Source organism: Manacus candei, unplaced genomic scaffold, assembly GCF_025592945.1.
Source record: "Manacus candei isolate 608988 ecotype Guabito, Panama unplaced genomic scaffold, ASM2559294v1 h1tg000081l, whole genome shotgun sequence".
Lineage (NCBI taxonomy): Eukaryota > Metazoa > Chordata > Aves > Passeriformes > Pipridae > Manacus > Manacus candei.
This window is the reverse complement of record NW_026138129.1, coordinates 911,657-983,745: the sequence shown is the minus strand read 5'-3', so window position 1 is coordinate 983,745 and position 72,089 is coordinate 911,657. Positions and strand designations below refer to the sequence as shown.

Below are 72,089 nucleotides of genomic sequence, written 5' to 3'. Positions count from 1 at the left end.
AGGTAGCTGCTGCTTATAGCAAAGAGGTAACAAGGATTTGGATAGAGTTGGTTCTTCAGACTGACACAACCAAAGGAAGGATGTGCATGCAACTGATGGCCTTCTCTCTGGCTGAATTATCTCCTATGAGTTAATCCTGAGACTTCTTGACAATGTCATCATTTTCACTGTTTCTCAGACAAGAAAGAAAAAGGTGATAAACAGCATAAAACTGTTTCAAGTATAGAAGATCATGTCATACTAGCAGACCAATCTAGCTTTTCCTTTCTCCAAAAGTGCTCTGGAAGACATACAGCAGCCTTTAATTCTACCACTTTTACATCTGCATTTTCAAGCATTTGTATTCTAATGGTTCTTTAGCTTGCTTTTTTTTTTCTCACCCTGGTTAAACTCATGATATTGCTGGATATATATTTAATTGACCCTTCAGGGCATTAAACTGTCTAAACATTTAGGAAAAGCAGCCAAGTCTGACATTGTGTCATAAAATAAAGGAGCTTGCCAGACCCTGGACATAGAAGCCTTGTGCATGAGAGCTTGACCAAAGGACAAGCAGAAATCTGATAGCTGAAGAAATACCCTGTAGTTAACGGGCATGTAAACCAAGGAACCACTGTGAGATTAAGTATCAGGTACTATTACACTCTGGTGTGCTAGGACATCTTTTTGACTCAAAGACCTATTTATACTAGAGCCCTTTACCAAGCCTGAGCTGAGTGTATAAATGCAGACCCTCTCTATGCATAAGGAGGCCTTTATTTTCTAGTAGTGAAACAGAGGTTCAGCTGTGACCCTTGCTAGTCCTGGCTCCCACCTCTTCCCAGGACTCTCATCAAGCAACTACGTGACTGTTTGAAGTTTGGCAGACCAGCAACAAGGGGAAGTTGTATTTGGTTCCACTGAGTCTTAATGAGACCTTTATTATAGCTTGTCACTGCCTCTACTGATGCTGGAGCTCAGGGAGTTTAAACAGATCAAGACGCACTTTAAACTCCTACCCCAAGGCAAATTGGCCACTTTGTCTGATCACAGCCTCGGTGCTGATATAAAGGTCCATCTGTGAGATTGCACAGACAGCTCTAGTAAAAGCCCCACTGACCTCAATATATGCTAAAAATGTTATGTACTTAGTACCAGTCAATAGCTTCTCAGCTGCTAGAGTCTTCTTAGGGCTGTGTATTTGTGTGTGTTTTTATCACCATAAGGGCAATATGTATTCTTTGAAACAGCTAAGTAGCTTTTAGCAAGATATTGGAAAGGTGAGGTGGTAATAATAGTTGCAGAGTGGCAATTTGTTAGTCAAAGTACTATTGGAAGGATCTTGGCATTTTATACCATACAACTGCTGTGTTTGGAATAGGAGGGCTTAGAAACCTTAAGGTGCTATGTGTGCAGTAAAGCTGTACAAATAAGTGATTTGCAGTTTACTGTCTGTGCTAAAAAAAAAAATCCCAAAAAAAGAAAACAAATAATTTAAATTGACTTGGCTTTAAAAAAAATTGAAAGCAAACAAATATTTTTGTATAGTTTTCAAGACTGTTTTTATCTTTATCAAGCAAGAAAGCATTTTAGATGCATTTTGTAACTGGTTTAAAATAAAAAGCAAAATAATGGTTTGAAAAGTCAGTTCACAATTATAGGAGCTAAGACTATTGGGCATTTGTAGTTGTGTAACAATAAATGCAATAGCATGTATTTGTATATCACTTCTCATCTGCCAGTGGATGAATCAGTATTTACTAGAATCTTGTTTAACAACATTAAAAAATGTTTTGATCATGGTTCATTGCTTTGGGAGAAATGCTTTTTGGTTTCCATTTTAAATTCTTTTTCACTCAGATGTGTTTAAAAGTCCTTAGTACGCTGAGGTTGCATGTTTTCACAGAGCTAGGTACATCACTTGCTTTTGTATACTCCACCAACTTCCATATTCTATAGCTTGCGGTGCTTAACTAAGGTTTTAAGTCACATATTCAAAACATAGCATCTAGGAGCCCCTATATTTTGAATCAAATGAAGTCTCCAAGGCATTCAGAAGCCTTGATTTTTCCCCAACACATCTGATTATAGAAGGAAAAATAAAATTGTAAAATACTCTTTGCACATCAAAAACCGAAATAATGGAATAAAACCTCAGATCACATGAAATACAAAATAACCCCATTCATGGAAGCACTGTGAGTTAGTAAGATAGTAGGGAATAGCTCTGATACATATCTATTGTGTATTTTAATATCTTTTCTTGATTCTTCGATTGTGCTTTTGACAATAATTTCACACATTTGTAAAACACTGAGCTTTAGCCGTAAGCATATAATTTAGGGCTATAACATCTTGTCATTCCCACCAGCATTACTGTAAGTGACACATACTTCTGCTGTTTCAGAGCCTAAACATCTTGTATCACTTGCCTTCCTGGAAAGACTTTGCTGTGAGGACAATTAAATACCAGCTGAAGCTTGTGCATTGCAGGCACACCACACATTTTAACTTTCTGTAGCTGTTGGCATTTAGCTACCCCTCAGAGTAAAATGCGTGCACCAATGTATATAAAAACAAAGGGGCAGCTGCATTCTGTTCTTAGACTGAGGTCTGAGTTTTAAAAACTGCTGTAGCATTTTAACATTGTAAATGAAAGCAAATCACAGTCCAAGCTGCTGCTTCTTGTGGTCCAATATCCAGCTTGTTGCTGCAGCTTTTTTTTTCATGAGAGGGCTCCCATTACAGTAGGACATCTGTCCAGCTAGAGAGCCTGGTGCCCTTAACAGCTTGAAATGTTTTGGGGTTTGGACCTTTACAGATGGGGTAGATTAAAACTGGATTGTGGATCAAAAACAGTTGCTGTGTTGTCCTGTGATCTCAGTGACCCTTGGCTGGGATCTTACATCCTCAGGAAGGGGCACCACTATCGCTGTCATTAGGTGGAATCATATATTTTGTTAGTTCCAAGAAGCCTGATTTCAAATGCTAAACAGCACATTAAAAAGTGAGTAAATCGATATAAAATATTCACACCTTATTTTTATTTTGAAATAAACTATTTCTTCCATTTGTCTGTGGTCTAAGCAGCGTTATGTATCTGTACACAAGGTATAACAGTACAGCAGATGTTGTCATCAGGAAGCAATTTCCCCTCTAGCTATGAGGGCAAGATCCCTCACCCCTCCTGGGGTGATGAGCAGCCAGTGAAGGAGAGTGAATTTTTCTTTCTTTACCAAACAGGCCTAATGAATACTGTACATTTATAAAATTGTAATATAAAAATATAGTTAAAAAATATAAAAATTATATATATATATATATCAGCTAGAATTTCAGCTGCATTGCTTAGTGGGCACTGTTATGAGGGATAGGTCTTCAAAGGTGTAAAAGTGTTGGAAGATGTGGGATTTGTATGAGCTTGTAAGTAGATTTGGTTCTTCACTTTCATTGCCTGCTTTAGGAGATTTTGAAAGTCTTGATGGGCACCTCTTGCAGCTCCCAGTCAGCTAAATAACTTTGAAAACCTTCTCCCTGATGACTGGAAGAGGCCGAGAGTGCATGGAAGACTAGCAGTGAATTGTAGCCTTCACCTTTTTCTCCAATAGGGTGGCCAGCAAAATGGGGTGAGCAGACTGCTGTCAAGAGAGGAACAGGTTTTTGTGCACTCTCCCCACCATGCAGGCTGAGCACTAACTAATCTTGTATCAGCCCCTTTGTGAGGCAAATCTGACACGAGAAATCAGAACTGATGAGAATACCAGCTTGTTAGTTTTACCCTGAAAGCCTGCTGCTAAGGGATTGATGTTCTGTCCTGTCCCATGGGGTGCTGCTCTCCTGCTTGGCAGTGTGTTTGCAGTTTTTCCTGGGGAACAGCTGGCTTTTCAGCATGAATGAGAACAACAGAATTAGGCCTTAGATTTTTCCTCGATCCTATTTCAAGCTAAACTAAGAACCCTCTTCCTAATGAGGGTGGTAAGGACTTCAGAGTTCAGCCTATAATTAGGTCTGCTGTAGATCAGAGGGTGTCAGAGCAGATGGTTTTGTTCCCCCACAGTGGCTGGTAGAAAAAGATGGTCCACGTTGTTGCACTTATGCAATATGGGGGAAACTGCTTTGCTAGGGCTGTCTCAAGAAAACATGGCAAACGCCCCAACTTATTTCCCTCCATATTTGCATGATTTTCCTGGTAATGTCTGCTTTTTTATTCCAAGTATAGGGGTGTTCCACTGAGTTGCAGACAGTGAATTGAAAGTCTCTTAGGTGATTACAAACTTGGAGGAGTTAGGCTGGGTAATGGGGACAGGGAAAAGACATTTGCTTTTCAGTGAGGAGTGGTGTCATGGCTCATCCTGATGGTGCCTGGGTCCTCTGATGCAGTGGGACTTGCTGCAGCTGCTATGAGGGAGCATCTCTTCTCAAGGTATGTGCTGCTATCAAAATATAACACCTATTTCCTGCTCTGGGGCACATGGGGTTATCATCTGCACTGGCACACAGGTGCTGCAGTGGGGCAGGCACTGATGCTGCTCTGCAAAGCATAGGAGAGCTACCCTGCAGGAAGGCAACAAGAGGGGAAGAGACTAACTCAGGGTCTTGCACTCAGAGCTGACACAACAGATATGGATTTCCCCATGAAAAGGTATCAAGATCTCTGCAGCTTGGGGATAGTATTAGGATACTTTCTCACTCAGCTTGCCAGTCACAGCTGGTAACTGAGGATGGCAACACATGAGAGTGACAGGTCCATTTCCCACTTGCAGTATAGCTCCTGGCAAGGGAATCTCTGAAGTCCTGGCTGAAACAGGATTTTGTTAAACAATCAGAAAGTCTGTGAGTTTATGGGTATTTTCAACAGTAACTAATGTGCACATAGGTGGCTCAGGTGAATTTGATGCCCCAGCTAAAAATCTGATTGAAGGCTGAAATAGCCATTAAGTTATTCTTTTATTTCTGTTCATGATGAGACAACAAATAGATCTGGAGTTCTTCCAGTCTATTTCTGATTCATAATTATTCATTGGATTTCTTCAAGTAATTGACTTTGCAAATTTTTGCATGTTCACAATAACACAGTTGCATATCACAATTCATGCTGTGATAGTTAATAGATATAAAGCTCTGATCCTACTAAGTATGAAATCCTGGCATTAGTAAAACCAAACAGGAGTTTTAACACTAAATTGAGACTAGGATTGAATCCTGATGCAGTCCTATCAAAGATTTCTTTACACTTTCTTATTCATAGCAGAGATGAAGTTTAAATACATATGTTGGCTGCGTAACACTTGCAGCCAGATCAGTTTGAAAGAGAAGTCAAACATCTGCGCCACATCAGTTGATTAGTGAATTCTAAGAACTCACACATGAATCGGCAAATTAGAAGATAAGGCCTCATTTCCTGCTAACAGGTAATTGCTGGCATTTTCCCTGAACTGCATGTTGCTGACAAGGTTTGGCAGATGTGAATTGTTTTGTTTTTCATGAATATTTTTCAATGACTGATTGACAGCTGACAAGTGCTTTTTCTTTAGACAATAATAAACCAATTTCCCCCATCACTGTGTATATGAAAGGATTGCTCTGCTCGTTTCCAAATGTGACATGGGTTTATATGGTTGTATGAGAAGCTCACAGTCACACTCATGAGACTATACAGGGCTGGGGCACTGTACCCAGCATCCCAGGACTTGGGGCTGCCAGAAGCTACAGCAGGAGGAACAGCCAACAAGGAAAATGCAGGTAGCTGTTGGCAATTTTCCTATTTACACAGGCCAGGACTGATGTTATTGGGCTTCGCACCAGGAGATGGCAGGGTCGTGCTGTCCATGCAGCCTTTACCCAGCACTAGTTACCGATCCCATGCCTTTCTAGTACGGGATTTTAGAGCTCTCCCATGAGCTACTTTATTTTGTTTAAAAAAATATCAAGCCTGTGACCCACATTCATGGAATATATACTGTCTGTGGCCAGCAGTATAATTAAAGTCTTGAGACTGACCTGAGTTAAATGCACTACATTCAGACAACCGCAAGCTTTGTGAGACTGCAGACGAAGGACAGAAATTTCAATTCAGGCTATTTCTCCAGACACTTCTGTTTCACTAGCTGTTCTTCAGACACCTAGAAAACTGTGCAATAAGTAATGCCAACCCAACTTTTATCCTGACCTTTTATGCTGCCTCCTCCCTTCCTGTCAGTTCTCTTTTATTAAGTGAATTTGATTTTGGTGTTGGGTTTTTTTCTTCCTCTTTGTTTCCTTTTTTCTTTTTTTTTCTGTTATGGTCATCTTCAGCACAGTTTCTGTTTTTCAAGCTCTGAAAGCTAGAGGAATGATTGTTTCATGCATAGTGTATGGGGGTAATCCTTAACTTGTTCTACTCACTAAGCTCATCTTCTCATTCAGCAGTCACAAAATCTTACAGAAAGAAAATATTGCTATCTGTTGCCATTAAGGGAAGAGCTTATTTTGGCTTCGGGTAAAAGACAAAACAAGGTAATTTTCACTGATCTCTCGGTTAATATAATAGCTTTCCACTGCTAAATTTTATAGCCACAGACTAAGTGTGAATTTTGTGGTAGGGAATATTTGGACTTGTTTTGTGTAGTGGCTGAGGTCATGCCAGCTGCCTGGAAAGCTGTATTTTTGCTATGTATGTTATCTGTTATGTATACATAAGAGGCTTGCAATAAAATTGGAATTGTGTTTTGCTGTTCATTAATCATAGTAATAGCAATGGCAGCGATTAATTGATCAGACAGGAAGCATGTGCTTGATCCATGACATTCACTGGAAACGTGGTGTGACTTTTTAATCAATGGCAACTTGTTGCTTTAAGCCTGGGAGACCACAGTCTCTGCCACCTCTGTGGACAGTGCCCAGGACAGCACAAATACCTGCAGACCCCATCCATCTTTCAGTGCTAACTCATTTCTGACTGCCTTCAGCTGTGTCCGTGGGGTATTTCAGCATAAGAAAACTCCAGTTCACCAGCTAACCCATCTCACCACCAGCCCTCATGGCCTGGTGACATAGGTGCTCTTGTTGGCTGCCTGCACTGTTTCAGGCAGCCCATGGGGAAAGGTCAGTGTCATCTATGCTGTCCCAAAATATGCCTGGGCATTGCTTGGAGAGAGCCAAACCCACACCAGAAACTAGGCTGACTCTGTCACGTTATAGAGGGCCACGGCCAGCACATGAAGCCATGCTTGGGGAGTGCTGTGCACTGCTGGTGGGGAAGTGTGATGTGCCTGTGGCTGATGGCCTGGCAGGACATGCAAAAGTTTGCAGGATCTGCTGGGTGACTAGTTGAGGAGTGTAGGAGATTTGGCTAGAGGCCAAATTGCTGCTGCATGCAGGAGAGCCAGCAAGGCTTGTGCCAGACATGACCCCTTGCTACACCCACATGTAGGCAGGGCAGCTGGCTCACCACCCAGTGACCAATGCCCAGCCTGCCCCTGAGGAGTGATCAGCCTCCCGTGTTCAAGTCCCTCCAGTTTATATATTGGGCATGACATTCTGTGGCAAGGAACATCCTTTTGGTCAATTTGGATCAGCTGTCCTGGCTCTGCTCCCTCCTGGTTTTTTGTATACCTGCTCTTTGGCAGAGCATGGGAAACTGAAAAGTTCTTGACTTGGGGTAAGCACTACTGAGCAACAACTAACACATCAGGGTGTTATCAACATTATTCTCATACTGAATCCAGAACAAAGCACTCTACCAGCTACTGGGAAGAAAATTACTCTTTCACAGCTGAAACCAGGACCCAGGGCAGGCTTTCTCACCTCTCCCTCCTCCATGGTGCCAAAGGGCTTTAATGGTGATGGCTGTCTCATAGTTTGGCTGTGCGGACAACATAACACTGTCAGGACAGGAACAACAAGTAGACAGTGTTAAGTCTCTCTTTGTCAAGCACTCTGAGTTATTACAGTACATGCTCTGACTCTGGCATGGGTCATCAGGCACAAGTAGGACTTTAGTCCTGGGCAGCATGCATGATTTACAGCTGTCACCTTTATATTATCCTCCTGCCTGAGCCTCAGCACCCCATGCTGTTCCATGCTGTATTATGGTAGCATTGGTTGTGGCAAATGAAACACAGAGCACAGCTGAACTGCTCTGCAGTATGACAGACATCAGGGAAAGAGATCTGTGTCAATGCTGAAAGCAAGTGGGTTTCCTAGTTTAAAGGTTGTTCTGAAACAACCTGACCAGACAGGTTTAGCCTGGTACCACTAGAAGCATCACTCAAGGGAGGCAATTCACAGCATTGGGGAAAAAAAATACATTTAAGCAAATTTTCCCTTCTCAAAGATTCTCATTGAAAGCTGCCATGTAAAATAGTGCTTTGGTACCATAAGACTCAGACAAACCAGCCACAGTTATGACCATCTTGCTTCCAAGTTACTGTCTGAGACATTTTGAAATCCCTCTAATTCACTGCTATTTGTACCCTTCAGGAAGAGGATGAGGTTGGTGTCCATTGCACGAGTTATTTGTCCTGACACAAAAAAAAGGGGACCGTATTCCACACCAGGCCTGGAAATCAGTTCATTAACATTATCTCTGACTTTTTTCTCACCTGCCATTTCTTTTGTTCTGGTGTAGATTCCTTTTTCTCAGCTTGTTCCTGTGTAATTCAGAGGACTAGCTGGTGTCTGCACTTCTGAAAAGGGCCTTGCAGTGTCCTCCAGTAATTGCCTTGCACGCCCTTGCATACAGCTGGGGGAAGGTGTTGCTCCAGTCATTGGTAAGACACATTTGTGCTCCAGTCATTGGTATGACACATTTGTGTTTTTTACAAACTCAGGAGAAGTTTCAGACAGCCTGCAGAGGCATCCCACTTTTATTTGGTTGCCTGATCATTTTATAAATGCTTTCAGCCAAATGATAAGTAGGAGGAAGTCTTTGCATGTGACAGTTTGAATAGGCAAAGACAGCTAAACAGGGGACTGCACTCTTGGTCCACCGTGTGCGTTTAGCAGCCACCACTCCTGCAGCCGAGGTATGTTCACAGTAGGTGGTTTATCAGTGCAGGCTCACCTGGCAATGGCCTGGGTCAGGCACACTAAATGGCACTGTGTGGGAAGGAGTGTTACAGAATTACCCTGTAGACTTGCTTAAGCATCATAAAGTTATTTTTTCAAGCAACTTCCCAAGTCTTTTTAGTTTGTTTTCTCTTAAAACCTTATAGTTTCTTTTTTTTCCTGAGATTTTAAAGACTGGGTCTTCACTGTCCCATATATCTGTATGAAACCTGGAGTGACTGTTCTAGAGAAAATACCACATATCCTGGCTATGCTTTCTATGTAGAATATATATATATATGGATCAGAAAGGCTAGGTCAGTTTGGGGACTGGTAGTGCCAGGTATCATGAGCACTACAGAGCATCCCTGTGGTATGGGACTAGCAGTGGTGGATCAGCTAGTGGCATCAGGAAGAAAAGCACCCAGTTGTAGCCCTATAAGGTCGTGTTCAAGTGCTTCCTAAATATTGTAGGATTTTAAAGGTCATTTATTACTGGACAAAATCTGAGCAAAGGATTTTTGGAGGAATTTCAGGTGAGGACTGTCCCTTTGCCCCTCTTGAAACTCTTGGACACCAAAATACTTTAAAAAGTCAGACCTAGTTCCCTTTCAAAGCAGAAGGCTTATGCCAAGCCCTTTTCCTTTGAATTTCTGGTGACTAACCTAAGAAACCCCTAGCACAGCAACTACTGTGAGTTGAATTAGGTGCCTGAAGTATCCATGAGCCTAAATCCAAAACTTGCCACTTGGTTTCCTTTGTGCATTGCACCCTAAGTGCTACCCCCAGCAATTGCCTGGCTATCTCCAGAGCTGCTGCCAGGGGGTGCTTGTTCAAAGCCTACTCCCTTGTTCCTTGGGCCCCAGGTTCAGGAGAGACCTGGGGAGGAAAAAAGTGTGTTCAACAAACAATTTCAGTGCTGTCATGTTCAAGTTTTGCTTTCCTTTTGAAATCCAACCAGGATGTTTGAAGTCCCCCGTGTGCAGAGATGATGCCCTGGCCTTGCCAGGGGCTTGATGGGTGATTGCACCAGAGTTGAAGACCCCAGGGATCTCAGGGAGCAGGGACACCACATGACAGCAGGCCACATGTGAGCCTGGTATGGGGCATACCCATGGGGGGCTGAGACAGTGTGCCCCAGTGGGGTTCTGCTGATGTGGGACTGTCTACATGAAACTTTTCCACTTCAGTGTCTTTGCTGACATCCTGGTAAAGCAAGAAGAGATCATTTTGGACTACACCTGTAAGGCAGGTCCAGGAAGCTGCTGAAATTCTTCTGGCTGCATAAGGGAACTTTAGTGCTAATTTGGCAACATTCCATTTCTAGAGGCTCTTCTCTCATAAACACCTGTCCTTCATGTCCTCCTTGGCTAATTTCCTTTGTTCCCCACTGCAACCAAGGTGTCATTTACTTTTAAAGTATTAGGAGCTGCCACTTCCAAGCAATATCTGGAAGAAATTACTTCAGCAGCAAAAGATCGTCAAACAGAGTTGCTGGAAACATTACCTCAGAGCAACCTCAGAAACAACTTGACATGGCAGAGGTGCCCACAGTGCAGCCTGAAGGTGGAATATACTCTGTAATGTCCTGGTGCATGGGCCAGGGCTACCTTCCTACTGTCTGGAGTCAGGGTAGGGTTAGGTGCCAGGTTCCTAAATTTTTTTTTCACTTTGAAATCCTCTTTTTCACCAGATAACCATCACTTCAAAAACAGATCTTTACATTTCCTGAAATGGGACCACAGCTTGGCCCATTTGCTTGACCACTTTCCTTGGACCACTATATGTATTCAATTTTGGAAACTGCTGTTCATGACAGTATTTGAATGTGTGGGGTGAGATTTATCAAACCACCTTCAGGACACAGGGACACAGAGATTGTGCCTCAGTTACCAGTTTTCTCATGAAGCACATGCTGAAGTCTCATCCTATCTGCATGATGACAGCAGAGAAATTATCGGTATGGCTAATCTCTGCCAGCTTCAAAAGGAGGTACTGAGTCTACTTCTACCCTGGATGTTAAGCCATTGATTACAAAATGAAGCATCAAGAAGAAGTCAATAGATGTGAAGGACCAAGGGTACTGAGAAGACTTTCTTGACAGAGAGTACAAGATAGTTACTATTCCTAGAAGAACAGATGGAGACACCAGAAAAAGACAGAGGAACAGAAAGGAGAAACAAAGTTAGCCTGTGAAAGGTTATGTCAAGTCCCACACAAGAAGAGAAAACACATGCTTTAGTGCTGTCTTGGATGGGGCCCAAAATGTCAAACAAACATGCAACTAACATAGAATAGTCAAGTTCTGTTCTGCTTTAATTTTGGTATATCATGTTTAAATTAGTGTGCTAGCTCACGTCAAGTACATGCTTTTAATTAAATTTTGAAATGACATTTTCCTTTCTGAGAAAGATTTTAAAAATGGATTGGTTATACTTCAACTTTGTTGACAAAGATGGTTTCAGTTAATGAAAGATGAAACTGGATGCATTAAGAATTAAAGGAATATAAACCATATGCTGTTATGTTTGATGCACTCAAAATGGTTCTTCTTTCTACTCAGTTCCCTGGGGCTGTTTTCAGACTGGTGGTAATATGTGTATTTCATTTTGTGCTTTAGCACTAGATAACCAAAATAGGTACAAGTTGGAAGAATTGAATGTTCTTGGTCCACTTGGAAGTGTCTTTCTGCTAAAAAATTGAGAGGACTAAGTCTGAATGTCTCATTCTTCACAAGTCAAATCCTAAAACTAGAATAGTTTATTTTCGAGGTTGAAACTTGCTCTGTCTTGCTGGTTTTCTGTATTTTCTCTGAAATTTATGGAATGGATCAAGCCCAGAGTGCATTCTTTTTGAATGAAGAACATCTTGTACTTTACACTGAAGACTTTGGTATTCTTTTCATGGAAGGCTGCAAACCACTCTTTGGAAGGAGAGTTTGTATTGTTTTCAACAGTTGCCTATTAACAAGAAGTTGAAGACATTCAACAAACTGCATGAACATGTCTCTTATAACCAATTTTAATACTTTCATTTTAGGATATTTCATTTTAAAAACAAATGTTGGCCTTGGCTTCAAGAACCACCAGTCCTTGAAAGCTAAATTATTATCTGCAGGGAGTACATATGGTTACAATAAAAAGAAACATGCACAAAGTTTATTGTAAGGAAAAGCATACCACTCAGTCTGATGTTATTCTTATCCTGGTTTTATGAGATTTTGGACAAGTGATGGGTAGTTGTGAATATGTTTATGAATCCTAATTCTATTTTGTTAGAAAAAGCTCCTTTGTTCTGTTTGTATTCAAAACGCATTATGTGTCCTCCAATTCTGGAAAGGCTTTGAGCAATTGCACCAGCAAGATTGCTGTCTTCTGTTTAATACATTCTTGATTGACTGCTAAAATCAACACTGTAGTTCTTGTAAACCTTGCAATAGGTACAATCCTGGTTTTGTTTGAGATAGTGGGAGTATTTTAATCAACTTCAATGAGAATTTTTATGTATGTTAATAAAACAGATGAATTCCCTTTGTCACAGATAACGAGCGTGCCCACTTCCTCCCAGTGAAGTACCTTATTTAGCATCTCAGCATCCAGGTTGTCCTGGTGAGGTCTGCAGGTTCAGTCTTGCATGTCTCTAAAGAATGGTGGGACATCAAATAGGGAAATGAAAAGCCTCACCCCTATGAGAAAGCATACCTATATGAAAAGTTGATAAAGTCTGTTGCCCAGAACTGAAATGGTGAAAGCGGTTTACCTACAGTTGTACCACTGCTTTTGGATGAATCCCTTCTGTTTTGTCAAACACTGCTTGGGAAACAAGAAAGTTTGCATAGTTCCGGGCAGTCACAAATGCCCTTGCTTATCCAGATCTGCCCTACCTTCCTTTTCTACCACGTCTGATGCATTGGCAGAACCCCACTGGGGCACACTGTCTCAGCCCCCCGTGGGTATGCCCCATACCAGGCTCACCTGTGGCCTGCTGTCATGTGGTGTCCCTGCTCCCTGAGATCCCTGGGGTCTTCAACTCTGATGAATCACCCGTCAAGCCCCTGGCAAGGCCAGGGTGTTGATAGGGACATCTTGAGACTTGGGTATTCTGAAATTAACTTTGAAATTAACTTTGAAATCCCTGCTGTTGTGTTTGTCTACTAGCCTTTTGCTGCTGTTGTATTTGATGATCTTTGTGATTTTTGTTGTTGTGTTATACTTTTCACTCTTCTGATTTGTAGATCACTGGTTGTATCTGCAGCAGGGCCATCACGTGGACATGAGTACTGGTTTCTGATGACTCTCCCAAGTAACAGCAAGCTCCTTTAGGGAGGTGTCTGTGTTTATTTCAGTGGGAAACTGGGGCACAAGGAATACTGGAGAAGACCTCTTGTAGGTTAGTCTTTTGTCTGCACTTTAAAGTGAGGTATATAATGACTTCTCATTGCTCTTTGTTGAAGATTTGATCTCCCTTCTCTGAGTCAGTGTAAACGCTATCTTAGCTGGGTAGTTTTTGGCTTCTCTGCTAGACTTTCAAATATATTCCTTAGCACTGCAGTTTAGTGTTGTCAGCTCAGGTTTCAGGCTCTTGACCTTACTCGGGATTCCTTTGTGATTCAGGGTGTTATACCTGCTTATATCATCATCTCATCAATGTCTTTAATCTTCTGAAATGAATTCAATATGAAAGTACACTGTACAGGTGGAGACTGCCTTTTGTATTCCTTAAGAAGCAAAACAAAAGCCCAGTAACATCAAATAAGTGGAGCTTGTGCTGTTCATCCTGTGGTGTCCACACATCTACTTTCTAAGCCTCTGTGAAATTTTACAAAAAGGATAGAACACTTTTCTTCCATGCTTCCCTGCTTTCTCACTTTCTCTCTCTCTGTAGGCAATGACATATATCTAAGGAACATTTCCCTAGAGCTTGTTGTGTATACAAAGCACAGTCTTCATAGAAGTGAGCTGAGAACTGAGCCTGAGTCTTAAGTTTTCACAGAAAATCTTTTTGTCCACTATAAAATCTATTTTGCTCTATCACTGACATGATGGCAACAGCTGAACAAGGTGTTTACACCTGCCCACATCCATGTGTATATATATATATGTATATATATATGTGTGTGTGTACATCATATATGTTTACATCTGTGTATGGTATATCTGTACAACTCAAAGACATTTATCTTCCAGAGCTCACAGTAAACTCAGCAGATGTTGCTTTTAGAGAGAAATGAACCTTTTCATTTTTCCTTCGCAAAGGTGTTTTCTTATAAGCCACAGCCATGAAGAACAGACAAATGCATTAAACATTATCCACTGTTTTAAAATAAACTATCATTACTGAGAGCACTGCTCTGTTACACTTATGAACTCCAAATATCTACGTATGAAAAGATATTTTCAGGGTGGTTAACCTATCTGAGTAAAATCAGAAGGAAGAAAATAGTCATAAGAAAGTGCTTTTGTTCAGCTGAGTAATTGAGTCAGATGAAAAATGTGTGATGGTGATGTTCCCAGATTCCAAAATGCATAGTATAACAGGCATCTCTACAACTGCCAGCAACTTATAGATTGGTTAGTGCTTGAGTTTTGGCTCATTTTCTTGTTTTGAATATAGAACAGCAACTAGGAAAAAAAGGGAGAATTTTGTCATTTTATAAGCTTCCAAACAGTATTTGACCAAGACCATTTCAGCCTGAGCTTCACTTTCCCTAATGCTTCTTAGCCTCTCTACCTCTTCCTTGAGCTCTGCCACCAGGCACAGCAAATCATTCACCTGCTCGCATTGTACACAGACACCACTCACGCTGTTGTCTGGTACTAAAGCCAGGCTCAAACACTCTGCACAACCAGAGACCTGAACAGTTGTGTCTGTCTTGGTATCCTTCTTGGGGGGTTCTGTCTGTATGAACACACCCCTTGTGATAATAGGATATTCAGGTGATATTCACCTGTATTCTGTCATCCAGACTAATTATCATCATAACTTCTGTTAAAGGAGGAGGTTATATATTGCTTTATAATTTCTAGCAGAAAATTCTAATAATGTTCCAATGATGTCATATTTTGGAAGAGTTAAAGAAAACATGCTTACATGAGGAAAGCAGAAAAACAGTCATTCTGTGTTTTTCCAGATCTAAGGAATTTTTATTTGAGGTACTTTACTGAAGGTGAGATTCTATTCTGCTTGATTTTCCCGTATAGACTTAGCCAGAAAGAGAGTTTAGCCTTTAACTTGATACCATTTGAAAAGCCAGAATCTATAGTTACAGGTACATTTTGGGGCCTCCTGCCCTCTTTACAAGGAGCTCCCATCTATGATGTCTTTCATGGCCCCTGCCATACCAGTGTTTGGGGAGTTGCTATGATGCTTGAGGTGATTAACAATACAGTCCAGTCCTCCCATCACAGCTGTGGCACCACTGTTATTCTACCACCCCCAGATCCTTAATAATGCCCTGGGCAAGTGGAGCAAGTTGTAGTATTAGATGAAGCTCAAAATATGACAAGGTGGAGAATTTCTTTAAAATTCTTCTCAAGTCCAATGCCTTCTAATTCTCTTAAGCTTTGATAAGAAAAACCCAGTGCTCTCCAAATCATTCCCTCATCCATTCCCTTCCCTCTGCCCCAGCTAAAAACATAGCTAATGATTTGAAATGTATGAATATGTATGTGTAAAGCTGAACTTGGAATTATAAACATTTAGATATTGACCATTTAACTATGCCACCTTTTCTTGCTGGTGTCCTTTGAGGTTCTTTGAAATTCAAAGGAACTGACAAATGTGGGGATTGCAGGTTCATTTCAGGAAAAACTGTCTCTGACATATGTGTGTTTGTACGCTTCTGTATTTTAACACAGTGTAGGAAGATGAAAGCAAGGGTAGCAGCAGATAAAGCATCTTTTCTTCTTCAACTGTAGACTGTAGTTTCATAGCAGTTATTTCTAACTATTGTAGAAACTCCATGATGGCGTGTTAGAAATCTCACAGAGAAACAGACTGCTCACATAACAAACAAAAAATATTGGATGCTGAGGCAGGGGAGTCTACCAGCATACCTGGTGATGCCCTCGCTCTCCAGTGGAGAGCTGGGGTCTTACAAAGTCAGCATCTGTATCTCTAGACAGCAGCATTTTTACTTTTAGCAAATCTCTTAATCAATTAGCAATTACCAAGTGGTTGCATGTTGCGGTGGTGTGAACCTGTTCAGTGTTTCTTCCCAGAATCACTCATGAGCACAGCTAGGAGAGACAGGGGCCCTTGGGGGTAGAAGACCTCCAAGCAGCAGTCCTTAACTACCAAAATATATGAAAGGTAGCATCCTTCTCGTACGTAGCTGGGAAGAACAGTTGACACATAAGCAAGGAAGAACACATGAACCTGGGATGCTGAGAAGTGAGAAAGGAGCAGAGAAGCAACCTCCTTGTATAGGATGAGATAGATTGATGAGATAAAAATACTGAAAGTATTGTTGGGTTATTATTTTTGTTATCTCCAGGGGCAGATCATCAGGGTTAGAAGATAAATACTCAGTGAGCATCTGAGATATCTAGGCACTGGTCCTCCTGAATTTTATAGTTCTTAAGAATTATAACCTTTTGGCCCAATCAGAGAAAAATTCAAATAATGAATCTCTGTAGAAAAGCACTAGGAGAGAAAAGTCATATTACAGACCTTGAGTTGCATGATCCAAAGCAGCACATTCTCAGTGTCCTTACTCAAGGGACTAGTTAAAAAAATCTGTGTATTTTCAGCAAATAATGCTACTCAACAACATTTTTAAAATGAAAATCCTTTTCTGAAAACAAATTCATGTGTAAAAGGAAGCAAATTAAGTCTTGGAGAGAGTCATCCCTGAGGTTGATTAGTAAATACAACCACAAAGAAACTTTTATCCTCTTCTTCCAAGCCAAAAAGATTTTTACCATTTATTTTAATGGCAGAGACTTCAGCCTACAAAGATCTTCTATATGAAAATAGTGATTTTTCTTTTCTTTACTCTAAATTCAATTTATACCTAGACCTACATCTGACCTAACTTGCTTATGTACAGAAGCCCATACCTCTTTCCTTGCTGCAGACCTCTTTCTTTCTTTGCAGACCTCTTTCTTGCTATGCTTCCCCACCTCATAAGAAATATAGAAGGTTTGGGATTTCTGTTATTTGTTGTTTTAGATGTGATAAGTAATCCTTAAAAGATGCTTTTACATGACTTGACTGTGTTAAAATCTAACAACATGCCATAAGCATTAAAATCAAACTTTTGGACAAACAGCATAATTATCCTCAATACAGACCTTGAATTAGCTACAAAGCCAGCTTCTTGCTATCCACATTCACAGGATTATCTCTTCACTTCCCTGCAAAAATTTCATCAAATAGGCAGCATTTGCGATGTGCTGGTGAGGTCATGACTGCTGGGATAGTCTAGAGAGACATTAAGTGCATGGTTCCCTGCTGGGGTTCTCCTTCTTCCCTTTCAGAGCAGGGAACATCCACTTTGAAGATTCACTTGCCAAAACTATGGCCATCTGTCTGAAAGAATGCATGCCTTTCTTCTTGCTGCTGCTGTCCTCACTCTTCCCACTCTTCTTTCCATATTTACTTACGAACACTTCCCTGACTTCTTTTTTGGCTCCTATATCTTTCTTGGACACTTTTTTCCCTCATCTCATGGCAATACTGTGTCTGACCATGACTCACTCCATGAACTTGTGCTACTGATCAGTCTGTGAGAATGCACCGGGGTGAAATTTGTCGGGAGGTCAGTGTTTGATGGTGCTGTTACCCTTGATAGAAGAGAAAGCCAAAGGAATTATGACACAAATCTTGGAATATGAGTTGAAAGAATAAAGCCCATAATACAGACAGAGAAGTCAGTGATTGAATGAATACTGGAGACATACCCTCATACACAACAGCACCGTGTTTACATAAAAACCTGTCAGCACATTACTGCATCCAGAGCATTAGTAGAGGAGTTTCTTATTAGCATCTGCTTTAGGTCTGTGTAGTAGTTGACTCTTTTGTCTGACCTGACTGAGCAAAAAAAAAGAAAAAAAGCCTGTGTTCACCTGAAACAAAATATGTTTATTTTTCTTAGGAAATTGCAATGGAAGCAAAAGAAATTACCCAGGTAGGACCAACACATTTCTTTCATACCTAAATAATACCTTTTGTATAGTCATTAAGCTTGGAGGTTAAAGGGTAAAAAAGAAAATATGATTTTTAGTCTGTATAAAATATTACATGTTTTTCACTGTTGAAGTTGAAAAGTCAAGATAAATTTTTCAAATTTTTTTGTTTTGCTTACATTATGTATGTATATTGCTGAAACAGTATTTTTCAGGAAACTATTCTCTGCAAAAAACCCCTCACCTAGTTCTTTCAGTAGAACATAACAGCATCTTTCCTCACAACTTGTTCTCCAGTTAGAGCCTGACTCATGACCAGTGCCACAGACTTCAAAGCGACTGTGTGCTTCAGTGGGGGGTTGCATATTTAAATCAGGCAATCTAATGTTTCCAATTATAGGAAATGTATTTGGAAGGGTGCCAAAATGCTAAATAGCTTGATAAAAAAGAAAGGTTCTTTGTTTCAATTATTTCTTATTCCACTATATGCTTCCCCTACCACCACTTAATTAGAGACAAGAACTCCACAGGAGATCCTGTTCTTTATTAATTCATTTAAAAGTTAATAACTGTATTTGCAAGAGCAACACCAAAGCTTGAATTCGATGGCAAGCTCTGGGTAAGGAAAGACAGTCCAGAGGTTATGTGACTAAATTGGGACTGGAGTGGCCATTTCCCAGCTTTGGCCAAGGCCTCTTCATGCAATCAAATCACTTGGACACAGATGACTAAGGGTGTTTAATTTCGCTTCTGTGGAAAATCATTCAAGTCAGGAACCTCTAATGATCTGATGCTTTGTCTCTCTCTGTGACAGTTCCTACTTTTGGAAGAGTTTGTGAGGATAGCTATGTGAAGAATTGCTCAGCGATTATTTAAGAAGTCCTGAAAGTGTTGTAACATGCATTTTTTGGCTTCATGACCACATTTTCTTTCACTTGGTGGTAACTTGTGGGAATGGGATTAACTTTGTACTGTGTTGGATGTTAAAACTTTGACCAAGTGTCAAACTAACACCTTCTTCCACCAGGCAGAAGGAGTGGGCCATATTCTTTTCTGTAGCTCCTGTGTCCTTCCTGATACAGGAATCAATAGGAATGGTAACTGAAAGCTGAGATCAGGATTTTTAATCCATCAATACAATTATAATTAAAAAAAGAGACCTTCTGAGCAAATGCAGCAGAGGAGTTTGGTACTCTCCTAAGGATTAGAGTTTAGTGTCGCAGCTTCTTGTACCAACTAGTAGATAACATTAGGAGCTTAATGCTTGTTTGGATTTTGCCAACAAAATGTAGGTAAGATAAGCAAAAGAACCTACAGCAAAATTTACAAACCAATTAGTCAGCATTATAACAAGTCACTCCACAAATGAGAATACCAATAGGAATGTTTATGTTAGGGATTTATTTAGCTCTTTGAGCTATCTTGTTTCTAATTTAAAATACTTGGGTTTGCTCACTGAAATATTCTGCTTGCAACAGCATTGGGTTAAATACAATAGAACAACATGTTGAATTGTTTGTTTGTATAATGACTTGTGGGACAGGTGATCACTCCTCACTTGGTGCAATTTGACAGGGATTATGAGCTCAAGAGCTGTGGCTACATAATTAGTTGTCAACTAATTTGTTCTAAGGTAGGATCACTTGAGGAACATTTTCACTAGTGATAGTTCCTGAAATGTGTATTTTGCTGCTTTTTATTCGATTGCTGACATTCATGTTTTTCCTTGGAGCACATGCTAGTGAACTTTATAAACTACAGCATCCTTAGTACTCTGTGGCTCTGGATGTTTATGTTGCTGCCTAGGACATCTGTGACACTGCTGTCTGTCTATCCTTCACTGCTTTGCTGCATAACACAACAAATTCTTGTAGGAAAAACTGTAGCCTGTTTCGGCTCTTTCACAGCATCACAATGAAGGGTGAAATGAAAATTGATAGAGTTGGTTTGAGCAAACCTGGCCACACTTGCACCATGCCAGTATGTTGGACTATCTGCGAGCTCACAGGTAATCCTGAATTAATACCCTAACTAATTCTGCTCAGGCTCAGGATTTCTTCTTAGCTGTACTCCAGAACTTAGTCAAAAAAATTATCTGGAGTACTGTGTCTTAACCTTGTTTGGCCTTGGCAGAAGGCTAGGAATTATCTCTAGAGCACAGAGCAGGTTTAGACATTTTTAGAGATGCTAAGAAACTGCAGAGCTCACATCTTATGTAGGGGATTATCACCTCTGAGCCCCAGGTCATCCAAGCAAGATGCTTATGCCAAGGAGCCAAGACTGAGCTTCTCAAGCAAACTGATGGTCCAGGTACATTCATTTTGAGTACTTGGGGTTGAATCTAACATAGAACTTCTTAGGGAGGAGTTAAAACAGAGAACTGGCTTTCAAAGGCCAGTTGCTACAAATATAGTGATATTGTCAGAAATCCAAAATTAGTGGACTTAAATTTAAATTAAATAGTCATCATTATAAAATATTACACTGCTCACTTGTATTTACATTCAACAATTGCATTTCATTATTTTTATTAACCATTCAGTAGTTACAACGACGCATTTATGACCACTTAACAGCCAGGCTCTTAATATTTGTAGTGCAATTAGCCTGAAGCAGTCTTGAATAATGTCCTGTTTACAACTGAAGTAATAAAACAAGAGCACCAGGGGACAGAAAGGCTAATTAAAGGGGACAATTGGAGAACCAATCCAGAGTTGGATGGCTGGAAACATGCTGTTATTGTTCCTGTATGGGGTAGATTATGCTAAAGGTGATTAAACCTTGAAAGTATTTGGTTTCTTTTTGCATTTTTGTTTGGACTCGCTGGACTTGATTCTCATTTACAGCCAGACTCCTTTACACTTGCGGGGGCAGTATAAAAAGTCTTTGGAAGGATATTTACTGCCAAAGTGGTCTAAAAAGGCAATAAAAATCAGACTGGACAAAGAAGTTAATGGGAACAGTTTTCCTACCCCTAAGTGCTCAATATTTTATACGGGCTATGGGATCTTAGGGAATTAATATCACTCCTGTATAATGAACACAGACTGACTGTATCCAGATATGTTGTTTAATTGCTACTAACATCCAAACTTCCCAAAGTCTGCTGTGACTGGCCAAAATGCTTGGCAACCATTCATGAGCTGAATTGGGTAGCAGTGATTAGGAGACTCTCATCATGCTTCTAAAATCAGCATTTTATTAGGAAAACTATTCCCTGAGTGTCTACCACACTCATATATACTAGAAACACAGTTTTGTAGTTCTATGTGTGGACTCTTAATGAGATGGATAAAAATCAAGACATCTGAAAAATAGGATGTTTTATGATTGTTGTCACCTAGTTTACAGCCTTATGCTTTCAAACTTTCCTCTGCAAACTGGAAAGTCAAGATTATTTTTCTGTTTAATATTTTAAACAAAAGCTGTTCTTCTCTGTTCATGCATGTCTAAGAGCTTTAGCTTTCTTTCTTAAACGTACTAAGATTTGCAACAGAGATGCAAGACTTGGTAATGCTGGAAGTTTGAGACCAGCAGTGCTTTTTTTTTTTTTTACTTGTGGGCCACATGAGTACACTGTGCTTTTCACTGAAATCAGTAGGAGTTTTGCTACTATTAGCTTCAGTGGTGAAAAAAATCAGACCTGAGTAATATTGTCGTATCCATTACTGTACAACTATCAGATTAGAAAATATAGTAGGGATTGTAATAACTTGATAATTGATATTATGTTCCTTGGTTGTCTTATATGTGATGTCTTTGTCCTATATTTGATTTTAAGGATAGTATAAAAGACTATATTTTTATACCTGAGATTAGTGTTTATGTGCACAAAGAGGAACTCAGGAGGACTCTGGATATGTTCCTCTTCCTTCGATCCTTGTTTTTATCAGCTGTATACAATACAGAAGATGGACTGCGCTAACTCCACTCTTGTACAGATCAGCCTCACACCAGGCTGGTAGTATACACCAACCATATGTATACCTGCCATTTCATTTCTGCTCCAACTCCATTAAAGCTGGAAAATCTAACTGCAGAGTTTTCCAAGATTTCTTTCCATCCTTTTCAACTCAGTCGTGAACTGGGGGAATAATGTGACAGATATTGCCTTGTCTGCATTTCAGGCAATATCAATCAGGGTGTTTCAAGAGGATGCAGATACACTGTCTGAAGAAAAGTTCTTTGAAACCCCATAAGCTTCTAAGTTACCAAAAGACTGCAGTTCAGGTGAGCTGGGAGGTCTGAATGGGAATGGGGATGAGTCTGCAGATGCGTAAAGGGACACACTGTCTTTGGTGAATTTTGTTCAGCATGCTGGTTAAGGACTAGATACTGATAGTATAACGTTGAGAGGTATGGCAAAAAGAAAGAAAAAAAAAAGTTGGATGTGAAAACTGAAGTAACCTGATCAGCCAGGCTACTTGAAACCTTGAATGAACTGATGGGACAGTTTTATATAGAAAACAGTAATGTCAAAAGAGATTAATAGGTAATGATCAGACTAAAATTGATTATTAATTCTCAGTACATTTTTTTTCCATAATAAGTCAGTGCTCTTTTAATCAAGTTATATCAAGGAAAAAGGTTTCTTAAAAGGCAGAAGAAGTCATATTATTTATTCATTATTTGACAGTAAGAACTGTATAATTTTTAAAAGGATGCTTGAATGACAGAAAATTGAAACGAAGGGGAAGGGAAACTGGGAAGAAGCCCGTCTTCTGAGGAAACCGGAGAGCAGAATTTATACATTGTATGTGATGGATCTCATTCCCAAAGTCTGTCCTGCCAAAGGTCTTTGGATCTGGGAATTGTCTTACAGTATTTACTGGTCTCATGGTTCAGATTCCAGGCTTGTCAATAGTGCAAAGGCTGAAGAAATGTGTGTTTGAGCCAAATTCAGTTAGTTGTAGGGGTATCTTGTTAAAAATTATTTCCATTGTGCATTCCTCTCTTCGCTTTCAATATCAAGGGGATAAAGAGGCTGGTTAACTAGGACAGTGCTGGCAATTTGCCTCTACATAAGCAGCACTAAATGCCTCTATACCTCTTTTTTTTTTTTTTAATGAAACCCTATGGAAGCTGTGACTAAGGAAGGCTCATAAAAAACCACCAGAGGCACAACACTTTAAAACTCATTTAGGAGTGTAACAATCCACAAGAAGTGGTGTGAAACACTCACAGTACCAGGCTTAGATGTAGGGTTGGCAAAACTTCACAGATGACAGTGGCTTCTGGGGACTTAGTCCTATAAATTAGGAGAGGATTTTATCACAGGATAGATTTATGAATGTAATACTTATGTCAGGGAGGGACAGGAGAGAAGGAAGATTTTTAAAACTGCTTTAAAATGTTCCTGGTAAAAAAAAAAGTCTCATTAATTTTTATCTTTATGTGCCAGCTGGCTAAATCAATAGAGAGCAAATTTAACTGTTTTAAGATTTTGGGAAGGATATTTGCATCTTCTTTTTTTTTCTGTGGCTAAAATAGATTTCCTGTTTCTGGAAATCCCTGGTGTTGAAATTTTTACTGACTCTTCTCTACATGTAAATGCCTGAGCTTATATAGGTCTATGCATTTCTTTGCATCCCAGGCTTTGCTGGGCACTCGCACGTGGGAACAGTATTGAATAACAGTGTTTCTAAATAGGACTTGGGTGTTCAGGAAATAAGTAAATATAAGCAGATAGGCCCCAGATATTTTCACTTTAAAATCATTGTGGAGAATCCAGATTTTGAGTGACAGAGAAAAATGCTGGCATTTGTAACCCCCAAGTCTTCTGAAATACTGCGATTTTCAGGTAATGAATCCCCTTGCCTTCAACAATGTTTCTGGATCTTGAAACGTAAGGCCCTGACAACTGCTGTAGACTGGTTAGCTTCCTCCACTCTGCTAAAGAAAACAAGAGATCCTATTTCTAAATCATGTGGCTGTATGGTTTAGGCTGCTCAGTAAGGATGAGGAACAGCACTGTGTTAAGAGCCTTAGCCCACAGAAGAACAATTGAGCTCTTTTGGCCCTTTGAGAGAAGAGGTTTGAATCTCAGAAGACTGTGGAACCTATCACATTTCTCTGCATGATAAGGACCCTGCTATGAGGAGCAGGAAAGGTGGCCTTTCTACCCCTCCTTTCAGTCATCAGGGTCAAGATCTTACTCTCCAAGGTCGTTTCTACCCCTGCCTTGCTTCTGTGGAGACAGAGGCAGGGACTAGCACCATTTATGATCCAGAGCTGAGGACTGGTTACCGGTCCCGTGCGCCGGAAACCTGCTATGTTCTCTGTGGTGGTGGTTCTATGTCCTTTGTATATCCTCCATGAATGATCAGTCAGCAGCAGCCTCAGTCCCACTGTGGCTGTTTGTCTATTCCCCCTAGGCACCTAAGGCGAGTGCTACTTTTTTACATTCAGCTAAAAAGAACTGGGCTTTGCTTTCTTCTTGAGGCCCCTAGTCAAACATAGAAGTCATTTGCAGACATGTGGGCTCTTCCTGGCCCCTGGAATGTGAATAGTTACTAGACACAGGTTAACAATGTTGGTATTTGCTAGTGAGCATTAGTGGTTTCTTTAAGTGTCTTAAAGGTTTGCCCACCAACTACCTCTCAGGACCAGATGATCCCTGAGGTCACTTCCAACCTGGTGTTCTATGATTCCATGATTGGTATGCCACAGGGCTGAAATTAAAGCTCTAACATCTTCAAACCCTATTGAATTTTCAGGATAAGATCCTTCCTGCAGGAAAGTATAGGATATGGCCATACAGATGGCCTCTTCTCACACAGCATGCAATCAACAGTGGTGTGGTTGCCTGCTCGATGTCCCTCATGTAGCAGAGCAGGGCTGCCATGTTCTGCTTTCTCTGCCATCAGCAGGAGCTGCTAGTGCTGTTCACCAGGAAAAATCTGGCCTGTGAGGAGCAGCATCTGTGCAATTATGCTGTACATCAGCACATCTACCCATAAAGAGATTTATGATTCATGCCAATGCAGTGGATAGCAAGGTAGATATAACTGCGCCAGTAAAAGAAAATTCACCTGGGGTGGGGAGGATTGTCTAATGTTGCCAGTTCCAAAGGGTTGCAATGACGTACTAGTCCAGGTCCAGACATGCTTTAATCAGCTCCATCTTTATTATATGACAAAAAACCTCTTATGCTAAAGCAGAGAAAAAGCATTCAAATAGGTAAGCCCTGTGACCTGCAGCTCCTGAGGGGAGAGGTTTTCTGTCCCATCTGAAGACTGAACAGAAATACAGGTAAGGACCAAGATTATGAATTTACGGAGTTCCTGTCACAATGCACATGAAGCCAACTGGAACTGCTCCCTCAATGATGAACTAACTGACCAACAAAGACCAGTGGTGGAAAAAAGTGTCTCAGGTAAGAGCAAGAATGTGTCACTAGTGAGGTCAAGCACTTTCCTGGAGGATTTCTGTGTCCTCCTTCCCTCCCTTTCCAAAGCCCATGTATATGGAAGAGGTATAACAGCTCTACCGTCATGTCAAACTGTGGGTCATGACCGGACTCCCTGGTTACCCATTTCAATTCTCTCTCTGTCCCTTTCCAGTGGTGACTTGACAGGCCCATATATTTGGCTATGGAGGGGTACAAAGGCCGTAGATGACCTTTGCCATCACAGCTAGGATGGCTGCAACCAGAGCAAGGCACTTATCTGAGCAGATGGCACCCCACCCATGACTTTGAATGCTGATATAGACAAGAACTCTGGGGACAAGTGGAGCCTGCAAAATGGCAGTTTAGCAGTAGAGGTGAATCAGACCTTGCCAACCTCTTCCTATTAATGTCACTCATTAAGTTGAAGCATCCATAGATGAATTAAGTGGTGGAGTTGAAGACTAGGACAAGAGAGCCTCCCCAGACACTGAGCAAAGCCCTGCCAAAGTGCCCTTCAAGGGTCTGGGAAAGTACTACCCACTGATGACAAACTGTGAAAAGATGTAGTGGATAGAAGGTGATGTGATAGAGGCATATTTGTATGTGTGAGATGCTTGCACTTATGGGCAGGGAGGAAGCTTTTAGTTGTAGTGGCTGCAGAAACAGAGGAAGGGGCAGAGAACAAAACCATTTTGATCGTTCTTGCTGTGGGTAGATTGTTGCTCTGCTTTTTCCAAATGAAAATTAATTCCCCATGTTTTCTAGTGATCTCTCTGTGCTTCCCTTGCCTTGTGATCAGCGGAGCATCACTATCAGTGGTCCCAGGCTAGGAAGTTCCTTATTAAATATTTCAAATGGGGAAGCAAGAGAGACAAGTTCAGTAATGTTGGTTAGTTACAGAAAGGATCTGTATTGGTATTACTGGAGGTTACTGACAATGACTTTTCACACAGGCTGATATGACGTAATGGTAAGGCTGTGCTGTAGCCCATCGTGAACCTGTAGGCTGACCCCTCTTCAAGTTAAAAGCCTCAAAAATAGCCAATCCCTCTTGGAAATTCTGGACTCAATAGCTAAGAGCTTACAATTTGAACAAACAAACTGGAGATAAGATGTGAGAATGGACATAACATTAAAGAAATGCCATTTATTATGATAAATTACTTAGCAGTTGTTTAAAGTATTGAAGTATTATCATACAAATAAACACTTGATGAAAGCAGAAAGAGAAGTGCCTGAGGTAATAAAAGATTTATGGATTCCTGGTTGAACCACAAGGATTTAGAGCAGGATGGGAGTGAAAAAAAAACAAAACCAAAAAACAAGCTTGTTGAAGTAAAGATCACTTTTGAAAGAAATTAAAAGGAACTAACCCCTGCTTAAGCAAAGGGAAACAGCAGCTATTGAGGGTTGGAACACTTTTCTGCTTATAGCCATTATATTTCTAATCACGATATATTACTCCTTGAAAAAAGCCAGTCATTGCCCCATTTGATCTGTTGATATCAGAAAGGTGCTGGTGGTGAGAGTGGTCATGAAAGAAACACAAAACCGAGAAAAAGATATCTAGATGTCACTGAATGGGTCTTGGGAGCACCTGCACTCAGATATAGGGGACTCACTATTCATGAGTGAAAATTGAAGCTTAGACTGATGTCATGCAAGTACTTTATTTTTCTCACACTGATAGTGAGCCACAGATAGAGGGAAAAAAAAGAATGAAAAGGTAAAATATTAAGCACACAGTGAAAATTAGACAAGGAAGTGCCATCATACTAATCAATGTAGATACTCTTATGGGGAAGAGCAAGGTCACAAGAGACAAACTCCAGTAATACTAACAACTTATTACAAAAATAAGGACTTTTCTGGCTCACTACCTAACTGAATTGCAAATGTGCAAAACAAAACTGATATTCAAAGTAACTGAAAACTCATTTGAAACTTTTAACCTGTCTGCATTAAGCAGAGCATGCTGCATACATATTTAGGATAAATTTATTCACTGAATAAATTCTGTAAACGATAGTAGATAATTTCTTTAGGGTGAAATTTTTCACTTTACTGTGTAACTACATAAATTCCAGGCACTGTTCAAATTCCCCATCATTCCTGAAATAGGATTAAAGAGTATGTCAACGCTTCCCAAAGTCTTGTCTACGCAGAATTATCTGAATGCATACACGGGGAGACCACTGAAGTAAGAAAACACAGTAACCATGTTAAGCACATTTACTCAAGAGAAAGGTAATAAAGTCTCATAGATGTATTTCTTAGTAAAGAAGATCTGTGTGGAAAGGGCTAATATGTAGTCAACACCTGTACAGAGTCAGTAAAGGGAAACTGTCATCGTGACTGATTCCTCCAAGCATGAGCTAAATGACCACATTAGTGTTATGTATAGGCAGATATATAACTGTTCACTGTCAGTACTAAATGCAAGGGTTGCTCAAGCCTACCTGCAGCCCCAGAAATGGCATGAAGAATCAGGCTATTCTGTGCCCTTTGGTTAAAATTTTGCTTGACTTCATATTGGAAATTTGAGCTTGTTGTGGAACAGGAGTAAGATTGGGTGCAGGCTCCAGGCTCGCCTGTCCTGCAGGAGCAACTGCTGCAACCTGACAGACATGAGAAAGACGACTAGGACCATGAGAGGTTATTGGATCTACCAGTTTGAGAGGCGTATGGTCTGCCTAGGCCTCTGTCACTGTCAGTCATAGATAATCCTTGAAGGAAAGTCATCTTTGCTCTGGTATATTGGACTCCTCCCAAAGAGTGGAGTGGATTAAAAGGGTGGATGCTCAGAAACCCTAAAAATCAGGCACTGGTTCTGGTGGCTACATGTGAATGATGTGCTCATAATACAGCCTTTTTGGTCACTTTGAAAATGGGCTGATCTGCCTTATTCTGCACTCAGATGGATTATTATTTTGATGTAACGTAGAAACACCCTGCTGGGAAAGTCCAGCCAAAAATAAAGTCACGCATCTGTGACCTTCCTTTTAATTCCCAGCCAGCCTTCACTATTGGTCTGACCTAGTCATGCCCACTGGCTTCTTAAATCAGCTTTGTGGATCTAAGAGACGCTGTACTTATTTCAAGAGCATTTTTTTTTGAGCTAAGTTGTAATTAACTGATGTAAAACTCTCTCAGGCAGAAAGAGTGTATGTATTCGTTGATATGTATGTATCTGAAAGTATGCAAAATGAAACCAGGAATTTGTGAACTACAAGAAGAATCATGTTGCTTATACTGTTGATTACATATTATTAGGATTTAAAAGATATGCAATGGAAAGGCAAACAACCTAGGAACTCAGCTAGGATTGAAATTACTCATGGCTTTCAGTCATTCCCACAGAAAGCATCAAGTGTCAAGGGCTGCTTTATGTTTCTATTTAAATACCCACTCAGACATGAGAAATATTTTGATTAGATTGTGGTATGGCAACACATCTTCCTCAATGTGGTCTTGTCCATGCAGAGCCAATTAGTGCATCATTTCACCACAGGTTAGGAGAAGGGTGTGGATGTGTGAAGAGAGGGAGAAAAGGGAAAGCAGATGTGGTTCAGAGATTTTTTCCATCTGATCTGCAAAACAATTTCCCACCACCCTAATTCTGCTCCTGCTGGTGTCAATTGGAGCTTTGCCACAGACTGCAGTGGGATTAGGGCTAGGTCAGCGCATGAAACCTTTTGAAACCACATCCTCATTTCTTACATAAGTGAAAGCTCCGTGAATAATTTTTACTCACTGTTACAGTTTTTGAAATGAAAACGGTCGGGGATGGAGGAACACCATGGGTTCTGAAGTGGACAACACAAATCTCAGCATAGGTGTGTTTTAGAGATGGGTCTTCAGATCCTGGGGTTTGTTGCCCTGTGCAGAGTGTGCTCATGCCAAGTCATCAGGGTCCTTCTCTCAGAGGGTTGAGACACCACAGGTCCTGCAATCTCTTACATGGTGAGGTCAGAAGACCGCGTGAAACTGTAAAAAAGTGTGAGTATGTGCTGGTGATTTGCTAGATAGAGGCAGCAAGTAATCCTTTGTGCCAGAACCCTCTACTGAGCCATGCCAGGCCAAGATTGGGAAGAAGTGAGATTTATTTTCTCCCAGCTATCATAGGCTCCCTCCTTGGAAATCGAGGAGGGAGATTTTTAATTCCTTTTGCGACAAGTTTTGTTCTGTGTGAGGGGAACATTGCACTGCAGGAGGATGAAGGAGAATGAGTCAAGTGGGTAAGAAAACTAGGTAGCCCTTCTCGCTTTCTTTGAGACAGAGGTGTTTGGCCATGGAGGACAGGGCAGTTCAGAATCTTTCTTAATGAATTTTTGTACCCAATGGCTATATGACTTCTTTCCCAAGTCTACAGTGTGGAACAGTAAGTGCTATCATGGGTTCTGTAATAGTACAACTTCGTAAGGACGTACTCAGGGCACACCTTGTACTAAGGCTTGGCACAGAAAAGCAGCCCTTACATGTTCCTTTGGCTTGTTACATACAAGTGCAGGCAGATGGGAATGTCAAATGACTAACTTTCCTGACTGCTTCTTAAAGAGGTGGTTTTATACATATATATAAAAAACATAAACATTTACATATATGTGTGGTCACTGGTGAACCTCTTTGAATTTCTGTACTTTCTGTGACACTGTTTTTATCTATAAAAGTTCTGAACATTTGGGGGGGTTTACTGTACTATAATGTGTCAGTGCAATACAGCTCCTTGCACTGATGAGGACTTTTATTTGTGAGCAACTCCTGAGGAGTAATTCTTTGAATAAATTAACAAATAGAAAACTGTTGCATTCAGAGGAAAGAAAGAAAATCGCTTATATCACAAAAGTGATAAACACTATTATTAAGGAGGAGAAACCTCTCAAACCATGTTGTCTGTGAGCAAAATACCTAAGCAGAAGGTTTACTAGCACGTGCTTTCGAAAACCTCAAGGATTCCATATAGATGGCAAGTGTAATACATCCTGAAAAGCCTAACCAGCTTTAGAGGTTAACCTAAGACCCACTGAAATCAGTGAAATTATTATCTTGGGCTTCAGCCCAGACTCTCATTATGGCAGTAGACATTTTCAAACAAATGTAGATGGTATCTCTAGTAGAGGTGCTAGGCTGAGATTCACGGTTTTGGTCTCTCTGTCAGCCTTGACTCCACTCTAAAGAAGGTAGTAGAAATCATTTAGCCCCACCACAGCCTTGTTGTCATATCTGTAGTACTGTGCCACTAAAAGCATAACTCCTTAACTTTAATAATCTCTGTGAGATCCTCAAGCAGAAGATGCTGTAGAAGTCCAGAGTATAATTTTATTTCAAGGCATAAAAAATTTACAGAATAAAAGGTGGAAGGATTTAACACAGTTTTCCCACAGTTGCTTGGAAACAGAAGAACCAGAAGAAATATTAAACTAAATAATCTATGACTATCTCATGGTGTTGGTTATTTAAAAGAAGAGCTGGAGAAGCCAGGATTTCGCCCAAAGAGAGACTAGATATCTGCACAGGGGCTTGAAAACTGGATTACAATAATTCATCATCTTTATTGGGATGCTCCTTAGGATAAGAAAATGTGACAAGTTAAGGACACTGTACACAGTTTGAGTTTGGCAATGCTGTTTGTTCCTACAGGTCATTTGCCTGAATATCCTTGAATTCTTTTTTTTGAAGAAGAAAACTTGCTTTAAGTGATTAGGTGGTTACTCTGTCCATTTTGAGGTATGCAGGAACCTGACACATGGAAAGACATTTCAGTCCGAAAATTTCACCCAACACATCCAGGTGATATGCTAATGCGCTGGTTTTGGCTAAGATAGAGTTAATTTTCTTCACAGTAGCTAGTATGGGGCTCTGTTTTGGATTTGAGCTGGAAACACTGTTGATAACACAGGGATGCTGTCATTCTTGCTGAGCAGAACTTACACAGCATCAAGGCATTTTCTGCTTCTCATTGAACCTCAGCAGTGAGTGGGCTGGGGATGCACAGGGTGCTGGGAGGGGACACAGCCAGAACAGCTAACCCCAACTGAACTCGAGGATGTTCTATACCATATGGTGTCATGGTCAACATACACAGCTGGGAGAAGTGGCATCTGTCTTCTCAAGTAACAGTAACAGACGATGGAGCCCTGCTTGTCTGGAAGGGCTGCACACCTGACTGCCCATAGGAAGTGGTGAATGAATTCCTTGTTTTGTTTGCTTATGCATGCAGCTTTTGCTTTTCCTAATAAACTGTCTTTATCTCAACTCACAAGTTTTTTCACTTTTACTCTTCTGATTCTCTCCCCCATCCCACCAGAGAAGGAATGAGTGAATGGCCTGGTGGGGCTCCGTTCTGTCTGGGGTTAAACAATGACAGCTAATCTGCATGTTCAGTTAATACGTGATGGCCTCAGAATAATGGTCTTAATAATAAATGGCCTCAAGAATTTGAAAGACTGCAATTCTACTAGGTCCCAGCTTTGGAGTACATATGGTAATTGACTGGTTCTTTCTCTCAGCTTTTAAGGACATGTGTGAAGTTTATGTGAAGCTAAATTCATAAGTTGTAAAACAATATTCTTGAAATAACATTGCCATATGTTAAGAAACAGACAGTGTTTGCTGATATCTACCACTTTCTATAGTGAATCATGGTTCTCAGACAGAAAGTACCTTGCATATTGTCAAGTCCCTTTCCATTCTGGCATGCCTCCTCTTGCCAGAGTTTAATGATGTTTCACTATATCTTTGTCCAGTCTAGTGCCTGTATAAAGATATTGGAGGCTTTAATGCTGAGAATCACTGTGAATATACACAATATACAACCGTGAATACATACAACATGCAACTGTTGTATGTATACAATGATTAGTTTTTCACAGTGTTAGTTTGCAACCCTTCATTAAATATGACCATCTTAGTCTTCTCCATATTGGACTTCTTAGGTGGCTTGTTTCTGCCCTGCTGTAATTTTTACCTCAAATGACAAGACTTGCTTTGTGGGTATGCACACACTGGAAATTACAAGTGAAACTATAGGACTGAATAGTACAGATGGGGTTTTCTCTCCCATATTGTCATCTAACACCCTACTGCAAGCTCAGGGAAGGTAAGTCCCTGGAGTTGGCCAGGTGATGCTTCTGGAAAGCACTGGAAAGGTGGGGTACGGAACTCAGCTCTGGCAGAGGGGCACCCCAGATGTTTCACTGAGAGTCATAGGCTGTCAAGAGCTTAATGGAGATGTATCACAGAAACAAATAAGGCCATCACATTCTGTTTTGTATCGATCCACTTTCAAACCCTGACAACAAGGACATGCCAGAGATGGGTAGGGCTGCGTTCATGATCTCAGCTTTGGGAGCTCTCTGGTGCTGCCGTGTTTACAGATAATCTGCAAGTAAGATCTGTGGTGTTTGGATGGAGCGGTTTATTCCCCGTTCATGTCATACTCTGGAGATGTCCCAAATCCATGAGACATGATGGCAGATGAAAACCACTGTTTCTCCCCTCTTTCTGGGTGGTTACATTTGTGTTTCTGGGACTATAGCAGAAAGCTTTGCACAGATGCTCTGATACATATGTCATTAAAAAAGTATTTTGAATACTTCCTCAAATTTTTCCCTTTTTTTCTAGGCAACGAACAACAGCTTGAAGAGAAGTCATAAATATTTTTTTATAACAAGAGTACAAATGTGAAAAAATGAAAGGTAAAAGCTATTGGAAGAGAGAAGCGACAGTATGTAATCACACTTTGGCCTTGCCATGGGGCTGTTTAATTAATTACTGTCTACTCTTACGAGTTTATTTCTACTCAAATATTTTCTTGTGTTAGCTCTAGGCAGGATATGCACCCAAGCGGAAATCTGTGTGAAAGAGACTAAACCTGTAAACAGTGCTTACATTCTAACTGGGAGCACATGTGCTATTATAAAACAACTTTAATTAGAGGCAACTTTGAAAAGATACCATCACTGCAACAGCAACTACTGTGTACTGAGCAAGATGAAACTCAATTCCTTGGAACCAAAACAAACAGGCCATTACAAGACACTGAGGTTTCAAAACATGAGATTTTAACTTTGGAAGGAAATTCCAGAAAATATGATACCAGAAAAGTATTTTCTGAGTCACTCGCCAAATCCAAAAGTTTTTAAAGGGTCTGGGGTCTAATAAATTCCTATTTTATTATATTAATAATATTATCTATTCAAAAGCTGTATCTGTTTTATGTTTTTCCCTCAGCTCCCAAGACAGAGAGTCTTATCTCAAAGCTTTAATAGTCAAAATCTCAGAACCACAAGGAAGTTTAGGTTCAGTTGGACTTTCCATCTGTTATTTATTGCCTCCTGTTGCATCCTGGTGACAGATCAAGTCACCAGAGTGCATCAGGTGCTGTCTGGGCAGGAAGAGAAGTCTCTTTCCAGCCTATGGATTTACAATGTCATTTGGAATAGGAGGCAATGGACAGGATCCTCAAAACTGGATGAAAAAGGACAAATAAGAAAAATGTGCCGTGGTACAATCATGTGGGAAACTCATTAGACAGGTGCATGTACAATAAGTGCATATATGTACTACAAATGTAATGATCGTGGGCAGCTCTGATCAAAATCAGGAGTCAGTACCCATACTTGGAAATTAGTGGAAAGAACCACAGCACAGCTTCCGTTTGCCCTGGCTCACTTGTTTCAGCAAACATGCCACCAGCATGTGCTTGTGCTTCTGAGCATGATGACTTCCACTAAGAGATGAAGTGAGCAGGAAGCCAGCTGGAGCCCTACTCTGTCATCTTTCTTACAGCCCTAAGGCTACCTGGAGGGCCAGAGCCTCTGTGAGGTGTTCAGGGTTGGTGTGAATGGGGGAAAATCCTGATTGTGATCATCTATTGGAAGTCGACATTTACCCTTTAACTTAAGACTAAGCATTAGGAAAAGTGAATCACGTGGCACAGTTTTAAATGACTTTGCTAGTGTTACATCAAACTTACCTTTGGTCCTTAAAACTTGCTAGTTTATTTAAAAAACTCCACCAACTGCATTGCAACATGCTTTTGATTTAGGTAACTGAACATCAAGATTTGAAAAGCACCAAGGAAATGTGTGATGCCTGCAAGACTTTGGAAGATCTTTCTCAGTTTTTTGTACTGCCCCATTCAATTGGCTATGTGCCCTGGGAGCTGAGAACTGGCATTGGGAATAGTTTTTGGGCTTTGGGAATATTTTGCTACAACAGAGGATGATAAATACACTCTGAAGAGTGGCCAGTAAGCCAATTTCACTTCTAAACTGAAAGGCTTTGAGGGAGATTAGAAGGCAACTTGTCAATCCTGGGTAGAATTTTTAGTAATGGGTCCAAATCTAATATTTTTACTACAAAGAATTGTGTCCTGTGAGGGCATGGACTACAATGTAATGATGCTGGCATGTGGTTGTTGTGCTAATGCTCAAAACAAGATGTACATATTTTTTTCCTTGGAAATTACAAATCTGTATGTCAGGATTTTTCCAAGAGCAGTGAGGACCAGCCCCCATAGGGGCTGCCAGAACAGGACCCGCCAGGCAGAGTTTGTCCCACTGCCCCAGGAGCTGCAGGGCAGCCAATAGTCCTGAACATCAGCATAATTGTGATGATGATGGGGCAGGGCTGAGGTGCAGGCAGGAAGTCAGTCTGTGGGTCAGGGTGAGCAAAATACATGGCCACGTATAAGCACATTTGCAGTGTACCTCAGGAAGCTTCATCAAAGGTGAAGTGAGCTAAAATGAACTCTGAAGCAAAAGGAGAAAAGCCCCAAGAAGCCTCCTCACACAAATCTCCAAGCAACTTGATCAGAGATCCCAGAGCTGCACTGTCTTAGGGCCAGGTAGGAGCACAGGAGAGCAAAAGAATATGCTTAGGGCTCTGATGGGATTTTTAGGAAGAGAATCAGCATATGTTGGTTCTGCTGAAACAAAATATCAGTGTGAATAACATCCTTCATTTTAAAACCCCATTTTAACCTCCAAATGAAATAATTTATAACTCTGTTTATTTACTGTCACAGAATGCTTTACAGGCCAAGTATATTTTAAACACAGTTTCTGTACATCAATGTATTAGGAATTAATTTAACACTTTATATCTATCTCATTTAATTTCCTTCAGCTTTACTTAAACAATTAATTGCTGGGCATATAGGCCCTGCTGTGGTCAGTATTCTTGAGCTGGAACTCTTCCTCCCTCTCAAGTGGGCTTATGACAAGCCCTTATGCAAGCTAAGTAGTACAGGTTGTTCTGGTGGCCAGGGGTGGACTTGGAAGAAAGCAGGCTGCCAAAAAGTTGACCTTGAAGAAACAGTATAAGGCCATTGTAGAGCAATGAGATGAACTGTGGAAATCCCATGTGGTACAGTACACACACCTGCAGGATCCCTGGATCCATCCTCTGATGCTTCTTTCCCTACCTCTTCTCTGTTTTTGTTCTGCAAAGTAAACCACTTCCAATTTTGATTAGAAGAAAGTGTCTATCATGCACACTTTGCAATGGCTATAGAGTTCAAGATAAATAAAAAGCCAAAGGAAGAGTGTGATGATTTGAAATACTCTAGTTTTCTGAAACAGTGTGACCAAAGATTAATTTTACTTTCATAACAAATAACCTGCATTTTGATTTTATGCCTTTGTGTGCAGGTGTAAGTATTTGCATGTTGTAGCATATACAGGATCAAATTAATCATAGATCCAATCCATTTCTCAGTGGCATTGTCCTGAGAATGAGCTTTGTGCACAGTATGTAGCAAAACACCAGCTATATGTATGTGTTTCAAAAACAACTGGAACAAGCAAGCGCAGATATTGGTGACTCTGGATCTTACTGTTTTAGTGTCCATGCTGTGTGACTGCATACTTAATTGTGGAGCTACCGATTTGGAGACAATCATCCAGATGACTTGTTTGAATATTGAAAACAAAACCATTCTAGGATACATTACCTTTATTTACCCTTTGCTGTTTGGATCCAATTTTTACCTCTGATGATCAATACCAGTCATGGTTGCTTTAATAAGCTCAAGGGAAAGGAACTCTAAATGTACTATTTATCAAGTTGATACTTTTCCTTTAATAAGTTTTCCTGTTACATTGCAAATCTTATACGGCTCACTGGATTTACCCTTTTTCAATTAGCAATCAAAACTCTCCATATACATGTGTTGCAAATCAATACCCACTGAGCCAATTGCTCTTTATAGTGATAAGAATAAAATAACTGGGAGTTCATTTCAAAAAACTCATATGCAATTGGAAAAAGCACATGGCTTTGGATTAGCTATCAGTCCATGTGCTGATAAAACTCGGGTAAGCCATTCTGAAGGGTTTTGGTGCTGAACCACACCACTGCATGTCTCAGAAGGACATATGGGAGCACACTGAAAGGGGCTGTCACCATCTTCATGCAACAAGATTTGTTGCAACCCTCAATTGTTTCTGAGACCCTGATGCAACTGTCACTACACATCTTCTATGGACAAAACTCAGCAAGGCTTCCCTTTCTGAAATGTGTCAAGCTTATGTGTGCCGAAGAAATACTGAGAAAGTTTCCAAAAAGCATATATTTATTTCAGCGTCTTGTTTTCCAGATGATAGTTAAAACAGGATTTTAAACAGTTAAAACAGCATGTCTGTCTTTATAGTCAAAGTCTGTGTTCTTCAGTCCTATTTGTCTGACTAAGAAGTATCCTACTTTTTTCAGCCTACTCATCAGAGAGCAGCAATCCATTTCTCTGAAAGGTTTGAATCTTGTCCTGTCTATTGCCTAGGGCTTGCTTATATTAAATGTTTCATTATGTTTGATTAACTCTATAATGACTAATGGCAAAGCAGAGTGATCACCTACCTGCTTTTCAGAGTAGGAATATAATGGGTAGTCCTGGGAATTAATAAAACTGCTATGCCTGATATCAGCTGGTCAAGCAGACCATTATATCTTCAACTCTCCTTGCACTTTTATCACACAGAATAAGACAAATCATGTAAGGCTTGTGAATTTCTTGGCCAGGTCTGTTGATGATTTAACTCTTGTCAGTGAACTCCCTAACTTTCTCTGGATTCAGAGCTATTAAAGAGAAGTAAACACACGGGTGTTCAAAGGCTTTCTCTTCCCTCTGTGGCTCTTCCCATGTTGTTCCTAACTGGAGATGAAAAGGAGAGGGCAAAGATTGCTCTGTCCCAACAGGCATTCCAACTAATGAAATAATTATCTTACAATGTGGTTTAGTATGGAGTAATTGTAAAAGAAAGCTTCTTGGCAGCGTGTCTCAGGGCGGGCAGCTTCCGTGATGTTTCCAGTCCTTCACCCAGGGAGAAGTTCAGCAGGAGGGATGGGATTATGAAACACAGCATGTTTTAGAAGTCCCGTCACTGGGCTTTGCACAGAGTGGTGCTAGTGTGTGTTTTTCAAGCCTGTAGTTTCTCACTCAAGTTTGTGAAGACTCGAGGAGCATCTAGTGCTCCATCTTCTTCAGTAGGTAAAGATCCATTAAAATGCTTAGCCTGTATCATATATAACATCTCCTGATCCAGTAACATTTTGACAGTCTCTCAATGGATGCCTCAGACAGAGATTGAGCTATTCCCTTGTATGCTTTAAAAATTAGTTGCTTCAGAGCAAGGTAGAGAATTGATGGCTAGACTGCACAGGGTAGCCCATGCTAACTCTGGCAGCACATCACAGAGGTCCTCTTGGGACTGGCAGTCTAAAAGCCAATGGTCTTCAGGCACAATAACATCAAATTGTAAAGAATGGACTAGGAGGCAGCCCAAATGTCACTTGACTGTTCATCAGACCCATGTACTTATACTCTCTTTGATGTAATCAATGGTTGCCTTTGGACAGATTTCTGAGTTTTAGGTAACAGGAGAGATTTAGGGGGGAGAGAATGTCCTGATCTTCATGAAGACACACATATAATGATGAAGAATGAACTGAGCAGGGACAAGTTTGCTGTCAGTTTATGAATTCTGAAGGCTCATAAATCACAGAACCACAATCCAGGCAAACAGTTTATTAGACATGCAACCCCATTAAACTGTGCTATAAAAGCATAGCATACTTGGGCAAAATGTTTTATCACTTGTCCTGAAGAAGCTGAGAGAAATATGTTTTGCAACTCCAGAGAAAAGAATTTTCCCTTAAAAATAGAAGACTATAATCACAGAGAGAGGAAATATTAATCCATCGGGAACTCAGGGTCCCAGATTTACTCATGTATTTGAAAAATAGGAGTGGTGTTGAAGTAAAAATTAACAGGTCTGTAGAAAGCTTGGCCCTGATTAGTCTATCTGTTCAGCACTGCCTCAATGCACTGCTTTGTAAGAGGAAAACAAAACAAAAAAAAAGAAAATCAGTAAGGTAACATGCATGGTGGAGATAAATGGTCTTTATAGAAATTAATTTAGTGTAATCGTACAGACACTTTTTCCAGCACAACTCCAAACACAATCACTCAAGCTTGTGCTATCAAGTAGCTGAAAGTGCAATGGTTTAAAAAAGGAACTAAATTATTTACACTGTTGGACTTTTCGGGTTTTCCTGAGGTTTGTCTGCTTGTCAGTTGGCCCATCCGTCCAAAGGTCTGTCAGACCTCCGTGCTATGGCAACATTTGAGTTACTCTCCAGTTTCTTCAGAGAAAGTCTCCAAGATGCTTAATTCCTACAGTTATTAAAAACATAGGTTTTTTGAAACAGTGCCCCAGAAAAGGCTCAGTTTGTCTGCACAGGACTTTGTCAATACTGTCAGTCTCACATTCTCCCACCATATCTTTGTGGAAGATACTTTGTTTGGGGGGATCAGCCAGCTGCAGCTGCAGTGGGATGAGGGTGCTGCTCCTTGCCCAGCCCCATCTGTGGCTCATCCCACAGTGCTGCTGCCATGGTCAGAGCCCTGAGCTCCTGGGAGCAGCCAGGAGCACTGGGATGAGGGCTTTGGCTGCTTGGGTGCTTGCAGGTAGAGCGGATGGCTGCTGGATGTGATTGGCAAGCCAAACAGCTGCTTATTTTTGGCACTAACAGTTCTAATAGATGTCACTGTCATATTGTCCATCCAAAGACATCCATTAAAAAAAGGGAATTATGTATCTATAATAGCAAAAAATTCAGCTTGTAAGATACAATTGACCTGCATGGGATAGGGGAAAAGGGAGCAGGTGTCCAGTCTCCAGCATTGTGGCATAAGCCAGAACCAGGATGTTTTGTGCTGTGAAGAAATCACTCATAGCAGTGGGTGCAATTCCCTATTAGGGGATTACATCTCTCTGCAGCATCTGATATGTTTATTTTGAAACCAAAATGCAACATTAGATGGGTCATTAAATTTCTGCGGTGTGACTGTTCCTGTCCCTCAGCTTCCTGTATATCTGTTCCATTAATGGGTTTCAAATCTTCTGGACATAACTGCAGGGAGCAGTGTACTAGATTTAGTGAAGCAAGTTCTCAAAGCCTGAAAGTGTAGCTTTTTAAACAAAGAAGCTATTCTTTAACCCTCCTTTTTTTTTTTTTTTTTTTTTTTTGGGTTACAAAAGCTTTTTTTTATAAAGACCTGGAGCCATTCTGAGATGAGAAAGTGTTAGTTGGTACATTAAGAAAAAAAATCACAATTTCTTCTGCATGTGTGTTTTTCTACAAAGAAAAAAGATCCATCACTAATGAGTAATGAAAGATGAACCTGAAATGAATGAGCACATTGCTGCTGAAGATCCAGATGGGCCGGAAGACCTGTTTAACGTACCCAGCAATAAAAGTGCCCATTGTCTCTACACTCCAATATTGACATAATTTCCTTTAGTCTTTCAGGTCCTGGAAATGACAGCATAAAAGTAAATATTTAACTCTGAATTTATATAGGAGTTCACTGTTCTGATCAGGTTCGGCTGCCTTCTCTTTTTCCAGATTTTGTAAGGGTTTCTCGGATGCCACTGACATTACTGAAGAGCCCCCAGGGAAATGCTAGCCCCCATGTCAGCACAGTCATCCCTTCAATCAGTGTTCAGCACAGTGAAAGAGCTATACCACTTATTTAGATTTCTAAATATGAACTCAGTATTAGATGCTCATTGATTACACCCATGCTGTCACCGTATCCTTCCAGTTCCACCAGCATAACAGCTGAGGGGCTGTACATGATGATCCAGCTCAGGAGAGAACCAGGAGAGTTGAGCTGAACTGAGGGTTCAGAGCTGCAGTCAGAGCATTTGCTGTCAGCAGTCAGGCCATTCAACAGGGCTGCTAGATTTTTATGACAAGAGCATGTAAAAGCCCTGGATCATTGTTCAGACAGGGAAGGTGATCAATTTATCAGGTAAGTGTGGTGTTCAGATGCAGCGCTGCAGGAAAACAATGAGGCAAACCAAGGTAGGCATCGATCCCACACAGTTCTTCTGGTAGTAAGGAATTGGCAAAAGGTGTACCAATGTGAAGAGAAGATCATGCTTGTTTTTCCTTCTCTTTCTAAATGAATGCTGAGAAGTTTATGCTTTGGTCAACCGCAATCCTGTTCTCTGACCAGAACAGTGACCCTGGTCACTGCTAATGCCAGACTTATACAAAATTTTTACTTGCAATCTAGTAGGGATATTCTGAACATATAATTCAATGATTACACTGATTCAATATCAGTTAAAGTACTAAAATCTGATGGCAAATTCAGTCCTTAAAAAACAAAAGATGCTCCTGAGAAAAACTGATCTGAAAATCTATTCTTTGAATTTATCCAAAATGCTAAATAAACAGCAACCCCCCACATTTTCTACATATTATGCTTTTCAAAATGAGAACGGGTTCAACAAATAGGTAAATTAGACTGGGGCTGCTTTTTAACAGGTGACAGCTGAGGTCTGCAGAGGTTCAGTCTACTATATTATAGTCAGAGAAAGTTTCAAAATAATTATGCTTGGCATGCTTTTGCTTTAACAAAACTGATAAAGTTTATCTACTTTGCTGCAACAGTGCTTCTGTTCAGCTTTTTTTCTTGAGACACTAAAATGTACAGGATAGCAAATAAAAATATTTAATTGGTTTTACTGGTATTCAAAACAGAATGTTGTCATAAATGTGTACAAGCCTTATTTTGCTATAGTGTTCATACAAATGTTTACAAAAGTACATTTTAGGATCTCAAAAAAAGTTTCTTTACCTTCTACAAATCTTGTGTTTTAAAAAAAAAAATAGAAAATTAAACATAAGGGATTAGAATTGTGTATGCAACACAGAGCTTCAATTTTCTTCTCTTGAAACTGAAAACTGGTAGAAAATATACCTTAAATAAATAACTCTGCAATTTCAAACATTAAATTTCATATGTAGCGATAAACAAACCACTGGACACATAAGGGATTGAATTGTGACTATCCAGTGCTGAAAGAAATATATACAGAAAATAACTTGTGAGCTATTCAAATTTTTTAAAACATTAAACCTATTTGTAAAAGTGAATACTTCTCATTACAGTTTGTACTTAGTATTCACAAAAAGGAGCAAAAAGCTAAATTAATAATTTGTGTGATTGTATTTTTGGCTAATACTCTATTGCTCTGTTACAGTAGGACTTTGAATCTCCAGCTATGAATCATCATCCATTTTATGAGGGACTGTTCAATAAAGGAAAATCAATCCTAGCCCAGAGTGCTTGGAAGTCTAAGTTTCTGAGAGCTGAGGTTACATTACACAAGGACTGGACAGAGAGATGGTGTTATAGGACTGAAAGAGGGGTTTGAGAAAATAAGAAAACAACAAACAAACTATTTCTGTTTAAAGCAAGACTTTAGAAACAGGCATAACTGGAGGAGCTACAGTGAGATACATGTTAACTCATATGCATATATTAACCTGAGGACTGTCTGTAACAGGTCCTGAGGATGTTGAAAGTGCAGGGAAACATCTGAGATTGGGCTTATGTGGCCAACCGAAACCAAAGGTAATGTAAGAAGTTGTCCCCTGGGGAAGATGTATGAGGGCGTGGAGCAGATTTGTGTCTGCCTTGTGCTTCCTGGACACAGTTAATTTACTAATTTAGACATGACTTTTGGTTCTTTCTGTGGATGCTTGTCTGAACTGAGCTAAGTAGTGATGCTTTCCTGTGCATGTTTGGGATTGGCACATCTTCCAGATCTGTCATTGCCTCTCCAGAGACTTTGCACACCTCTTCCCCAGTGCCTCATTCCTGTTACTGCACTGGGTAACTTGTAGACTAATTTTTAGTCTCAGGAAAGTTTAAGCCTATCCACACAATGGATGAACCCAGACTGACAGAAGTTTCCTATTATCAAGTCAGCACGGCTGCTATGTGAGTCCTGAGAAATGAGGGGACCATCCTCTTTTCCCGCCCAGACGATGTCAATGACCTCTGTTCAAGAGCCTGAGAAATCTCTGACTATAATAGGCCATCATACTAGTTGGCACCTGTCACACCACTGCCCTCTCTACCAACATTACTACCTTTATACTGGTTGAGGAAAGCCCTGTGAGATCTACAGATGGTACCCACACCTCCTTCCTGTCAGAGACCCAACAGTCAACTTAGCAACAGCTTCAGGTGAAAAGCATGAGGAAGAGAAATATGTAGCCTACACGGGTGAGCCAGTAGAAAATAGTATATACTTTAGGTGGCATGTGGGTGTCAGTGTTTGGGTCTTGTAGGAACATGCATGGCATATCTTGGACATGATGGATCAATGTCCAAGAAAACATTATTAAACAAATCTGGTTAATCATGGAAAAAAAATGCATCTCTACACTCAGTTAGTGCATAGGTTGTGTGGCAGCCAACCAGTTCTGTCATTCCAAGCTATTTAGTATAGCAGTGGTGACTGAAGTCCCCATCCAGTCTTACTTGAAGTGGGCATGAACATAAGCAGGAAGGAAAAAGAATAGAAAGGGTAGGAGGAAGGAGTGGGGACATTTCAAAACAACCCAAAAATTTAAGCAGAGGCAGCTGGGAGAGCAAGGGATGACACGATGCAAAAGCAAAGGGGGACCTCAGAGAAGAGGCTACAGAAGATAAAATAAAAGGTGTACTTGGAAGAAATATGAGAAGACACCAAGGGCACTTACTGATGAAGTCACACAGAGACCCAGAGGGGTGACAGAGGCAATCTGAGCGCTACTCACATGAGGCCTGGCTGGAGAGAATAAAAGACCTGGCCTTAGGAGGTGAGGGATAAGAGTGAAGTGCACAAAGGCATCAGAGAGGTTAAAAAGCATATCTAGGTGGTAGGAGGAAGGTGGAGTCATTGGAGGAGCTCTCACAATGGTAAATAGTAATGAGATGACAAAAACTAATAAATAACTGACTGGTATTTTTCTTTAGTTATTACTGGAGAAAAATAACTTACAAATAATTTTCAATCTCTTCTTTCATCTAATGTACTCTATGTCTTTTACAAATTTTTAGTTGTGATGGGGAAACATTTGGGTTCAGCAAAAAATTTTTGCATTGAAACTTTGGACAGTTTTGGCCATTATTTTAATGACATACCTTGGAGAATATTTGATGGTTCCCTTAAGTGTATTCATTATTTGCTCAGTATATTTTCATGGATCTATAATCAATATTCATACTCTAGTGCCACCAATGCCAAAATGGTATTGTGAACCTTGTTATTAAGTGATTTGCATAACTCTTCAACTGAAGAGATCAGATGATTGTAAAATCTGCAGTTCTCCCAGCTGTGGAACAGATTTTTAAATTTTTTAAAAAAGACATATAAAGGGTTAGAAACAAAAATAAATTAGAGCTCCTAATACATTGCTTGATGTATTTTGAGATTTGGAAGTCATTATTCAATATTTAACCCAATAGTCAGCATGTAAAACAATACAGATTTTTAAATTTGCTGTTGCACATATTTACACAGTGGATTTTACACTTCGCCATCAGCGAATGTTAGTAGTCATAAAATTTAAGAGAAATAATCTCTATCTGAAAAGTAACTAAAGATGGTAAAACCAATTTGAACAAAGGTCAGAATAATGTTCATAAGTGATCAAATAATCAAAAATCTTTAAAATGTTTGTTTAAAAGACATTTTAACTAAAATGTCATTCAAATACAGCAAAGGGGGCTGCAACTGATATAGTTGGGTCACTCAGAAGTGAGAAAATCAGCTTAATGTAAAAATATTCACAGGCAATTAGGCAGGGAAACTGAGGGACGGGGTGGATGACGCACATGAGAGTAGGAAAAGTTCTATAGAAATGAAATACTGAAAAATAAGACTGAACTTGAATCCTTGCTGCAGGCTCAACTGACATTTACAAATGCAGTCTCAACTGTCAATTTAAAACAGGAATGGATGAGTAAAATAATCCAGAGAAAAGGGCATCCATCAAGCACACTCGGCCCAGCCACGTGAAGCTGGCTTTGCTGCTCTCCCAGTCCAGCTGGCGTGTCGTCTGCACGCACAGTCTGACTAATCTACTGCCTGAGTGGGCTGCTGCTGCTTGTTAAGCCAATTCTTAAAATAATGGCTGACCTAATTATGTAGCATGGATCTTTACCTTAAACATGTATGATAACTGTTTACATGAAATGCATACTGGATATTTTGTAATAATTTCTTTTCACGTCTTATCCATCTTCCTGTCCTGAGTACAATTAAAGTGATGTGTACTTATGCTGCAAACTTTACAGCACTGATTTAGAAAGCAAAAAGTGTCAAACTGATCGCTTTTTACTAGTAGGCACTGAGGAGGCAGATAAAAGGGGAGAAATAGTGATAGTGTCCTTATCTGGCTTTAATAATTTCTCTGACATAGGGTTGAAAGTTTCTAGACAGGTTAAACTGTCAGTACAGTAATACTACCAACCAGGTACATGTTTTGATTGCTGTGTTCATCATATAGCCTGCTAAGTTTAGGTCAGACTCATTAATTATTCACAGAATTATTGTGAAAACATTGGACATTGCATGGATTCTCTTGATATGGAGTCTATTTAACATCTTTTCTACTACAATGAAAAAGCATACACAAGATTGCCAAAGTGGGAGAGAAACTTCAGGCTAGGATATAACTACTAGATGTTGCTGAACATCTTAAGCAAGTACAAAAAATATCAAATAAGAAAGGTCATTCCTGGCTACTGATTTAGCCTGTCTTCAAGTCTTATAAGCTGGACTGACTCTTCATGACCCTTTCATGAGGAGAGCCCTGGAAAGGAATGGAAACTAGAAGGCTTAGAATACACTTTTCTCACAATTACAACAGATTAGTCCTCTTGAAGGCAGTTCCTAGCTTTTGTATGGTGAATATGTGTGATATGAAAGAACAGAGTTTTTATCCGGTTTATAACATAAGGCTTAAATGCCCTATTCCAGTGGTTCCAACTTTATACAATTTATAAATATACTCAGCATACTGTGCCTAAAAATAATCTGGACACATGTGAATATATGCAAATAATTGCTCTCCCTTCACAAACATTATGCTGAAGAGAATTTAAATTGTAGTTTGAAAAAGCATCAGAACTACTTGAATTGGTCTTCAAAAGCAGATATATACTCCTCAAAAAATAAAAATTAATGTTGCTGAGTCTGAATGACTGGGACACTCAAACCTAAGGTTAAAATCCCAAAAGACTTATTTCTTTAAAAATTTTTTTTATTAGTCATACAAGAGACTAACATGATTCCTGGATGACAGAGAAGTTCATACATTCATGAAATTTATGCTTAGAGTCAAAGGGGCTACATTTTGCCTAGGTTTTTCTTTTCCTTTTCAAAGGATGTTCCCAGCTCTGTGAAGCACTTGGGCATGTAAGCTAGATCCTGAAGTTGAAATTAGTGTCAGTAGTGTTTGGAAACATGCTTAAATTATCTGCTGAACTGGAGACTCTGGAGAAAGTAACTTTATAGGGGTCAGAAGAAATTCTGAGGTGACACAACAGCAGGACAAAATCACTGCCAGCAATCACATAACACTGAGAATGTGTGCAGCTGTATTCATGTCAGGCAACGCAATGAGAAGCTAAATGAGATGTTATGTGTATATCAGCCTCTCCTGTACTTACATGCTGTAGAGGCATGTTGCTAAGGAGCAGTATATTTTGCCACAACTTTCAAACTGCTTGCTGTCATGGACTCACTGCCTGCTCAGTGGCTGAGGAACTGCTGAACTCCCTACAGGTAACTTTCAGCCTTCCTCCAGGCAATTAATCAAAAATAATTTGGAAAAGTTCAACAAGTACCATTTAGAACTGAACTAGGTTAGAGAAAACCACTACAAACGAAGAGATGCTAGTGAGGTGTTTGGGTTTGGGTCTGGGGTTTTTTGCTTTTTTGTGTGTGTGCATTCTGATGAGGCAAGATTTTTTTCCCAAGTGAGCACTTTTCATCACATTGTCCATATTATTTAAAATGAATAGGCAAGAGACTTTTCCTCAAGAGGCTATTCTACAGTCTAATAGATCTGATCCTTCCATTTTTTAATAGCTGAGCTAATGTTTTCTTTTTGCTACTTCAACCCCATGCTGCTAGCCATGTTCCACACTGTCTTTTGGTTGTTTTATGCTCTGAAAAGAATTAGAGTTTTATTACCCTCTTTCTTTCTCATTTAGCAATGTTAAACATATTCAACCCCTATTATCACTTTTTATGAATTGTCTTCAATCATTTCAGACATTTTAATTTCACTTCACTTAATTTTCTCCTGAATAGTGTTTCTTAAGTCATTCTCTGTTTCTAGACTTCCTCTCACTATAAGTGCTACCAATATCCATAACAGAGTATATGAGCTGTGGCATAGCCCATGACCACTGCTTAAATATGTGTCCTTATTATGCTGCCTGTTTCTGTATTATTTATTGAGTGTTGTGATAAGGAAAAAAAGGCACTGTGATGCATGGAGCCTAATGCACAATTCCTTAGATAGGATCCTGAACTGCTACTCCTATAGACTATTATTAACATCTTGCAAAGACATTTTTATTTATCTCTTCCTTTTTGTACCATGCACTGGAGTCACAAAAAAGCACTCTCTTTTCCTTTCCCTTGACATATGAATTTAAATGTCTTAGTTATCTGCCTTTCCTCACATGCACTGGTGATAGATAGCTTTTCTTCTGTAGAACTGTAAGCAGTACTGTGCCTGAAAACAGCTGACATGCTTCTAATGAGAAGAGTTGCCCAAGTCTGAAGGTTCACCTCACCAAGAAGCTGGTCCCTGATGGTGGCCTAATTTCATAATTTCCACTCTCCTGAAATGCTGTTCTCTGGGTGGCTGTCCACCATGAACCCTGCAGTGCTCTGGTTTTGGGAATAATCCCAAAGATTAAAAAACCCTTCAACTTCATTTACTAAGAGAGCTGCTATTCTTTATGCTTGTAATTGCATTCATCAAACCTTAGGACAAAAAATACTTGGTTGTATCTTCAATAAACCTATAGTCCATCAAAAGGAACTGTGTCTGGAGAGACAGAAGTGCTGATTCCAAGCCAAATTATCTGTTATCCTGGAAATGTTTACTGACAAATTAGCTTGTCATCCAGAGACCTCAGAGGCTTTCAGATTCAGACTGCAGCTGATCAGAGGTGTTGAAGGCCAACATTTTGGCCATAGGCTGTCCCCATTCCCTGCTGAATATGGGCAAAGCTTCTTAAATACTTGTGCTGCCATGGTGCAGGGAGTGATGCAGAGTAAGAAATCCAGTTGGAGATGGCCTCTAGAGGGGTGACAGGTGCCATCTAAGCCTGATTAGTGTAGACACTAAAAAGTGGCAGTTTGAGGATGAAATTTCATAGGTCTTCAGTGCAGCTCTCTCAGTCCTTCTCCTTATTTGTATTATGGCAGCACTTAGGAGGCTCTTGGCACAGAAAAAGAGATAATGTAGACAATGATCAAAACCCTGACTCTGAAGGTGCTGCAGGGCTCTGCAGTCTCACTGCCTCCCAGGGAGGGCTGTATCTGGCAGCCAGCATACCCTACATCCCTGTATAGGCGGGGAAGGGTGGGAGTCACGTGCCAGAATCAATGAAGGTGATTTAAGGGCAACATAATAATGGTGGTGTTTTGATGTAAAGTGATCATGAGTGCAAAGGAAGAAGGAAGGCAGCATTACTTTAAATAATAAATTTATAGTATAAGAGGATAACATTTAAATAAGCCCTAAAACTAAGCCTTGGATATGGTCTCTGGAGGTGCAGTGGAAATGCAGGAAAGGGGAAGCTTGAGCTGCTGATAACCGTACTTTTCTCTGCCCAAACAGAAGCTATTATCCCATTTCTCCAACTTCCCAGAAACTCAGTGTAGTTAAGCCCTTGTGGCTATGGGTGCTGTTGTACTTGAGACTCATCCCTTTCACCAGGAATGATGGCAGGAATGACTCTGTACAAGCACAGTCCTGCTGCTGTTTTCCTTCAGGCTGTTGTATTAGCCATCCTCTCAAGACCTTGATCCTGTTTTTTCAAGCCTCCTGAAAACAGGCATCCCAGAGGGCTGAAACAGTTCAGTAGGTCAATACAATAGCAGGGCAAATACAGAGCCTCATGGATGTTCAGAGCCTCTGATGTGTGGCACTGCAACTAACAGCTGATCAAATAGCTGTATGTCACTGGGGCAAGGAGCGGGGGAGGCCGCAGGCATCTTATTACCGTCTTCTTTTTGCTTGTGGCTTTTGGACTGACCCTCCCCATGACAGACCCAGAGTTAGAGGGGTTAGGGAGCCTCGAGGGTGTGAGGGTCCCTGCCTGTGGCTGGATATTCAGACTTGTCCTTTGCAATTTGCACTGAAACCCTATTTTGACTTTTCCCTTTGTGGAGAGGCAGACTGAGTGGTAAGTTAAACTGGAAGGAGAAGGAGCAGCCTTCTGTGATCCCTGCTGCTGCTGGGGATGATGGTCTTCTCTTGGAGAGAGGGTCAGAGGGATTCTGTCAAAACAGGGCAGGCTGTGGGGAATCTGTGGGACAAAGGAGATGGCATCAGGGGTCACTGTTCAGTGCTATAAAATGTGACACACAGGGAGACACAGGGAGACATGTCATGCATTGTGTTTGTCCTTGCCAGCTGGTGTCTTTTGGAAGGAACAGCTTGTCTGAATTAGCCATGGTCTTCACTAACAAGGCTTGGAATAGCCAGGCACTACAATAGACCTTCACTCATCTAAAAGACTTGACAGGGAGAGTGCAGGTCCGCTTCAGCTGGGAAGGGAAATCCCTTGCTGCAGGCAGGAGGAAGGATGCCACAGCAACAAGAGCCAGAGCTGGTGTCCCCAGTGCCTACCTGTGCTGAGGCCAACACACTCCTCACTGCACAGGTAGGGAACAACTCATCCTGCAGGCTCTGAGCAATAAGGAAAGGGGTAAGCGGATTTAGGGGAGAGAGGGGACAAAACACCTATGAGAGAAGGAAAAGCTGTTCGATTGTAAAAGTGATACGAGGGTAAAGCAGTTCTGCCGGCGAAGCAATTGTGCCCTATCTTTAGAGGGAAGCGTTGAAAGGAAGTGGTTGAAACAGAGTGGTGTCCTTCATGCATTTGAACCTAAGATAAAAAGACAGAGTTTCCTCATTACCTTCAATATGCCCTTGTTCAGCACTTCCCTGTATTTACTGTAGGAAATACCTTCGGTATCTCAAATGGTGAGGTTATCTGACCGCAAACACTTATTTAATCATCTAAGTAACTTGCATCAAGGAAGAAAATAGGTAGTTTAAGTAACGTTGGTCACAGAATCCCTCGGGGGCTGCATTACATTTGCTGACAGACTCAGTCCTGTGCACATTTGCATCACTTACCCCTTTACTCATGACCCCAAGGACCACTGGGATTCACTGAAATCTCTGTTCTGCTCACTTTCGTTTTGTGTTGTGAAGTTTTAATGAGTCACCTACTTTTAAGAGAGACCTAATCAACATTGCTTTTGAGTGTCTTCCACCTTCAGCCTTATCATACAGCCTTTGAAATACTGCCTTTTTTTATCAAACCTCTTTACTGCCAGGGCAAAAGGGCATCAGAAGTGCAGTAGCACCGAAGTGGTTCAGAAAGTTGTATTTTTAATGAAGTGTTTTAGGAAGTGCAGATGGCTTTAACCTGTAGCTATCTGGTAAACACATAGACATGGAGTGCAAAATCCCTGCAAGCTGGAGACATCAGTCAGAGGAGGACACACAGGTGGCAACTCTGCACAGTGCATGTCTCCCAGGCAAACAGTTTACTGCGGTGGTGCCTGGAATGACCACTGCAGCCATGGCCAAAGAGTCTGGTGTAGAGGCTCTGGTGAGGGATAAGTGCAGCATTGGCAGACACCATTGTGGTAGGAATGTCTCCACTTTTGCCTCAGACGGGTTGAAAATTCCCCTCTCTTTTCTTCAAACGTGAATGTAAAACAGCAACCAGATTTTGGGACTTAGCTAAATTATTCTGAGAAACGTCAGCCCAGCATAGTGCTAATTGTAGCATTTGAAGTATTCCTAATGACTCTAATAGCAGCATTGTTTGATCTTCACCTTTTAATAAGTACAAAAGAATCCTGGTCAGAGTTCTCTGCAGTAAGACAAGTTGTAATGTCTATTTATTACAAATGTGTCCAAAATGTCAATGGCACATCATATCCAGTAGAAAAAAGGGGGTGAATCTCTCTGGTCTTACAGACAAATTGAGAACAAAGTATTAATAAAAAAATAAATGATTGAACAGTGCTGTTAAATTTCTGCCTTTTATTTTTAAAAAATCGCACAGAGCAGTAACAGTTTACAGTTCAGGAAGGACATGGTTTTCCCCTGTGCTGACAACCACTTATGGTCTATTTAACATGTGGAATTTAAGTGGTGCAGAAAGTACACTTGGCCAGGAATTTCTGTCTAAAGCCTCTGCAAAGGAAAATGCAAAAATTAGTTTTCAGTAGGAAATTTCTTAATATTCTGCAGTCATAGACTTTACTCCTCTTTTGCACTTAGACATGCAAGGAAAGTCTGTCATTTAAATGAAAATACATCGACTGAGATCCTTTGAAACAAGCAGCATGCTGAATATAAATAATTAGTCATATTTCTGTTTATTTTAATCTCATGAAACTACTGTTGAAAGCCATTGTTAAGCATGTAGTCTGTCATTGGAAAGGTTCCTATTAACTTTCACAGGCTGTGGGATAGGCTCCAGCACTTAACAGGTTGTGTAGATGAAATAGCACTCATGATCTGCATTACATGCATTTGTCCATAGCTAGATCAGACAGGTTGTGTTTATTTTGCTTTATGTGTGGTGACTGGGTAAAAATGAATGGCCCTTACTATGTGGGAGGTCAGAGTAGATATCTTAATTATGCCTCCCAGACTTGTGCTCTGTGCATTTACAGGCTAGTGAGGGTACACACATGGGGTGGGGGAATTAGGAGACCCTTGTCAGGAAAGATGTGCTAGTGAAGGCTAGAGGCATGCAAAACGTGGTCAGTTCTCTCCTGTTTTCTTCCCTAGCTTTCCAATAGAAAATCCTGAATCAAGGAGGCGTAATGATCAGCTGGGCAATTTATATCACCTGAGGAATACTTGCCTCATAAGAGAGAGTTTGCACGAAGCAAATGTCACTTCAGATTGAGCAGCAACAGACTGTTTCAGAAAGCAGAGGTACAGCTCTAGGAGTGATGTGTTCGGGGATGAATCCATGTGCCTGCTGGCAAAGGCTGTCTCAGCACCTACCTTTCCATCTTTCCTAATCCAGAGAAAGAAATAAGCTCGCATCAGTGGTAAAAGCAGAGATGGCAATTCAGGACCTTTATAGCCTAACCATTGCTATTTTGGGGTTCAGTTGCTTAACCTTTGTTGGTACAAGAAGATTAATGCCAAAAATGGTTGTGAACAAACAAACCAGAAGAAGGGGCAGTGCCTAGCTAGTAATCAGGGGTGTGGTAACTGGACGCAGATAAAGTAAAAAATGACAGGAAATGTGTAAGTCCTAAGTATTCTTATCCAGTCTATTTTCCTTTCAAAAAGACTGTCTAACAAAGATACAGCTTAAAGGATAATAACCTATTTTGCTGTGACCGAGTATATCAGTTAAAAGATTCCCAGCTGCATCACTGAAACGCTTCAGACACCAGTTATTGCTGTTTGTATTTGGCATTGAATTGATGTCAATTGTTCACGCAGTTCAGTGCTGGGTGTTTGATGTATGTGGAAAAACAAAGAAAACTATAGAATAGTCTGTTCGTTACTGACACTCCTACTCAAAGATAATAACAGAGGTTTTTTCCTAATACTTTGCCTTTCTTTCACCTTGTCACCTAACCAAGATCAACAGAACAAAGTAAAAATTAAAGGTAGCAAAAGGAAAATTTCTGTTATACCTAGTAAGATAATCTTAAACTCTCATGAAAAAAAGTAAAATAGTATAAATATCAATATATTTGCTTAGTCACTCGCAATTATAGAAAGTGGTTCCTAAACACCTTTTGATATTTCTTGAAGTTCCTTTGTATTACAGTAGCAGTGGGAGACCAGAACCCTGTTTTATTAGCCTTGAAAAAAACCCAAAATAAAACAAAATTCCCACCAAAAACCAGGGTAAAATCTGTTTCTACTAAAATTGCTTCTAATGCAAACCTCATATATGAGGCAACAGATGAAAGCAGTAGCAAGCTGCAGGGTATCAAAACAACTTATTTGCAGAAATCACAATCCCTTTTAAGACAACATTTGTACTTCTTACAGGTATATTGACTGACCGGTTGTCAACAGTGCATTCTATAGGATGGTTACTCATTTAGGGATTTCTCCATTTACCACCACTTTAAAAATAAAAGAATCTCAAAAGCTCACTCATTGTCCTATCTTTTTGACAAATTCTTCTACTCTAGACAGATTTTCAAAAAAACTATTACACCAAGTTCCCTGTAACTGTGCACCCGCAGCACAATGCAGGCTGTCTATATCAACACCAGAATCAGGTTCTCTTGGAGCGTTTTTGACTGTAAAAAAAATTAATTAATTCTGTAACTGTATTTTAAAATGAAATATCAGTCTAGCCAGTTTCTTACCAATCTCACAGTAGAAATCTTTGAAACAGGAGTGCTGCATGTAATATGCAGCAATTTTTTCAACATGCCTTGTTCATCAAAGTCCTGAGAAGAAATCTGCCATGGCTGGACTCTCTGTTTCTGAGGCTGTTAATGATGTTAGCCCTGTGCTGAGGATGAGGACCAGTCAGCACTTATTTGCTGTGATTTACCTGAGGCAGTGGGCAGTTTCTTAGCACTCCTCTGCAAGGATATGCATCAACCACACTTACTGTGTATATGGTCAACTGTCTGGGATCCATGGGAGAGATCCCTTTAAGTCGATTCTGATCCTTACTTCCCTTCCCAAGTGAGCACCTACCAAAACATAGGCTGGAATACTCCAGTCAGCCTATGGGCTTTGCATTGAGCTGTACTCAGCACATGCTCAGATAACCCAGCTAACTGCAAACACGGTCACTCTGTGATGCTGCCCTGCTATATGAAACCAGTGCTTGCAATCTCTGGGTACCTTATCTGGATTTTTGCCACAGAGCTTGGATTTGAAGGTTATGGCTTTTCCAGGCATGAAATCTGGATGAAATTGCTGGTTTTGAAAAGCCAAGAACATTCTTGTGCTTGATGGCATGAGGTACTTGGGTAAGTGTAGAGGGAGATAGCTTTAAATAATGTCTTTGGCATGGAGTTGTTGCAGAAGTTCTTTTACCCCCTTCTGTCCACCCAAGCCACTGCAACAACGTATTAGCACCTCAGGCACCTAATGCTAATTTCTCCAGCATAAAACTCAGAAGAAAGCTGCCAAGAGCAAGGGGTATGCCGATTGCAACCTGGTTTCAATGTGCAATAAATCCTTAACAGGTTATATCCTTAACAGCAGGACAAAGCAGTGCTTGAAGTTGCTACTGGACCATGATTACCTGCCCTGCACCTTGCACTTGAGTGGCCAGAGGTAGGAGGTTCCTTTGCCTCTTTTTTCATGTCAAGCTCTCAGACAGGCTGGCATTTATTCCTCTTTGGTATCTTAGGTCCTGCAGAGCCAGGATACATTCCCCTCTCTGATGAGTTCCTTATCCTGAACAGGCTTTTAGGTACTACTGTAGTAAAGACAGTTTTACTCCTTTCTGTGACACAATGTGAGTAAGGGGGGAGCAAATGCAGTGACTCCTTACTGAAGGAGGCGAGATGATGATTAGCAGTGACAGTCACACCATGAACACATGTGAGAGACCAAGGGAATGATGTCTCTCACCCATCTGGCTGAACTTCTCTACATACGCATGCATATATCTCATGTTAATTTTAGTATAAGCTGAAAGAAGGGGGTTGAAATATAGAAATTATACAAGTACTCTTTGAGATTTGAACTGTGCTTATGCCTCCAAATGCCTATTCAACCCTAGGCTTATCTTACCAGCTGCTTACCAACCTGCGGTTCAGGTTCCCGTTTGGTGCCAGGATGGCTCTGCAAGAGCTGAGACTTGTTTTAAATGATGGTCTCTGCACAAAGAGAAGTCAAAAGGCACAGCACAGTAGCCCAAAAACTGAGACGGTCTTTTGTACTTTCAGAGGGAGGAGTGGAAGTTGAAACAATTTACAGTGAGAAGTGACTCAATGGGATTTTCAGAACTGGTCCGCATGGATGGGTGCAAACAGGTCCAAGTTCCTTTGCTCTGACTGTCTGGTTCAGCAACTGTGGAGCTGTGCTTGAGTTGACTTGCCTTGTTGAGAAGTTGTGTGGCTTTCAAACCAAAGCTGGCTCATGGCCAAGCAACCTTGAGCATAGGCAGAGTGAGCTCATGAGCTCATGTCTGCCTGCATCCACACATGGAGACAGGGCATAAGGGTTATGTTTAATATAACTGCAAGGATACTGTTCATATACAAGAGGCATCAGAACAAGTAAAGAGATATGTGAGCAATAAAACGTATGAGGGTAGAGAGATCTTCATACCTGTCAGGGTGCTTTCCAACAGAGTCCAACAGCAAGACGAGTGAGCCCTCAACATGCAAGCAGCACACTTGAGCTGACCTGAGGGAAGTGGACAAGAGGAAATTCCAAGCCTCAGTGAGCATCACACTTGTGAACTAGGGCTTTGGTTTTGCCTTGACCAGAAAGAATAACTGAAGTGTAGGATGTTGCAGGGAGCATGAGCTGAAGGCAATGGAGAAAAAGAAGACACTTGAATTTCTGAAGCCCTTTGAAAACCTGGGGTAAACTTCTTTCTAAGTATGGCTTATTGGATGACAGTGCTACTTCAACAGAAGATACAATTTTGTTGAAGTTTTAAATGTTCTGAATTTTTCCAAAATTAACTCTAAATTAGTTATAGAATTGTTTTGGTTTTTTCCAGTATCTTCTGCATTTGTTTCTCTCTCTTATGCCAATCTGAGGATTCTAACTGGAGTTTCAAACATTTCAAAATTTGTCACTTAAGACTTTGTGCAATCAATCTGGTTAGACAGAGTCTATTTATATACACTCAGAGAGCAATTACAGTTTGCTATAGTTCTAACATGACAAAAAAGAAATTCAAAGGAATAATTGCTTTTCACATTATATTAGCTTTAATAAAGCAGCCAAAGAACAAATTGGCATCTGTTTCCTGGCATTTTTTCCATTACTTAATCATAATCTTTTTTGAAATCATGAAGTTTCTCTCAAATGCTAAAGTGTGATTAGGTTGCGAAATCTGAATCCAATTAAAGAAGATCCTGTGCTTGAAGCCTTCATTGCTGTCATAAAGCTACCAATCAGATTTTCAAAAAATGAATGCTTAAAAAAATGGTATGAATTTACTTGCGAATTTTTGTGCAACTAGATGGAGTACAACAGCCTTGTAAATACAGAGACACTGTAAAACGTCTTTTAAGTGGGAAAACTAAGTTGATTTCAAAATGGGAAGAACAGTAAGATTTTAATTTCATAATGAATTCTTCTTTAAAGTTCCCAAAGCATTAATAAAGCAATAGCATTGACTCAGTTTGGACACAGGACTGTCCTATTATCAGGTAACAAGTGTCACACTTCTCCTGTAGAGAGTGACACCAAGGTGCAAAGTTGGCTTAGGTGCATGTGGCTGCTGCCTGCCTGAGAGGTCTGAAACTCAGAGCAAATTGAAAAGTGTCAAGTCCTGGGTTCCAAGGGTTTCTGAGATGTTTTGTTCCAGATTAGGAGTCAATGAATTTTTATCACACAGACTCCCCCAGACCTCCCTTGCTTTATAGTAGGTTTTCACCCTTGTTGTCATAACTTCTTCTCTTAGTTGCTCAGTATTAATATTCTTTTCTGAACTCTGTTAAATCTTTGCACACACAATGAGGCCTTGAAATAGGAAGTATCTGTAGTAAGTGTTTTCTAGAGAGTCCAGTCTATCATATATTTTTTTAAAGTTCTTTCAGCCTTGATTTACATAGGAAGGGCAGGTTATGTATTAATCATTCTGAACCATTAATTTTTTGTTACCTCTATCATGTCCAATATACATCTCTTAAAAATAAGGACTATCATACTTCTCAAACTCACATCTTGACCAGGCTCTCTTAATTTCTTCCCCCCAAAAAAAACTCCTAAATTTTTTTTGATATGCTGACTAGAACAGGATGTTCACAGTGAGTGCTTATGTTCTCAGAACAGTAGCATATTTTCATCATTGCAATATGGCAACACAGTATTTTATTTATTTACCAGACTGCAGTTGAGGAGTGATCAGGGACACTCTTCCTATGAGCACTGGAACAGATTTCCAATCTCTTCATCCTCACACATTAACAAGATTTCATCAGAGCTAGTTGTGATTCTACCATGCAGTTAGTATTAAAATGAATACTTTATTCATTTATATGAAAAGAATGCAGATCATTATAGTAATACTTTTACAACAAAGATTCCAATGACTTTTTGAAGTCGATGTCACACCTTTCAAGGGCTGGACTTGCCTGTGTTTATGAGGCTTGTCTGAACAATGGTTAGTAAATATGGGTATTCTATTGTATACAAACATATATCAATACCTCCTTCAGGCAGCTATAATGAGCGTTATAAGTCATAACAAGCACTTTACATTTGAGATCAGACATAAGGTTCCACAGTAATAATAACAGGTCTCCATTGTCTTTTTCTGGGTTAAGCCAGGATTTGGTCCTGAATGTTGGAACAGGGCAAGAAGATGCCAAATCAGCAACCTTTAAGAAGGTCTGTTCTTAATTACAGAGGGCATTTAGAGTTGCCTAAAAACATATGGCTCACTTGCAGAGCATTCCTGGTTATACACTGGAGAACTAAATATATTCCACATACATGGATAACCCCATTAGCATGGAAGAAGAGCAAACAGGCATGGATATGGATGAAACAGATCCTAACTCCACTATTTCCTAATCTTGCTAGTGAAAGGGATAGGCTTCACTCAATATGACTAGAAAAATCATGCTTTTTTGTGTTGCTATAGTAGTCAAGCTCCCAACAGGCACCAGGAACAACTGAGAGCTAAAGGCTGACAATGTCCTTAAAGCCAGACTCTGAAGATTAAGATTAGGCAGTGGCTGCCTTTTATGGAAGACAAATAGTGCCCCTGGAAGTGTGCCACTTACACTGGCACATCTTCTGCTCTGTGCCCAGACAGCTCCTTGGATGCTCCAAGGAAGCCACTCTAGGAGCCAGAAGAAACGCAGGCAGATGGCATGGCACTTCACAGAATCACAGAATCATAGAGTCATTTAGGTTGAAAGATACCTCTAAGATCATTGAGTTCAACCATTAACTGGGCATTGCCATGTTCACCACTAAACCAGGTCCCCAAGTGCCCCATCTACACATCTTTTAAATACCTCCAGGGATGGTGACAAAACCACTTCCCTGTACAGCCTGTTCCAATATTTGACAACCCTTTCAGTGAAGAGATTTTCCTAATATCTAACCTAAACCTCTCCTGGAGCAACTTCAGGCCATTTCCTCTTGTTCACTTCACTCAGGTCAGCTCAAGTGTGTTGCTTGCATGTTGTGGGCTCACTTGTCTTGCTGTTGGACTCTGTTGGAAAGCACCCTGACAGGTATGAAGATCTCTCTCCCCTCATGCATTTTATTGCTCACGTATCTCTTTACTTGCTCTGATGCCTCTTGTATTTATTGGGCAGGCCCCTGGTCAACTTAACCAAGCCTCTGTAGCCCTTAGAGTGGCTCTGTTGCTGGCCTGAGTATCTCCCAGTCAATCTGGCAGAAACTTTATATTCTACCATATTCTCCAGCTGCTCTGAAAATATTTGGGAGTAGCAAGGAAAGATGATCCACAACCATGTTCACCCAGTGATGTAAGTTGGTCTAATTTAAAATTGTCTCTAGAAAATTTTGTCCTTGTAATGTCTGTTTTACCTGTAAAGATGTGACTACACAGCCGTAGTTGTTAACTGTACCTGGCAAGCAGTGGAGTCTTGTTTGTCCAGAAGATAATGTCATATAGGACCCTGAAAAAGGGCATTTAAAAGCTGAAAACATTTCTAGAAGAATATCTACATGTGTCTTCTGATCTCCAATCATAATTCACCCATTAGTTCAATAGGATGACCCAAATTTATGAGTATTTGGGCTGGTGATTTTAAAAGGGATATGGTTACAGGGGACTGACAGAATGAGCTCAAGGGTTTTATGAGTAACTTTATTTTCCTCCATGCTGTTGAAGAAAAGGTTGCAACTGCACTTTTGACTAGTGAACAGCTACATGGGAAGTGACATTGCTCTTGCTTTTCTCTCTAGATGAATGAATCAACTGTTATTTTATAACTGCTACCTGTCCAACAATATCAATATTACATGGTAACACTTAGAGAAAACTGTTGTCAGCCGCTGACATCACAAAAATTGAATTTTGTGCCTAATTTCTAGTTGAAAAAGGCATACTGCATGACTGGTAGCAAAGTGGGGAGCTACCACATTACTAGTCATATGATTAAGCTCCTGAGCTTCCAAAGTTGTTTTCAGTAGGAAATCTGGAATTAAAAAAGCTGAAGTGAAGAATACATCCCAGCAGTCATCAGACAGCTGCAGAATATAAGATCATTTTAGTCCTAAACTCCCATACATGGCTTTACAAAGTGCAGTCAAAAGTGACAGCAGACAAGAAATGGACAGCAGGGAAAGAAGTGTGATCTTGAAAGGAATGGTCAGAACAGTTCAGCAGACACTCAAAGGGAATAAGTAGTCTGAGGTGTGCTATAGGGATGGTACTACAAAATCATACAAAAATCAGTATCGGGCCAGATCAGATGTCTGAGTCTCCTATGTGGCCAATGAGAGCCATGAACACAGGTAATCAGATAACAGGCATCTGCAGTTTTCCCCCAACTATCCTTCCGTCTGCAACTGTTGTCATCTCAGGGACTTACCAAGTTTGATTCCCAGCACCCTGCCAAGCTGTTCATGCCACAAACTCACAGGAACCAGGAAACCAGGGAACCTGGTAAAGAGGCATATTCTCCTTAACTCTTCCTTAGCAATTATTTTCCTGTCTTCATTTATTATCACAGGTATTGTTTAAACTTAGTTTAATTGATATTTTGCTCTGGGTTTTGTGTACGCATATAATGCCTACACCAACTGCTAGTTAGATATAGATATATATATATACACACTTACGGATATGAATATATGTATGAAGTGACTAAAAATGCCATTGAATAAAGTTCCTTGAACAGCCTATAACTGAGTTAAAAGAAAAAAAAAGCAGAACAAAACCAAATAATATTCAAGTCAAGACTCAAACTAAACAGAGCCAAAAATGTCAGAATTTGAAATCTTATCCTGAACACATGCTGCTCTGAGAGTATATACAGCTGGGGAGATTCAGAGAATGCCAACTAAGATTATTTCTATTTGTGTAATGCAATATTGAATACATTTACATTACAGATGATTGCTATTGTTACAGAATGCAAGTAATCATGTTAAGTTCAATAACATCCAATATCACAGTCCTGTATAAGGGAGGATTTTAATCTCATCAGGAGGGTGAATTCATTGATTTTCCAGGTTTCCTTGCCACTATTAAGAAAACAAAGTTTTACAAGACTCTCAGCATATCCTTTTTCTTACATTGATTTTTTCTTTTCTATAAGCTAGGAAGATGTGAAACATTTTTAAACCCTTTTCTTTTCATATTCCCATTGGTGAATAAAAAATCAGCTTTTTGGCTGAAATTTACTGGCATGAAGCAAAGGAACATAGCTCATCTCATTTCATAAGATGTGTACTTCAGTTCAAAGCATCTCTTTCCTGAGTGAATTCAACAAGTTTAAAAAGTAATGAAGCATTTGTGTTCAAAGTGTCTTCTCTGAGGAATACCATGTCTCTAAGAGTACTTGAAAGCATTTGAAAGAAGTATAATTTCAATGAGCCAGATTTTAGCAAGGTTATCTGGCAGAAAGAGATCAATGTTTGCACATGAAGTGGCCAGAAAATGTCATCAGGAGATAAAATCAGAAAATTATCCACAGGTTCATACATACTCTGTTACAGTATAAAATACCTATGAATAATATGCAGTGCCCCTTTAAGAAGGAGTGTTTAGGCAAGTGAAATGAATTAGAAGATATATTAAAAATGTGATATTCTTCATAGACAAGTTAAAATTTTGTGGCATCTCCGGTCACTGATTAAATTTTCTTCTGAAAGTTGTTGTGTAAGCAGTAAATGGGGCCATTTTCAACCCTGGGAGAATCAATGCCAATCTCACATTAAAAAAAGAAGAGCAGGCAAAGAAACAGTAGCAGAGATCAGATGAGGAAGGCTTACCAGAACTAAAGAAAGAAAGGCTCATTTATAATGCATGAAGCCCCTTGGCCCTCATTAAAGGATAAGTATGCTGTCTTGGATACTGTCTTACCCCAGCATCCAAAGTCCTTGGTTTTGGAAAATGTCCAGATGAAGGCCATAAGGATAGGTAAGAATAAAACAGAATGTGATAATGGCTTTGAGGTTGTAATTTTCTCAGCCTATGGGACGTGCAAAGAGAATACAATTGGGATATACAAGTACCCATGAGAGAAGTAAGAACTAAAATCTCCTGAAGTTACATCATGTGCTGCCACCACAAAGCCCATGGTGGGTGTGTGTGTGCAGTCAGCAATGAAGGTGACTGAGGACAGAGGAATCTTCTCTGACAGGAAAACAAGAGCAGGAAAAGAGATGGTCTTCAAGCAGAGTGTCTGCTCAGGGGTGTGCAGCAGGAATGTGTGTTGAAAAGCAATTATTGGCTGCTATGTGTCCCTGTAGAAGAGTTTTGAGGTGAAAAACTCTGGGGAACATCTGTCTAACCAGTTGGCTTTGCTGCCTGACAGGTCATTGCAAGGTAGAGGGTAGGGAAAGGGCAAAGAGAAATTGTGGAAGCTTGCTGTTTTGAATACAATCTGCAGAATCTTAAACCAAAGAAGTCAAAGGACGTTAAAACTGAATCTGTCCAAGACCCAGGGAAGAATGTCATGATTCAGGGCCTGACCCAAAGCCAACTGAAGCCTGTGGGTTATGGAGTGAGTGTGCTATTGTAAGCAACAAACAGGATGTTACCACATCCCTTAGGGTTGCAGAAACTTTAAATATCGGACTGGAAGAAATATCTTAGCTCATCACTTCCCATCCCCTTTCTATATAGTCAGCTGTGAAATATAACCCCATTTACAAGTGCATCAAATGAGTTTTGATGCTGGTTTGGTAACTTCATTGCTATGTACAATATGAAATCAGCTGAGCTATAATATGAAATCAGCTGAGCTATGCTGAGAGGTGGTGGTGGGGTGTTAAGTTGAATTAGACAAAAACCCACTAGATATAACTGTCAGTTACAGAAAAAGCTTGTAGTTAAGGCAGAAGGTGTTCAACAGGTTATTCAGAATAATTTTTCAGCTGTGCATGGACATAGCATTGAATGCATAGGATTGAGTGGGAATTTCCATGCATCAATGTATACATGAAAAAAGGGCATCATGAAGGATAGGAGTTTAATTCTTATACTGACAAGCTGAAACTAATGTGACTAGGAATATCACCATCTAGGAATACAGAGGATGTTGTAAAAGAAGTTGTTAAGTTTCTAATAAAAAGAATATTAAAATCAATTGCTAAACTGCAGGCCTAGAGAGCAATGAATTTGAAACTGAAATTTGTGGGGTAGTTTGAGCTATTATAGACTGATGAGTTTTCAGTGGGAGGCATGCTATTTTAAGTAGCTCTTATAAAACAACCTAGAGGAAAATTAGATGATTACAGAAATGGTACTGGTTTATGCCAAAGAAAAACCTTGCTTCCAACTATAAAGATTTGTTAAAGTGTTAACAAATTAGTGGGTAAAGAAGCACTGGCAGATATAAATATTCAGATTTTTTAAAATCCCTCAATGATATTATTAAAGAAAACCAGGCACCTAGAGTGTAAAAGATAATATTCTTCTGTGAAATACAAAGGATAAAGAGCCAGCTTTCATCTAGAAATGAGGTTAATAGTGAAGTGTTTGCAATGCATCTGCTGTAACTGAGGCTGTTTATTAATAATCTGACAGCAGGGCATAGTAGCAAAATCTGCAGATGATGATAAGTGATTTAGATCAGTCAGGGATTGAGATATGCAGATATGACAAAATGAAGCCATCAGGCAGTGTATTATGAGTTTGATGCTTGTTCTGGGGCTGTTGTTTCTTTTTTGTTGGTTTTTTTTTTAATCAAAAGCAAAGTCATAAACATTAAAAGAAACTGTTAAGTTCCTTGCAGCACCAGACTGTATTCTAAATGAAATGAACACAGTTCCAGTGCAAGATTTGCAAGTTATTGCAGATGGTCCAGAAGAACCCTCTGCTTAATACCAATGAAAAAAAAGGGTTTGTTTAAGAAAGTGACAACAAGAACAGAGCAGAATTCTATATGGCTGTTATATCTCAGTCCTTATCACCCCCTGACTTCTAATACTGTTTGCATTTGTAGTCTGCCAGTCCTGATCAAACTGTAGCCAGTGAAGGAAATCAGTTCCACGTAAAGAGCAACAGATATGACCTCCAACAAGGAAATATTTCCAGAGACTGAGAAAGATCAATGAAGACATTAATAAGAGGGAACAGAAGCTGAGAGGCTCATGAGAAAGAAAGGAATGCTCATCATTTTTAAAACAGCTTTAATACAAGAAAGAGCAGAAGCTGGTGAAGTCTAACAGTTTTGAAATAGAAAAATAGCTATTCATGCACAGTATGTAATGAACTTGCAGAACTTGTTGCAGGAAATGTTAAAGCAAATAGTTCATGAAGACTGTCAAACTGAAAAATAAGTGTGTCATCAAAATTCAGTATAATACTCAATGGATAAAAATTTGGAAAGAACTGCATTTTTACAACAATGCTGACTCTGAGATATGAGCTTCCCTTGTATAGGGTTAGAAAAATTATTTCCACTGTAAATCTTTTTTATATCCTTGTACAATAATAGTTATGGCTGTAGTGGGGGACACATTTTGTCATAGACCTTTATTGAGCTTTTATTTTCCTCCAGTGAAAGACTCAGAGGCCTATGGTACCCTCCAGCCTTGGAGATCTACATTTTTATTTAATTATTTCAGAAAAAATTCTAAGCAGCAATTGACACTCTTCAACATTCAAAAGCTTTGCCCTAAATATGCCATATGAATGGCAGTCAAGCTGTCATCTGCTTTCTTGGCAGAGGTAATTTTGGAAAGACTGGATGGTGCCTAATATGGAAACATTAATTTTACAGTTATTAGCATCAGTAACTTAGAATTAAGTGAGAAAAGAAATATAAAGAAGCTCCAAAATTAAATACAGGAGTGTAAGTGTTCTGAAGACACAAAATTGATATAAAGGTCAAGAGGATGAAAATGAGACATTTGGAAATTAAGAAATGCCTTGTATTAGTGTATTATCACAATTCCATTGACAATCCAGTAAGCTGTGCTTTCTGCCTTCCTTCTTCTGACTCCAAATTATTGAAAAACAGACACCTATTTCTCAGTGATTTCTCTTCCCAGCTGGTCCAGACAACCCTGCCTCCCACCAAATGTAGCAGGAGGCATCTTGTGCTGCATCTGCTGCGTTGGAAGGTCATGTAATGCTTCTGCAGAAGAAGAATCAGATGTTCTTTGTTACACCCTGTCACCATCCACTCTGCTTTATGGATGTAGTGGCTCCATGTGGAGATAGGCACTGTAATTTCTATTTTGCAGGCAGACATCTGACAGCAAGGTTACTTATCCAAGGTGGTACAGCCTGTGGAAGCCAAGGATGCAAACCACATACCTTAGGTCAGGCTCAGCTGTTGCATGCCTGGAGAGTCACCCGGGTTTGAGTGGGAGAGAGGGGTAAGGAATGAATCCTGGGCTCATGTTGCTGAGACAGAGTTGTGTTGTTCTCCCCATCCTTCAACATTTGGAGCAGAGGAAGAAGAAGCTCTTGTGTGCCAGTAACAGCATGGCTAGAGCTTGCTGAGCTCACTGTATGAAGATTATATTGCTTTATGTTTTTTGTCATGGTGTTTAATTAATGCAATGTCATATCAGTATAATTTCAAGATATTTATAAACTGGAGTGGGCGTTTATAAACTGAATCAGGGGGATTTACAAACTGAAGTGCCTATTAAGTACTCTGCTCTGAACCTATAGTAATGAAGCCAGGGAGAGAAGCATTTCCTACACTAAGGTAAAGACCTCTGACTAAATAAGGAACTGGTAAATAAGGAACTGTTCCTAGTGCCGAGGTGCAGGCAATTACACATGGCCAATATCCCTCCCTTCCTAGGGTAGGTCAGGGCACATCTCACCTCTCTTCTTTCTCTTCTCCGCAGCACACCTTCCCCACGCTGAGGAACCTGCCTATGCTTGGAAAGCAAGGGGACAGCAACACCCTCTGACTGCAATTCAAGAGAACCCCAAATAGGCACAAGACACTTGTTTTCAATTAGTTAGGGTTATCCTCCTGCTTTCTGAAGTCTAAATGGATAGCAGACTACAGAAATACTAAGTGAAATGGGGTTTTGAGAGGTTGTGCTGGGTGCACACTTGTCCTTTTTCTCTCCCTGTCTCTGAGTTTTCCACTGGAGACCTCACTGAATCTTTCATTTTGCACAAAGATTGCTCTGAAGCTGCTTAACCTGCACAATCCTCCCGGAGGTGTACCAGGGCCTGGAGAGGCTGCATCAGAGGCCGTGTCGACACCGGTGCAGGGGAGAGGAGAGGATGTGAGATGATTCCCTTCACAAACCCTAACTCCCCTGGGCTACCTTGCACACTTCAGAGAGAATTGAGGTCTGCTTTCGGGGAGGAATGTAAAAATACAGCTCTGAGTGCCCTCCTACTGCAGTTTTGATTTATCTGCTGAGAAGCCATCAGACTCCACTCAGCTGAAGCCAGCTTTATGCTCATTTATAAGCAGGCTTCTAAAAACAAAACGTTTTTCTTTAAATGACTACTACTGACCTTTAAAAGTCCATAAGGCCCTTGAAGCTGCCAAATGGCACAGAACAATATAATCATCTAGTAATACCCACCTGCAGACTCATTATTTTTTTCAGATCTGCTCATTCCTCATCACAACTATTGAGATGCAAGAGAGCCAGCCAGGTTCAGGTGTCACCGACAGAGCCATTAGTAGGGAATGTGGTGTGAGGAGGAGCAGGATTCATGTCCCAGACAAGGGTTTTGAGGTTTTAATGGCCATTATAGGAGATAGGCTCATATTTCAAACTGCAATAAATTAGGATAGTTCTGCATATTTCCAAATAGTTAGGATAATTTATATCACCTACCTGTGATTAGCTGAAGTTGAAAGGCAGGGCTATGATTCAGTAATAACAACATGAATTTTGCCATTGAGGTCAATGGGATCCCACCATCAAGACTTCAAAGCAGCAAACCAGCACAGAATTGATTCCAATGTGCTGTTCTCTCCTTCCTAAGGGCAAGTTGTTCCTTTGATGTTATATTTGAGGTGTTTGTAGAAACCTGTAGGTAGCAGAAAAATTTAAATTTGAAGTTTGCTTCAATTTGACCTCACCATGGGGACAGAAAAGTCACAGTGGGAAATATCAGTAGCATTCTGTGACACAAATGATAAATCACTTTTCTGAGTTAACGTCACCAAGCACACGGGTCTTACTCTTTTGGCAGCACTTCCAAGGAAAAGACTCTCGACCAGACTACCTTCACAGAGAATCAGAGTTCTTTCCTAAAATACGAGAGAGTGTAATTTCCTTTTGTGTTAGAAACTAGCTAGCACCGAGGTTCTGGAGACAGTGAAACTGAATTTAGCCGATCAATACACAAAGCTTATGCAAGCATGTTTTCTTCTGAGTGAGGGAAATTCTTCGATCCATCGTTATTCAACTTCATTCTTCAGTGAATTAACATCTCAAACAACTATTCAGGTCACAGAGGTTCAAGTCGCTAAGGCAAAAGCAGCTTTGCCTCCCGAGGACTATCAGGCAGCAGGGAAGGTAAATAAAGGGGTTTGTTTAATGTTTAAAAGAGAGTACTAATGGACAATTAGCCAGAGGATTTGAGAGTAGTTTTTAAATCTACAAAAAAAGCAAAGCTTCAAACACTCAGCAAACTCTAGGCTGTGTTTTGGGCTAACGCCACAGTACACATCTCAGACCCGCAGCGTTGATGGTGACGGGAACCCATGGTTGTCACAGCTTCTGCCGGGAAGCGGTGACAAAAGTTCGCAGATGTCTCGAACAGAGTAGTAGATAATCTAAAGTGAAGTAAATTTGCAGGGCAAGGACACATCTAGGCTAAAGTATTTGCCTCAAGCTTCAGACTTCAACTGAACTGCATCTTTAGACAGCCATGGCTGCAATGTCACTGTTTATAATATAAATGACGTGGGAAGAAACATCGAGTCATCTGGTTCAATGAAATCAATATAGTCATGCAATACTTCGAGGGCTGTTAAGGTTTTCAGAGAGAGTAGATCATATTTTCAAGAACAGGGCTCGCAGTTATTTAGAGAAGGCTGAGAAACAGTCCACACATATTGGTCACAGCACCCCTGCTGTGAACGAAAAAATCGAAAAGATAGAATGTAATTTTAGAGAACAGCTTATTTTTGAGGTGTTTCAGTGAAATTCTGCCTCTGAAAACAAGGTGAGGCAGTACAATAGGAACTGTCTTTTCACTGTGTCCAAATTTAGATGGTATCCTCACTACCGAAATGAAAAGCAGAAGAAAAAAATTGAAAAAGATGACACACATGCTTGAAAAAAAAATCGACTATATTATAAGGTATTATTTTTTAAGTTTTAAGTTGCTTTTACAGACCAGGCTATTGGATTTTGTAGTTCTGTTGCAGAAGCACACTCTGCTTCTGAAGTAAAATGAAGCAATGAACAAAATTATAGATTTTGTGTCATAAGCATCAGATCATTTCTCAGTTTGCTGATCTGTAAGCAGGTTAATTGTTCTCTGATGAAATTGAGTGACAAGATTAAAAAAAAAAAAAAAAAAAAAAAAAAAGAAAAAACCAAAACCAAACGAGGATATTTTTTTTCATCTGGGAGACAGAAACAATCCAAGCAGTCAAGATTACTGTTGTGAACCTACCATTGAAAAATACGATAAAAAAATACATTCGATAAAGTACTAAATTAGCTGATCTGAGACAAAACTCCCAAATTAGGTCTGCCAGGTATTTGAGACATTCATTGGACCATCGGTCTGTTAAAAGAAATCTGAAAAGAAGTCTTAAAGATCTTCTGCTGATACCATCATGTCAATGAATTATTCGGCTGCAGGGCATCCAGTGTTGCTGGTCTGTAAAAGTATCGGCTAATTAGCAATTTTACTTCCTCCCAGGTTGCCATTTCCTAAATCATACTCCTCAGCTTTTGGGACACACTACCCTGCTACAGTGTAGAGTACGGTAACAAGTTAACATTTTCCAGTAACAAGTTAACATTTTCAGGAAATTGAGTCAATTCGTGCTTTCTGTACACAAATAGACCCAAGGGAATTATTAGCCCTCCTTAGACCAAGACAAGGATGTCAATTAAATAAAGTCTTCTCAGCCAGCTACAGAAATGCAACCAACTGACATTTCCTGAGAAGTTCAAATTTAACAAAACCAGTAAATAAGTCAGTTTCCAGGCAAGGTTAGCTCACACGCTGCATGGACAAGGCTTGGAGTTGTGTGTACATTTTATTTCTGTACCTAAAATGGGCTGCATGTTCCCATTATGGCCATGTTGAACCTGAAAAAATGACCAGTTGAGCCAAGATGAAGACTTTACTAATGTTTGTTAAAAATCTAAGTATCAAACAGGAAAAGTTATAGTGTGCATTGAGGGTTTTATTTGAGCACATTGTATTGCATTATTTTCTTCCAGATTTATAAATAAAAGATCACTATTGTTCCTGCACCTTCTACAGTATAGATACTACAACAGAAACATGATGTGTTCAGTCCTTCCCAGACACAGCACATGTGATCTGTGAATGCTCAAGTGTTTCCTATCTATGAACATCTTTCAGATCTAAGGATAAAAAAGAGAAAATCAGAAACTAAATGCTTTTACGGTTGAGAGGAATTAAATTCCCATTGAAAAGATTATTAAGAGATAATTCAGTAACATAAAACATATATGAAATTGCTTCATCTAAACCCCTCTCTAGATATCTGTATTTTTATTGGATATGTCTGATGTTGGAATCAATTTTTCATTTGTCAAAATTATGTGAAATCACATTCTTTCTTGAATCTGTAGCCATGTTTTCAAAGGAATAAAGTTTTTAAAAAGTGCCAAGTGTATCAATAGCAGTACCAGTTGTGAATTGTGCTAGAAGTTGTAACTGACCTTGTAACACAGCTATAGCTGCAATGGCATCTGTGCTTTGGGGGCTGCATCACAAATGACAGTAACATAACGACCACGGCCAATCCTGCAGCTGCTCCTGGCAGCCCACAAGTCGGCCAAAGAGCAGGATGCAACTCTGAGATGTTCATAGGTGTAACAGATTGATTGATTGCTACAACCATGTAGCTTGGGACAGCAGTAGTTATTACAACCTCAATGATCCCATCCCTGACCTCCCTTTCTTGTCCCACACCAGGCCTATGTCCCTCCCAGTAATGAAGGCTCTTGTCCCTGGGACTTGATTGGCTCAGCTGATACATCCTTAGAAGGGTCCAGGGTGGTTTTGAGCTCTGCCAATCAATACTTGTCCCCAGGTACTATTCAGGCACTAGCATGGGGCTGGGGATTGTGTTTGCTGGCTGAGGACAGAGGTCGGCAGGAGAAGTCTTTAGTCCAGTTCGGTTGAAAAACTGAGAGTAGTCTGTTAGCAGCATGAAGGCAGCAGGACGAGGGTGCAGATAAGGTAATGCTGTGCCCCATGAAAGCACAGCAAATGCCAGGAATCTGTGCCACCAGTAACCTCTGATTTTCTCCACTTCATCTTCCTTTGGTGGGAGGAATAATGGGCTCATGCTGCTGTCGTGAACTTCTTAGCTGCTACTGCACTTCCAGGAAGCAATGCATCCTCTCTTGTCTAACACAATTTTTTATAATCAACTCTAACTACCACTTAATCAGAACAAAAGTCTGATTGTAACATAGACAGGAGCAGAACAGATGTTTGGAAACAGTCTTTTTTCCTTAATAGCCGTGGCTATGCCTCAGACAATCTCAACACACCCTTTTCCATACTCTGTTTTTTTTTGTATGATGGTAGCCAGGTGTAAATGGATACTTCACATCTGTAGCACTTCTAACCCATTCTCATGGTCCATAGGAGCCTTTTCTAAGCTGAAAACTCATTCTTGTTCCAAGGGTGACTTGAAGCTCCTGAGGGAGACCAAAACACCCCTCTGCTCACTGCTGTGCCCTGGAGAAAGAGTCAGCATCTTGTGGAAAGAGTAGTCAGCCTAACTTAAAGCCAGTAGGTGAGTAACAATGGAGAAGCAAACCTGAGTAATTTTTAGTGAATTATGTAAACAAAATCAGCAAGTCAGATGCTATATTATTGCTAAGATTTATGTAGATTTTTCAGAGAGTTAATTCAGTGTTTGATGCTCAGAGAATGGCAAAAGACAGTTTACATTAAGGTTCTTTTCAAAGAACTAGTGTTTAGAGTATTAGAAATAGTTAAAATTAAGTAGTAAGAAAGTTCAGTGGCTTTGTAGGCCTGGAAAACTAATTTCTCACTTGGAATATTATGGGAAATAAAAACTTCAGAAATAAGGAATTAAAACTGAGATGATGAACTAGAGTGATGATGAACTAGAAGTGAGGGGTTCCAGCACACCTACCCTGGGCCAAGGTCTTAGCTGGCCTGGAGGTATGCAACTCAATTAACAGCTTTATCATTCTTTTACACCTGATTTGCCTTGTTATGTAGCTATGTACCATACACATTCAAAGAGTACTTGAGATTTAAGGAAGTTTGCCAATTTAGAGGGTTTTCAATTCCACCATTATCTTGCTTAGTTTACACTTCCTCCCTTTATTCCTGAGCTAATCCGAGTGTCTGCTTTCTATCCTGCAGGGGTACTTTCTCCAAACACATCACTAACTTCAGTTATTTTTGCCTCACAGTGCAACCTGTGAGCCAACATTATCTCTATTGCATACGTGCAGAATAAGGGAAAAACAGGATTAAAATAATCTGCTTGAAGATTATCCATTATTTCCATTATCTTGGAAACTGGTTTCAGACCCAGCAGCAAACTCACAGGGGTGAGCCAGAGAGGGTTGGTATTTGTAAAACATCGCAAGAACCTCCAACCATAGACTCTGGAAAAAGAGGAAGGATCCAGGTGAAACCACTTTGCTAAGGGGACATCAGACCAGCTTTCTGCTCTGCCTCATTCCTGAAGGGACACCTGGCCAACTAGTTAGATCCTCTGCAGCCACCTCTCTTGTAGGATATGTAGGGGATGGTGGTACAGGTCTGTGGCTACTGCCCATCTCATAACTGCTGCAATATCAAAGGGTATGAAATGGCCTGAGTGTGACTGTAATCCTTGTGAACTCTCCAGCTGGTCTGCCACAGCCTACCCTCTGTCTCTAGGATTAGTTCCCACAGAACAAGGCTGCATTGTACTAGCAAGTGTCTTGCAAGCCCACAGCTCATTTGAATCCACACAGGTCCCACACTCACAAGAGAGAAAAAAAAAATAAATTAGGGCTGTCAGTCTAGAATCTTTCATAAGAAAAACTCTCTACCCAACGACCCCCCCCAAATCCTGAGACTGAGTCTTTTTTTTAATTGAATCATTTAAAAATTAATCAAAACTGAGAATACTACACAACCTAGAAACCCTCTGTACCTGTAACTCACAGAAGATGGGTTAATATTTCAGTACTCAACATCAAGAACTGTGGAGTAGCGTATAAAACAGGTAAAACCTCATTTTCCCAAAGGTACAGCTGCAGACTAGCATGGCAGAAGCAGGTTCATCTTCTAGTGTTTGGACTTGTGTCAAAAAGAGGAAATCAGTAGAATCACAATTTCAGATGATAAAACTCAAACCATTGGATTTCACGGATGGTTTTGTTCTTCTTTTCTTTTGTTGAAGAAGCACCACTGCCCAAGTGACAATTAGGAAGCTGTGGCCTAGAACAGTAGA

At 40.2% G+C, this 72,089-nt stretch overlaps 1 long non-coding RNA gene across 1 annotated transcript; it reads left to right on the top strand.

Annotated features, from left to right (window-relative positions):
* The first annotated feature begins 40,605 nt into the window (after positions 1-40,605).
* On the top strand, positions 40,606-69,269 carry LOC127481663 (uncharacterized). Its single transcript, XR_007908279.1, has 3 exons — positions 40,606-40,846; positions 42,393-42,460; positions 65,311-69,269. It is a non-coding gene; the product is annotated as an uncharacterized LOC127481663 (long non-coding RNA).
* Positions 69,270-72,089: the final 2,820 nt, after the last annotated feature.